Source organism: Lemur catta, chromosome 1, assembly GCF_020740605.2.
Source record: "Lemur catta isolate mLemCat1 chromosome 1, mLemCat1.pri, whole genome shotgun sequence".
Taxonomy (NCBI): Eukaryota; Metazoa; Chordata; class Mammalia; order Primates; family Lemuridae; genus Lemur; species Lemur catta.
Genome location: NC_059128.1, coordinates 22,681,582 through 22,753,670, shown reverse-complemented (window position 1 = coordinate 22,753,670; position 72,089 = coordinate 22,681,582).

The window sequence follows — 72,089 nt, the reverse complement described above, 5'->3', positions numbered from 1 at the left end:
AGTGGTATTTCTGCAAGGACCTACCCCAAACTATGCTGGGAGAGTTGGGAGTCCAAGACTAAAAGAAGCAGTAAACACTAGGTGATCAGTCCAGAGCGTTTACTCGGGGGACTTACAGAGTGCTGCAGAGGCCCTTGCAATGGACAGCGAGAAACAGGGATGTTCTACCTAGGTGTGTCTACCTGGGTTTATATAAGTGTTAAAGGAATTTGGCTCAGGGCTGGAGCTAGTTTTTTCAGTGTTTTAGGCAAAAACCTAAACACCTTTATCATTGTCTGGGATTGTTCAAGGTCCTGGCTGGAGTTCAAGCCTGCAGGGGATACGTGTAGCCGGCCAGGTAACAGAGAGGTCAAGGCACGCTGTATTTCTCAATCAGGGGAGGGAGAAAAGTGGGGGAAACAGGAGGACCCTGTATCTGGGTTTCTCAGAAAGCAGAACCTGAGACAACTGGCTTCCTGGGGAGTGGTCCCCGGGGCAGGAGTGAGGGGCAGGGTGGAGGGAGTACCGAAATGAAGATGTACTAGCGAGTTGGCCGCAGTATGGGTAACTGGGTGATAGACCATGGGATATCTGAGAAGCCGTATGACACATGTCCCAGGACCACCTTTCCAAGGAGGCGAGGGAGAAGCGTACATCCCTCCACTTCTATACATCATGTGGATTCGTTTCCTAGGGCTGCTGTAACAGATTACCACGAACTGGGTGGCTGTAAACAACAGACATTTGTTCTCTCACAGTTCTGGAGGCTAAAGTCTGAAATCAAGGTGTCGGCAGGGCCACACTCCCTCTGAAGGCTCCAGGGAAGGATGCTTCCTTGCCTCCTCCCAGCTTCTGGCGGTTGCTGGCAGTCCTGGGCGTTCCTTGGCTTACAGCTGCATCACTCTAATTTCTGCCTCTGTCTGCCCATGGCTGTCTTTCCTCTGTGTGTTTCCAAATCCCTCTCTTCTTATAAGGACACTAGTCACTGGATTTAGGAACCATCCTAATCAAGTGTGACCTCATCCTGACTTGATGACATCTGCAAAGACCCTATTTCCAAATAAGGTCACGTTTGCAAATATGAGGGTTTAGATGTCAGCCTACCTTTTTCAGGGAGGCAGTCCAACCGCAACACAGGGGTTAAAGGTTCTCCCTGCCGTGCTAACTCCACCATAGTTTCAGGTGGCATACACACACGCACCAAGACAAGAGGCTTCCTGTCTGGCAGGAACAGACAGGCCTTGGGGTGGGAGATGAGAAGTCCTAGGCATGGACTTAAGTTGACTGGGTTGTCAGGTGGCGCCTATGTGAACCTGTGAGCGGGGACACTGAATTGCTTGCTACCTCACTGGCTGGAATAAGAGATGAGGCCAGAAGGATTTGAGGTGGCTCCTAAGAGGTGTCCAGTATACATAATGACAGCGATCATGACAGTAACTGACATTGGGCGCTTGCTGTGTGCCGGCACCTGTGCTGCATACATTAGATAAATTTCCTCATTTAGTTGTCGCAACAACCCCATGAAGCAGGTCTCCATCCTACTGAGGAAGGATCTGAGGTTCAAGATGTGTGGCTGACTTGGGGTCAAACCTCCCTTGCTGTGGAATGGAAGCTTCAGACGGCCAGAGACTTCGCTCCATTCCTCAGCACCAGGAGCAAGTTCTGGTACAGAGTGGGTGCTCCATAAATGTGTGCTTCCTGTTTAAATGATGGAGCTGGAGTTTGAATCCAGAGAGTCCAATGCCAAGGCCCATGTGTTGAACCTAACTGAGCATTGAGTGATGATCAGAACAGAGAGATGCTCTTGCTTTCATGAGCCACAACTCCATTTGGGAGAATGGCCTAAATAAATAATTATAAGTCTTCAGTCCTGGGTCAGTGCTGGCCCAGGTGGCAAGCATACAGTAGGTGCCGCATACACATTTGGTGGGCTGGTGCTGGGCTCGCATGCCACAGGATTTGCACTTTCCACCCAGTCTGGCCTACCCTCAGCAATTACACTCTGGTGTCTTCTGTGAAGGCCAGACTTTCCTGCCAGATGCATTTCATGACACTAATAAACATTCACACCTACTTGGAGCACTTAGACAGAAAAATGGAGCCTAAAAGCTCCACGAAACAACGTGCTTCCCCTTCTGCAAGCCGAGAGAGCATTAAATGAAACACACACGCGATGGAAACTGGCAGCATCATTATTGGAACTGATGCACCCTCACTCTGACCAATCTATTTTTATTTGAAGCACTTACATTGCATGAAACTGAGCATAATAACTACAGTCAATAGAGATGTATTTCTTTTTATTTAAACTCATATAAATGTGCTAACGCCAATAAAGGTTTTCCCACCTCTGAATAGTAAGACATTTATGGAGGGGATGGAAATTTACACATCCGTCAAACCAAGAAGACCCATTTTTTTCGGAAACCAATTTTTTTTAATTGAAAGTGATTTATGATGCAAACCGAAGACTGAGTTGGTGAGGTGGGGAGGAGAGGGAGAAAATGCTCCCATGTGGTTAATCTCATGCCCTTTAAAGAGCAGAGGAGTGAAAAGTAGAGAGTAGAGGGCAGAGATGGGGTGTCTAAGTGAGGGTTGCATTTGGGGAGTAAGAGGACAGCTGGATCCTTATTCACATTCACTGTCCAAATGTGCTTTGGGAATTAAGCCATAGGGTGCAATGTCAGGGAAAGCCCTGGCTTTAGGAGATCTGGGTCTGCTACTATCTAACTATGTCACCTTGACCAGGTCTTGGGCTTCCTTATCTGCCACTGGGACACCAGTGGCCTTGCTTGGTGGTTAAGAGTATAGGTTCTCTAGGGCCAGACTCTGGATTGAAATCCTTGCTCTACCACTTACAACTGTGTGACTTTGGGCAAGTGACTTTACCTCTCTGGGCTTTGGTTTCCTTCTTGGTATGTGAGGAGACGCTGATGGTACCTTGTTAACACCCTTATTTTGAGGTTTAGAGAAGTGAAGCATATAAAAAGGTCTTAGAACAGGATCTGGCACGTAATGAACACTTGATTATTAGTTCTCATCGGGAGAGCTCAAAAGGAAGTTAAAATACATTTAGTTCATGAAAATTGTGTCATAACAACAATAACAAAAAAGTATTTAGTCCAAAGCCTTTCATCTTACAGATGAGGAAACAGGCCTGGAGAGGCCTTGTTTTAGTAATAAATTGCCACACCTTACATGACTTAAAACAACACACATGAATTCTCCAAGTCTGGATGTCCAAAGTCTGAAATGAGTCTTACCGAGCTAAAATCAAGGTGTCAGCAGGGCTGGTTTCTTCTGAAAGCTCCAGGGGAGAATCTGTTCCTTGCCTCCTTCCCCTTCCAGAGGTTGTCCACATTCCTTGGCTTGTGGCTACACCTCTTCAATGTCGCCTTTGTTGTACCTTGCCTTCCTCTGTCTCTGGTTTGTTCCTCTAGACTCTTGCAAGGACCCTTGTAATTACACCAGGCCCACCTGGATAATCCAGGAAAATCTCCCATCTCAAGATCCTTGACTAATTCTTGTGTGCATGTAAGGTACATATGCATAGGTTCTGGGGATTAGGGTATGAACTTCTTTGTGGGGGGGCCAATATTCAGCCTCCCATAAGTCCTAAGGTAGATAGCTGGCTTAGTGGCATGGAGTGGCTTTGAGCAAGAGATTTCTGGACACAAATGCTTTTTGTGTCCTGGTGCTGCCTTGGCTCTCGTGATGACCTGGTGTCTACCTTGGAGGCATCTGGCCAGGAAGAGGAGGTGTCCTTGAATGCACGAGGCCTCCTGTCTCCAAGGTGTGGCTCTCCTGCTCAGGGAGTTCCTAGCCCAGTGAGGTCTCTGGACTTGCTGAAGCTGCAGTTTGGAGCTTCCTGAGGGCACGTAGCCCCAGTGGCCTGCTAACTGGGCTGAGCGAGGCAGGCTGGGTGCAAAGCCTGGCTGGCATGGAGCTGGGGACCTGCCGCAGTACACCAAGGGGGCGAAGGATGGGTGGTAGGGAGGAGGGGCTCACTCAGCCTGGGTCTGCTGGATCAAAGAGTGGGGGTGGAGAGCAAATAGGAACACAGGGAGGCTTGGGAAGATAACAGAGACTACTGAGTGCTTTAGGGAAGTGGCTTCCAAACCTTAGCAGTGGAGACTTTGTTTTCTAAAGCATACCCATTAGGATGGCTATGATCAAAACCCCAGAAAATAACCAGTGTTGGGGACAATGTAGAGAAATTGAACCCTGTGCACTGTTGGTGGGAGTATAAAATGGGACAGCTACTATAGAGAGTATGAAGTTCCCTCAAAAAATTAAAATAGCATTACCATGTGATCCAGCAGTTCCACTTCTGAGTATATACCCCCAAAAACTAAAAGCAGGGACGTGAATAATATTTGTACACCCATGTTCATAGCAGCATTTTTCACAATAACCAAAAGGTGGAAGTAACCCAACTGTTCATTGATGGATGAATGTATAAACAAAATACACACACACACACACACACACACACAAAATGGAATATGATTCAGCCTTAAAAAGGAAAGAAATTATGACACATGCTACAGTATGGATGAACCTGGAAGACATCTATGCTAAGTGAAGTAGGCCAGTCACAAAAAGGCAAATACTCTATAATTCTCTTCATATGAGGTACTTAGAGTAGTCAAATTCACAGAGACCAGAAGGAATGGTGGTTTCCAGGAAATAGGAAGTTACTGTTAATGGGTACAGAGTTTCAGTTTTGTAAGATGAAAAAAGTGCTGTGAATGGATGGTGGTGATGGTAGCCCAACAATATGAACGTGCCTGAAAATAGTTAAAATGGTAAAATCAAAACACCTCCCATGACCCCAAAACTAAGATAGCTATACCTGGAGCTGCTGAGGTTGAGGAGGGCTGTGGGTACAGTGAGCTCGACCTTCCAGCCCTCTCCACCCCCTGCAGAGGCGCTGAGACAGCTCCCTGCAGCCCTGGAGTTCTTCACAGCCCCAGGAAACTGTTTGAAACCCCTGCCGAGCTAACTGAGTAAGGGAGCCTGGCTGCCTATAACCCACATGGGATGCATCTTGTTTGCACCGCAAATTCTCTCTTTTGTTCTAGAATGGGCTCTGGGTGGCGTTGGTGGTGGGGGAACACTGCCCTGGGAGACAAATGCAGGCAATGCTGTGCCTCCCAGGAGTCCACCTTCAGGCTCCTGAAGTGTCCTGTGGTGGTCGTGTCAAGTCACCTCCGCCTCTAGACAGCGACACCGGGCATTTTCTGGGGAGGACAAGCGGAGACTTTGCTGATGGAAGTGCCACCCTCTGAGGGCTTCCTTGCAGGTTTGTCTCAGAAGCAACTCGGGATTAGGCGGAGGAAAGAGCGCAGAGAGCAGAGGGAGAGGGTGTCCTCGCGTGTCCTGGCTCCCAGCTGGCCCGCCGCTCCTGTCCACACGTTCCCGGGCCCCCTCCTCTCCCGGGCTCTGCCCATCAGACAGACGCCGCCTTCGTGAGACTGTGGCTTTCTCTTCCTCTGACGTTCATGTCTCCTTCCCTGCTCCTCCTACTCTGAAATCTTGTTCACCTCCTTCCCCAGCTGGTCCCTGTGGGCAGATAACTTGACCAGACCGGCTGCTGGCAGCCGCCCAAGGCTCGGCTGCAGTGGGCTCGGAAGGGGGAGCTTGGGTCATTAGCTCAGGACGACTGAGCAGTCTCTGCTTCCCCTGGTTCCTCCTTTTGGCTACTGTAAGAAACGCTGCTATGGTTCACTTTCCTGCCTGCAGTTCTTTGGGTGCCCACCTGGAAGTGGAACGCTGGGTCGCTTGTTCCAGCCTGCTCCTCTGACTGCTGAATCACACGCTGTGTTTAGCACGTTGGGAAGGGATTGGTGATAATGAGAGCCCCTCACCTGCGTCAAAGGGTCAATAAATAGCTGTCACTAGGCAGTGAGTGGCAAGGCTCAGGTGAGTGATACAGACCACAGTATTGTAGGAAATTAGAGATGACAGCCTTTGCCACGTCCTGGAGGGCTTCAAGGGACTGTCAGGGCCTAGAAATGGGCCATGAGGGCTAAATGGATGTATTAATAATCTTTCAGTTGTGAAGAAGAAAAAAGGCCCAAACAAACAAGCAAATAAACAGATATAATAGTCAAGAAGTCCAGACATCATAGACTTAGCTTGAGGCTTGATACAGTTCTCACGTGATGTCATCGGGACTCTCTTTCTCTCCATCTCTCAGTTCTGCTTTGTCTGCAACAGCTTCTCCCCGCCCCCCATGTTGGCAATGAGGTTTCTAGAAGCTCCAGGTTTGCACCCACCTGCTCAGCAGTGAGGTGGCCAGCCGGCTGCTTCTGTGACACCAGAGGTTTCCTGCCAGAGCTACATTTGCAAGAATAAAGATAAAATTTAAAAAATAGATAAGACATGCCTTCATCTCTCATGTGAGGTTGATTGGTGGGGAGGAATATTGGGCATTCATAGATTTAAAACAAAGTAATTGAATATCTATCACATGTTAAATCTTGTGGTAGTTACTGGGACCAAAAGGTGAATAAAACAAAATCATATCATTTGTGATTCTTTTGATTGCAATTAACAGAAAGAAACCCTGGCAAATATAAGCCAAACGGGCACTTGATGGGAAGGATACTGGGGAGGCTGCAGGATCAGCAGGAGTGGAGACTAGCCAGGTCTCCGGAAGAGCAGGATCCCGGCCTGCCTGGGGTCCCCAGCTGCCCCCTTATCAGGAGTCTTTGAAGGATCCCAAAGATCTTCAGTCTCTTAAAGTGCCTTAAGACTTAAAGTCTTGAGAGAGAGAATCTAATTGGCTCAGGCTTGGATCAGGTGTCCTTCCTGGGACTGATAAGCTCTGGCCAGGAGGTTAAGGATTAGAGCAAAGATATGGCCGTTCTTGGGAAATGGACCATTCCCAGGGAAAAGGAAATAAACCACTATTGTGGGCCAGGCAGCTACCCAAGTTGGTATTTACTACAAAAGCCTCTGTTCCAGAAGCCTCTAGACTAATGCCACCATTCTTGCTCTGGGGCAGATAGAGAAGGCTGACCCAATATTCCTCTCGATACCTCATTTTTCACACCTGTGTCACAGGTTGTCACATCTCTTGGCAGGAATTCATTTGCTCCAGACAGCCGGAGATGCTCATCCTATCTCTGAGCAGAACAAGGCAAATGGCCCTATTTCATTGATTTCTAGGCCGTTTACAAAGCTGGCAAACACCACGCAGTGCTTAGATGCCAAAGGGGTCTACGTGGGTGTTGCCCACATTTCCTTAACAGCTCCCCTGCAGGACATCTTGCAGCGGCATCCGCAGCAGGTGCACCAGCCACGGCTGCTTCTCCGTCATTCCTTTTTATTTACAATCAGTTAAATTTGTGGTCATCTCTTTTTTTTCCCTTCTGGACAGTGTTTGTGATTGGTGTTTCTGTTGTAAGTGGGTCAGAGCCTAAATAGGTCATGTTGGTTTCCTAAATGTGGTAATCGTGAAATGAACTGGGCAAGGCAGGGGGGAGGGAGAAGAGCCGGGCTGGTGTCGGGAGGGAGAGGGAAGCGGAGCTTGGAGCGCAGAATCCCACTTGCAGGATGTGGAAACCTCTGGTGGTAGGGGAGGGGGTCCCTCAGTGAACTGAGGGAGAAATGGCTGTGGGCTTTGCACCAAGTGGAGGATGGTGCGTGAGAGCAGCCCTGCGTCTGTCTGACCCGATCTGTGATGGTCATGAGAACTGACAGGGAGCCTGGACATACATGGGAGGGGATAGAGGCAGGAGGAGTGATGTGAGGGTGGTTATGAGCCAAATTATGTCCCCTCCAAATTCATGTTGAAGTCCTAACCCCCAGTACCTCAGAATGTGACTGTTTGTGGACATAGGCTCTTTAAAGAGGTGATTAAGTTAAAGTGAGATCAGTGGGGTGTACCTAATCCAATATGACTGGGGCCCTTATAAGGAGAGGAAATTTGGGCACAGACACACACAACGAGGGAAGACCACGTGAAGACACAGGGAGAAGATAGCTGTCTACAAGGCAAGGAGAGAGGCCTGGAAGAAACCAACCCTGCCAACTCCTTGATCTTGGATGTCTAGCGCCCAGAATTATGTGCCAGAGTTATGAGAAAATAAATTTCTACTGTTTGAGCCACCCGGTCTGTGGTTTTCCGTCATGGCAGCCTTAGCAAACTCATACAAGGGGATAAGACTGTGTTTCCTTGCCCATGGACTTGGCCTTTTGGGGTCTCTAAGTTTTTCAGGTTGCCCATGTTCTTGGGACTCATTGGCCCAGAACTTCTGCAGGGGCAGCTTCTGTCTTTATCCTCAGGCTCCTTTCTCTTTGGCTTAAGGAGCTTCCCAACTTGACAACTGAGGCAGCTGGGAAAGACTGTGGAGGGCTGACCTCAAGTCCAACCCCAGGAAACTTCTTTATCTTCCTTCCCTGCATTCCTAGCAGTCTTCCACACTCAGGAGGGACAGCTGTAGATGGAGAAACTGAAACTGTGATGGAATCTCACTAGTCAGTGAGCTGAAGGCTTCTTTGAGCCCCTTAACTCCATGTGTTGATCTTGGATGATTACTCTGGGATCAGAACTTGCATCTGAGACACTCTGTCCCGCCGGGCAGCATGACTTGAGCACACTGGGGAATGTGCCTCAGAATTATTTCCCTTGTGACACCTGCCTGAAATTCCACCTTTATTCAGTCATTGGGATTAAAGCCTTTTGAGAACTCTGTGCAATTATCTGGGAGGGATATGAAGTGTTCCCCCTCTGTCCTGAACAAGTTTAAAAAAATTTTCATTATCTTATTATTCATTGTTATCATATGGAAATACAATTGATTTTTATATATTTAACATGTGTTGTATAATCTTGCTTTTTAGTTCTTGTAGATTTTTGTAGATTTCATTGGATTTTTTTAAATATAAACAACCATGTTGTCTATGCATAAAGACAGTTTTACTTCTTCCTTTCTAATTTGGTTGTCTTTTATTTCTTTTTCTTGCCTGATTGCACTGGTGAGGACCACCAGTGAAGTGTTGAAAACAAGTAATGAGAGAGGTCATTTCTGCCTTGTTCCTGATCTTTGGGGAAAACTTTCAGTCTTTCACCATTAAGTATGATATTAGCTGTGGGTTCTTCATACGTGCCCTTTATCAGGTTGAGGAAATTCCCTTGTATTTGTGATTTGCTGAGAGTTTTATTATTTTAAAATGGGGAATAGATGTTAGATATTACCACATGACTCTGTGTCTATTGAGATGATCATATGGTTTTCTCTTTTAGTTTGTTTTTGCATCTGTGTTCATGGGGGGCTATTAATTTGTGGTTTTATTTTCTTGCAATGTATTTGTCTGATTTGGTATATGGATAATGCTGGCTTTGTAGATTAAGATGGGAAGTATTCCCTCCTCTTCAGTCTTTTGGAAGAGTTTGTACATAAATAGTAGTTATTTCTTTCCTAAATGTTTGATATAACTCACCACTGAAGCTGTCTGGGCCTGAAGTTTTCTTTGTGGGAAGCTTTTTAACTACAGATTCAATTCCGTTAATACATAAAAGGCCATTCAGATTATCTATTTCTTCTTGAAGGAGCTTTAATAGTTTGTGTCTTCAAAAGAATTTGTCTATTTTATCTAAGTTGCTGAATTTATTAGCATAAAGTCATTCATAATATTCTCTTATTTTAATATTTATAGAATCTTTAATGATATCTTCTGTCTCTCTCATTCCTGATAGTGGTATTCCGTATCTTGTCTCTTTTTTCCTGATCATTGTAGTTATAGAGGTTTGTGAATTTTATAAATTCTTTCAAAGAACCAGTTGCTCGTTTCATTGATTTTCTTTTTTTCTATATCATTCATTTCTGCTCTAATCTTTATTACTTTATATTAATTTACTCTTCTTTTTCTAGTTTGTTAATGCCAAAGCCAAGGTCATTGATTTTAGTTCTGTTTTTCTTTCCTAATATAGGTATTTAGTGCTATGAAATTTTTCCTAACTTCTACATTATTGGCATCCCACAAATTTTGATCTATTTACATTTTCATTTGTTTCCAGATACTTTCTATTTTTCCTTTTGATTCATTGTTGACCCATGGATTATTTAGAAGTGTGCTATTTAGTTTCCAAATATTTGAGTATTTTTAAGAGATCTTGTTAACAAGATCTTAATTCCATGTGGACAGAGAACATACTTTGCATGGATTGAATCCTTATAAATTTATTGAGGAACTTGTTTTATATAATAGAATACGATTTATGTTGGTAAACGTTCTGTGTGTACTTGAAAAGAATGTGTATTCTGCTGTTGTGCAGAGTGTTCTCTAAATGTCAATTAGGTCAAGTTAGTTAATAATGTTGTTTAAGTCTTTTACATTCCTATTGATTTTCTGTCTACTTGTCTTATCAATTATTGAGAGAGGGGTATTGAAATCTCTGACTATAAGTGTGTATTTGTTTATTTTCCTTGTAGTTCTATTAGTTCTTGCTTCATGGATTTTGAATCTTTGGTAATATTATTTAAATAATAATAGTAGTATAATAATATTAATAATTATTAATAATAATGATATTATTTGATCTCTGGTAATATATTTACTTTGAAATTTACTTTAATTTTAATACAGCCACTCAAACCTTCTTTTTACTAGTGTTAGCATGGTATATGATTTTCTATCCTTTATCATTTAACCTATTTTTCTCTTTATATTTAAAGTGCATTTCTTGTAGAAAGGAAATATAGCATATAGTTGCTTTTTTATCCAATCTGACAACCTGTGACTTTTTAATAAATAGTATTTAGACCATTTATATTTAATGTAATTATTGTTCATGGATGCAGCTAAGTTACTTGGAAATAGTATGATCCTTTCAGGTCTTTTAAGATTCACAGTTGACCCTTGAACAACATGGGAGTTAGGGGTACTGACCTCTCCCATGCAGTTGGCAATGTATAACTTTTGACTCCCCAAAACCCTAACTAATACTAGCCTACTGTTGACTGGAAACCTTACTTATAACATAAATGCTTGATTAATACATATTTTATATGTTATATGTGTTATATACTGTATTCTTACAATAAAGTAAACTAGAGAAAAGAAAACATTATTAAGAAAATCATAAGGAAGAGAAAGTATATTTACAATTCATGAAGTGGAAGTGGATCATCATAAAGATCTTCATCTTAATTGTCTTCAGTAGACTGAGGAAGAGGAGGGGTTGGTCTTGCTGTCTTAGGGGAGGCAGAGTCAGAAGAAAATCCATATATAAGTGGACCAGTGCAGTTCAAACACATGTTGTTCAAGGGTCAACTGTATTACACAGGACCAGAGCAGTGTTTAGTCGACAGAAAATTATTCTCCTCTACTGAGAAAAGACTATTCTGAGTATTCTACTCAATGCCCCATGCATTTTGGCTTTTCCAGTCTGGCTAGTGAGAACAGGTGCTATTCCCAGTGCTGAGTAAGTGTTGGGTCCTGTTTCCTCTAGTCCTTTTGGGTGGTTCTTTCCCTAGCCTCTGTTAGTTTTCTCACTTGCATGAAGACATCACAGGTACTCTTTTCAGATCTCTGGTGTTGCCTCTGTTTGAGGCTCTCTCCTCTCTGACTTGCAAGGGATGGCTGCTTTCATCTCCCCAGATTCTTAGCTGTCTCATCGACTCAGGGAATCTACTAGGGATCTACTGGAAACTTTCTCAAGACAGAAAGCTGAGGTTATCTTTGGATTCATCTCATTTGTTTCCTCTCTCTCTCAGGAATCGCTGGATTTTATGGCCACTGTCTTGAAAACCACTTTATCTCTATATTTTTTGTTTTCTTGGTTATTTCAGGTGGGAGGTAAATCGACTCCCTAATATTTTATCCTGGATGGAAGTGGAAGTCTTGAGTAGTACTTTTTTTGTTTGTTTCTTTTTTTAAACATAGTGTTTTAAAAATAGTATTTGAACATTTTTAAGGAGGTTTGTGCTCTCAGTTTTTCACAGCCCCTGACATTTCCTATTTCATTATTTTGGCTCATTTATTTCACTTATGTTACTTGCTGGCCCTCTTTAGTCATTTTAATTTGCAACCCTTTAAAGATATGGGACATAGAATAAGTGAGTTTTGGTGATGGTGGGTGTGGTAGAGTGTAGACAGGAAGTTCCTTGAGAGGTAATAGCACCATGGCATATTAATCTTTGTATCTCTAGTGCCTGGTACATATATATTTTTTATATCAGTATATTATGGGGGTATAAATGTTTAGGTTACATATATTGCCTTTGCCTAGCCCGAGTCAGAGCTACAAGTGTGTCCATGCCCCAGGCAGTGCGCACCACATCCATTAGGTGCAAATTTACCTATCCCCTCTTTCCTCCTCCTACCTGCCAGACAGCCGATGAATGTTATTACCATATGTACACATAAGTGTTGATCAGTTAGTACTAATTTGATGGTGAGTACACGTGGTGCCTGTTTTTCCACTCTTGTGATAGAAAGGAAGAATCAGGAAAGACTGAATCATTGCTTGAGTGTGCCAGTCTACTTATGGACTTTTAAGTAGATATTTCTAAATGCCCTTCACAATGTTTGTAGTAATTTATACTTCTACCAACTATGTGTGAGACCTTACATATTAGAAAATATTGTTGGTTTCTTCTGTAAGTCGCTTCTCCTTCAAGTTAAACCTCTTGACTCTGAGTAGGGTGGTGCTATGGACTGAATATTTGTGTTTCCTAAAATTCATATGTTGAAGCCCTAATCCCCAATTTGATGGTCTTAGGAGGTAGGGACTATCGGAGGTAATTAGGTCATGAGGGTGGAGCCCTCGAGAATGGAATTAGTGCCCTTATAATAAGAGATGTGAGAGAGATGATCTCTTCCTCTGCCAGGGGAGGGTATAGCAAGAAGGCAGCTGTTAACCCAGAAAGAGAGTCCTCACTGGACACTAAATCCACCGGCACTTTGATCTCAAGCTTCTAACCTTCACAACTGTGAGGAATATCTTTTTGTTGTTTAAGCTGCACAGTGTGTGGTATTTTTGTTATCACAGCCCAAGCTGAATGAGACAGGTGGTATAGTAGATGCTGAAGGTCTACTACAATGTTCCTTTGGCCCACCCTGAGGTCACTTTGATGTAGTTCCTGGACATGTCTTCCCATGTCTTTCTGCCTTGCAGGCACTCTCAGGCCTGAGAAGCACACTGCGTACTTGTGCAAGATGGAAATGCTGGCAAAACAACACCTCAGAATGTCCTTCCACCAGTGAGGGATGGGAGTCGGTGGATCAGTGTCCCAGCTCTCTCCCCCACTGGGGGATCAATCCTGCTGTGTGTTCTACATACTCCCTCAGAGCATCCACAGGTGGGGTTGAGCCCCATTTTTCCCCTAGTGGTGACTTGTTCCTTAACACATCTTTAATTGATATTCTTACCTCCCCCGTTTTACTTCTCCAAGCCCTCATGTGCTTCTTGGGATTATCTCCCAACTAAACTACCTGTACCCAAGTTCCTGTCTCCAAGTCTGCTTTGGTGGGGGGGGGGAATCCAAACTGAGAGAGGTGGTATTTGGTAAGGAACCGTCCTGGGACTCAGAGGTCCCTGCCTCTCACACCCAATGCAGACACTTACATATGGTAGGGGAGGTGGCAGGAGAAGGGGCTTGGCTGGGGGGCTTGGCTGCCAGTGGGTCCATATCCATGGTGGCTGTGTTGACAACTTTTCTGTGTTGCTAAAGATGGGCAGATCAGTGCATCTTGGAGGAGGCCTGGCTGGGCTCTCCCTCCTCAGGTGGCCTTGGTGTGTTCAGATACACAGGAGCTGACACTGGGGACTGCAGGCAAGGAGAGCCGTGGTGGGACTGAGACCTGCCACTGGGTTTCATTTTTTGCTTGAAGCAAGGTTTCTCATTTCCAGGTCATCGTTAAGTAGAACTACAGTAGGTCTTTTTGTGTGTGGATCTGTTTGAGAATCAGCAGGTACCCTGTAAGCTCTTTGATAGGGTCTGTCTGTGTCTTATTTTCTCAGTACCTTTTGTAAGTTAACTTTCCTTGAATAGGTAATATATTCATATGGTTCAAAATCTTCCTCTCACTCCTACCCTCATCCACCCAGTTTCAACTCCAGCCCCAGGAACCTCTGTTATTAGTGTCTAACATATGTTTCCTTATGTTTCTGCAAGCAAGTATGAATAAAGATTTTTATACTCTGGCACCCCAGTCTGCTTCATAATAAAAATTATTATACAGCACCTATTTTCTGCTTATTTTTCCTCACAACATATCTTGGCGATATTTTCATATCTGTGAATAGAAAGCATCTTTATTCTTTAATAGCTTCATAGAATTTCATAGTGTGGGTATACCATTACTTATTTAACCAATCCTTATCAATGGTGATTTGGATTATTTCCTATCTTTTGCTATTACTTAAATATTGCTTCTGTGAATAACCTTGTTCATATGTTATTTTGCATATATAGCCATGTTTATAGAATAAATTCCCAGAAATGAAATTGCAGAATCATAGGGCTTATTCATTTATAATGTTAATAGATTTTGCTCAGTTCTCCTTCACCGGGGTTGTATGAGTTTACATCATCACCAGGAATGTATTAGAGCACCTTTTTCTCTGTTGCATCACCAGCAAAGTATATAACCAAATTGTTGGAGTTTTGCCAATCTGATGAGTGAAAAATGGCATCACAGTGTACCTATTTTAAATTGCATTTCTTTTATTACAGTGGTGATTTAGCATCTTTTCCTACATTTAAGAACTATTGTATTTACTTGTTTGTGAACTCCTTAACATTCTTTTTCCATTTTTCAATGGACTTTATTCTTACCCATTCCGGCAGTTCTTTTTCTTATAGATTTTGATAGATTTTCTTACTAATTTTTCTGATGAGTGAAAAATATTTTTTTGATATCTATCATTTACCTTTTGACTCTGCTTATGTTTTTTTTTTGGCAAGAAGTTATTTTTACTTTTAAAGATTTTTTAATAGAGTCATATTTATAATTTTTTTTCAAGCATTGTTAGAAAATCCATCTTCCACTCTAACTTGGTGTCCTTAACATAGTGCCAGGAGTGGTTTAGCTTTCTGGAAGAATGCTATAATTAGTAGGTCACTGCGGCCTCCAAGTGCCTTTGTTCTAAAACCTTGGCTCCCCTTCCCCCAACTTCAAATTAGGCAGTTCGATCAGGTGAGTAAGAGTAATTCATACGCATGTGTGGACTAACTGGTAGCATTAACTTTTCCAGAAGACATTTTTATCTTAAAAAAGGAGTCAAGTCCATTGAAATGACTTTCAAGTTGCTGGAAAGTTGGAAAACATAGGAAAGCCATCAAGGGCACTGTGGTAAGTGGCAAGGATGCTGTTCTACACTCCGGGCTTCTGCTTCCTCATCCCACCGGTCTAGAATCCCAAGGAAAACTTGACTTTAGATGAGAAAAGATTCTTCCATTTTGGGCTCCATTTCTGGTGATAGTAGATGTGATGCTTTATGGGCTGGTATCTGGAATACACCTTCTATCTGGAATATATGGGCTGGTATCTGGAATATACCTTCTATCTGGAATATATAGGCTGGTTGGAAACTAGGGAGACTGGGCAGCATTAGGCAAAATGTTGATAAACTGAGTTTATTTTTTATATTGCTACCTGCCTGTCTCCTTCCTCCTTCCCCTCATCCTAGTCCTGTCACGTAGTCCAGGGGCCCAGTGAAGGTTATTGGACGAGAGGGGGATGACAGTGAGACGTTCTGTGGAGTTCTACTAGAGAAGGAAATTCGATATTCACCTGGGCCTAAAGTCTGTTGCTAATTGGCTGTGTGATTGTATATAAGTCACTTTATCTCCCTGCCCTCAGTTGCTGCACTTATAAAATGAGAGGGATGGACTCATTAAAGACCCTATAATTTTTAGGCTTCCAAGCTAGTCAGTTCAGGTATTTGAGTTCTCTTGGTTGAGGGTGGGTGGGGAGGAAGTTGAAAGTTCTCCAAGATGCTTCATGTTCTTGTTCGTCAACCCCTCCCCCTCCATGACCCCAGAAAGCTAATCAGTCTGCACATCTGCTGCCACTCCCCGTCCCCCACCCCTACCCCTTCTGCCCGGCCCTGGTGGAGCCAAGGAGAGGCATACCTTGTTCATATTGCTTGTTCATTTCCAGACCAACACTATAAAACAAGTATCTCAATAAAGCAAATTTACATGAATTTTTTGGTTTCCCCATGCATATAAAAGTTATGTTTACACTATACTGTAGTTCATTAAGTGTGCAATTGCATTATATCTTAAAAACAATGTACATATCTTAATTAAAAGATACTTCATTGCTAAAAAATGCTGACGATCATCTGAGCCTTCAGCAAGTCATAATCTTTTTGCTGGTGAATGGTCTTCCTTTGATGTTGATGGCTGCTGACAGATCAGGGTGGTGGTTGCTAAAGGTTTGGGTGGCTGTAGTGATTTCTGAAAATAAGACAGTAATGCAGTTTGCCACATTGATTGACTCTTTCACAAAAGATTTCTCTGTAGCATGAGATGCTATTTGATAGCATTTTATCTACAGTAGAACTTTCAAAATTGGAGTCAGTTTTCTCGAAGCCTGTTGTTGCTTTACCAACTGAGTTTATAAAATATTCTAAATCCTTTGTTGTCATTTCAACAATGTTCACAGCATCTTCACCGGGAGTAGATTCCATCTCAAGAAACCACTTCCTTTGCTCATCCATAAGAAGAAACTTCTAATCTGTTCAAGTTTTATCATGAGATTTCAGCAATTCATTCACATCTTTAGACTTCACTTGTAATTCTATTAATAGTTTCCTTGCCATTTCCACCAAATCTGCAGTGACTTCCTTCCTGAACTCTTAAAGCCCTCAAAGGCATCTGTAAGTGTTGGGATCAACTTCTTCCAAACTCCTGTTAATGTTAATATTTTAATCTCCTCCCATGAATCACAGATGTTCTTAAGGGTATTTGATTGGTGAATCCTTTCCAGAAGGTTTTCAATTTACTTTGCCCAGATCCATCAGAGCAATCACTATCTATGACATCTATAGCCTTACAAAATATGTTTCTTAAATAATAATACTGGAAAATCTAAATTACTCCTTGATCCATGGGCTACAGAATGGATGTTGTTAGCAGGCATTAAAAAAACGTTAATATCCTTGTACGTCTCCATCAGAGCTTTTGGGTGACCAGATGCATTGCAATGAACAGTTATATTTTGAAATAAATCTTTTTTTATAAGTAGTAGGTCTCAACAGTGGGCTTACAATATTCAGTAAACCATGGCATAAACAGATATGCTGTATTCCAGGCTGTGTTCTTCCATTTATGGAACACAGGCAGAGTAGCTGTAGCATAATTCTTAAGGGCCCTAGGATTTCCTGAATGAAAATGAGCATTGGCTTCAACTTAAAGTCACCAGTTGCATTAGTCCCTAATAAGAGAGTCAGCCTGTCCTTTGATGCTTTGAAACCAGGCATTGACTTCTCCTCTCTAGCTATGAATCTTTCCAATATAAGGCTGTTTTGTCTACATGGAAAATTTGTTGTTTAGCGTAGCCACCTTCATCAATGACCTTAGCTAGATCTTCTGGATAACTTGCTGCAGCTTCTACATCAACACTTGCTGCTTCACCTTGCACTTTTATGTTATGGAGATGCCTTTTTTTCCCTTAAACCTCGTACGTGAACCAGCCTCTGCGAACCAGCCTGAGCTAGCTTCCAGCTTTTCTTCTGCAGCTTCCTCTCCTATCAGCCTTCACACAACTGGCGAGGGTTAGGGCCTTGCTCTGGATTAGACTTTAGCTTTAAGGAAATGTGGCTGGTTTGATCTTCTATCCAGACCACTAATACTTTCTTCATATCAGCAATAAGGCTGTTTCACTTTCTTGTCATTTGTGTGCTCACTGGAGTAGCACTTTTAATTTTCTTCAAGAACTTTTCCTTTGCAGTCACAATTTGGCTGTTTGGTACAAGAGGCCTAGCTTTTGACATGACTGCCTCACTAATCTTAATCATTTTTAGTTTTTGATTTAAAGTGAGAGACATGCGATTCTTCCTTTCACTTGAACATTTAGAGGCCATTGTAGGGTTATTAACTGGCTAATTTCAATATTCTTCTGTCTCAGAAAATAGGGAGGCCCAAGAGGGGGGACATGACTGATGGATAAAGCAGTTAAAACACATGCAACACTTGTCAATTAAGTCTGTTGTCCTATAGAGGTGTAGTTTTTGGTGCCCCAAAACAATTACAATAGTGACATCAAAGATCTCTGATCACAGATCACCATAATAGATATAACAACAATGAAAAGGTTTGAAATGTGTGAATTACCAAACTGTGAGACCCGAAGTGAGTACCTGCTGTTGGAAAAATGATGCTGATAGATTTGCTTGACACAGCGTTGCCACAAACCTTTAATTTGCTAAAAAACACAGTATCTGCGAAGTGCAGTGAGTGAAGCGCAGTGAGAGGAGGTTTGCCTGTATTCATTCATTGATGTCATCATAAACGAGTGGTTTATGCAGTCCATTGCATTTATTAATTTGTAATTTCACTGGGTTACAATTAGTGACTAAAAGTTTTAATAGGACAATCAATTCCATTAATGTATTTTGTGGTTGAACATTTAAAAAATTTGATTTTTTAGAAAAGAAATAATTCTATGAGATCTTGTCTGCTGGTTTCTGTCACCCTCTGTGTCCCAGAGATAGTGTTGCTTCAAGTGACAAAGCGTTTTTAACAGTAGGTTGTATCATTAAAGTACGTTATAAGTCCATCATTTTGTTGGTACTTCCGCTCTTGTGTGCCTGGGAAACCGTGAAGACAGAGTTTCTGCAGTTCTCTGGGACTGTCTCCCCTCGAGGCTGTGAGGGCCAGTTCTCAGTGCTGGCCGTAAGGCCTTTGATGGTAAGAATTGCATAGAGGTAGAGTACCAAAGTTGGGTTTGGCCTGCTCTCTCTCTAGCCTTGTTGGTGTGGAAAGTTCCTGAGGTCCGGATGAGGACAGAAATGACCTCTGAAAGAGAAAGGATTTCCCCAGCTTCCCTGGCTCAATCAGGTTTCCTGGTTTTGCCGCCTAAATCCACAGGCTGTAAGTCAATCTTCATTGAACTCCCACGTGCAAAGCAAGGCTTAGGTCCCGTGGGAGACCCGCGAGTTTCTGTGGTGCTAGGATTCTTTTCCTAGAAGTCTGGCCCCTGCTGCCCACTCTGGAGCACGGAGACCTTGCTGTGGGGTCTGCCTCCAGACGCTGGGCCTGAGGAAGGAACACCCTGGTGGCCCCTCTCTTGCTTCCCCGGAAAGGAGGGAAAAGGAGATACACCTAATAGAGCAGATTTATGCTTAAGTGTCAACAGATCCCAAAGAATAGTTCCCTTTCTCGAACAGAATTATTGCCACAAGGATGGCATATGGCTGGCGTTTCGTTGTCTGAAACTTACAACTCACATTGGGAACAGGAGAGAACATTATCTCCCGACAAGCCTGGGGAATAGTCTCTGGGACATGCGTGTGCGTCAGGAACCTGGGCAAACAGCGCCTCTGGTTGCCAGGTCTGTAACTGCTCCCTGGATCCTCTTTAAATGTTTGTTGGAGGCAGGTATTGAGGGGGCTACAGGCCTGTGAATTGTTGGGGTGCAGAGGAATGGAGGTTACAGGAGGGCTGAGGTGTGGGGCTTTTTTCTCTGGAGGGCAAGGGGCTAAATTACCCGAAGCTCTGTGTGCTGAGTAGCCTTAACGGAGGGTTCAGAAGTTGATGGATTCCCTGATTCCAGTTGACAGGTAAATCAGAAACCTCAGAGCAACCCCTTACATGAGTCAGGGCTTAGGGAAGGGTGCCCAAATTGTCTCCAAGGTTAGTCTCCTGACCCTGAGAGTACATTCTGCTGGCGTCAGCAGAGTTAAACAATGTTTCACAATATTGCAACAGGACTTTGCCGAGCATTTGCTGGCACGTGTGGTGTACACAAAAAGTATGTACTATTTCCTAAACCTACTTGACCTTGACCATAACATTTTTTTTTTTTTTAGGAGCATCACAAGGAGTTTATATTCTGCAAATTTCTGGAAACATTAGTGTTGTCCACTTGCAGTGAATTAATGATAGAGTCAAGATTTCCTAACCCAGGGGCTTTCAACTTCATTCTTGCTATTCAAAGTATAGTCTGTGGACCAGCAGCCTGGGCATTGCTTGCTTGGGAGCTGGTTAGAGATGCAGAATCTTGGGCCCCACCTTGGATCTGCCAATCAGAATTGCATGTTAGTAAGGTCCCAGGTGGTAGATACGCACACTGAACACTGGCATGCCCTGCATGCTCTGTGCTGCTACCTTTCTGCTTCCGAACCTTCCAGCTCCCTGGACTCAGAGGTCCTGAGGTGAGAGTCTCAGGGCAGTGACAGCAACTGTGCTAAGTCTGAGTTTGGATAGGGAAGGTTTCTGGGCCTTCTGATCCTACTGGGGTGTCCTCTTCTTGGCTCTCAAATGGCAGTAATAATCTACATTAGGGAGAGAGGCCAGTTCTATTAATATAAAAGGATTCAGAGATAGAGAGAAAAAATGGTGAGACCATGGGGAAGATATAAAGCAATATAATAAACCCAGAAGGAAGAGGTCCCGGGGTGGGTAAGCACAGACAAAATTAGAAGGGATTTTAGGCAGATTTATGCCGAGGGCTGTGCTGTGTTGGGGCGTGGTGGTGGAGTGATGCTCCAAGCCCTCCACCCCCATCCCCTATGATGAGAGGCTGGGAGAGGAGCCCAAAAGACATCTTTTTTCAGCTGAGTGTGAGAAGTCCCTGCCAGATCAGATGTTCAACTTTAAAACAAATGGAGGAAAAGCGATCAAATGCAGTCAACTAGAAAAATCCGCTTTTCCTATTTCATAAAAAGCAAGAGCCCGTATGATAATCCCTCCCTTGGCACATGTTAGAGATTTCTTTATCGCTTCTTTGCTTGCAGCCAGTTCTGCCACACCCAGCCGGGGGCCTGGGTTGCAGTGACTTCATTTGCACCAGGTCAGCACGCTGGTTCCAATCCAGTGGGTCTGAACCTGAATTCTAGCAGTTTTGCAGGGAGGAGGGCCTGCCTGCCTGTGTGCAAGGGCAGGGGGGAAGGAGGGTGAGTGGAGGACAGAGGACACATTGCCCCTTCCCTCCCCGGAGCACAGAAGTGTGTACTTCCCCACGCAGACAGCCGGGGGTGGGTGGCTGGGTCTGTCCCCCTCCCAAGCCGTGACTGAGACTCCTTAAGGACCAGGATTGTGACTTTCCTGCTATGCCCCAGAAATAAGCACAGTGCCTGGTATTTGCTCTAGGGATGCTCAATAATTATTTGTTGAATGAACTTTGACAAAACCAAAATCATTGAGGCAGCCATAGGGGTAATGGCGACAGAAAGCCCATGAGACCTGCTGTCAGGAGATCCAGGCTTCAGGACTAAATGTCGCCCCTTTCCGGCTATGTGGCGCTGGACGTGCTCTGTGTCTCTCTGAGCCTTGGTCTATAAAGTGGTGATTGCGGTGTTCACCTCCTGGAGTTATGGGGAGGATTAAAGGAAGGTCCCATGTGCATAGCACATAATTAATAGGAAGGATTTAAATGTGAATGGGGAATCCTTTCCCCCTGTATATTGTTATTCCCATAACACCCCTAATTCACACACTTACCATCAATAAGGGAAACAAAAGTGAAGAATAAACTGTCACTCAGACTTCAAGGGGGCTTAGACTTGGGGGTTCCATAGGAATTGAGCTGCGAGCTCAGAGCTGGGTGTGGATGACCTTGGAGTTGACCTTGACTCCTCTTCCCCTTACATTCCACATCCAATCCTTTGGCCAGTCCTGATTCAACCACTCTCGTGACCTCCTCTGCCACCGCCCTGATCCAAGCTGCCACGACTTTTCATCTGGATTCCTGCAGTAACCCCCTGACTGGCCCCCTGCTTCTTCTCTTGTACCAGGTGAGTCTATTCTCAGCCTAACACCCAGAATGATGCTGCCCAAACATACATCTCTCCACGTCACTCCTCTACCTGGAAACCTTCGCTGGTCTCTCATCTTACTTTGATTATCAGCCAAATTTCCTACAATGGCATCAGACCTCCCCACCCATTGACCTTAACCTCCCTGGCCTGTTGACTTCTCCTTCTTCACTCTGCCCCAGCCACCCTGGCCTTGGTGGGCTTTGCCTGTGCAGGCGTGTTTATGCCACAGGGCCTTTGCACTTGCTGTTCTCTCTGCTTGAGAACCTTCCTCCTCTTTGTTCCCTTACCATCTTCATATCTTTGCTCACTGTCACCTTCATGTGACAAAGTCAAACACTGTTCCCATCCCCCACCTGGCACTTCCTAGCCCCCTTTCCTACTTTATTTCTCTCTATAGTACTTATAACCATATAATATAATTTATATTTTACCTATTTGTCTGTTTCCTCTGCCAGGAGTCACACCCTGTGAGCGTTTTGTTCATTTTTTTGTGTTTGCAGCTCCCAGCACACTGCCCAGCATGATAGTTGAAATATTTGTTGAATAAATAGCATTAATTAATAAGTGACTCAGGCTTTGCCCTTATAGAATCTTGTTATAAGGCTTGGGCCAGAGGTGTGGAAAGCTCCCAGGCTTATCTTGGGGCTGTTGCAGATCCTATCCTGAGGGAGGCAGCTCCTGTAAGCTGTTATATAGTAGGTATTGGCGTTCTGTTTGATCAGTTCGTCTCAAGGGCTCCTGGGTGAGGACTAAGCCATTGGGCGGGATTTATTACATTGCCCTAGCAACTGCTTCCTTTCCATTTTCTGAAAACTTGCTAATTTGCCTTATTTCCTTCTTCTTCTCAATTATGGCAGCTCTCTTCCTCTCAGCCTCTCCATTGTCTTCCTCTACCTCTCCATTCATTATTTACTGAGCATCTCTGTGCCGCAACCACCCCCCTCCCCTGCCCCCAGCCTCCTGGTTGGGGAACGGAAGCAGATGCCTACCTATTTGGTTTTCAGAGTACTGACCCTGCGAGCCCCTGGTTTCCACTCTTCCCAGCCCAAGTGGCACCGGGGTGATGAGCTCTGCCCAGCACTCTAGGGAGTGTCATCTTGATTCTCCAGAAGCTGCCACTTGGGAGCACTTGGTCCTTGTGGCCGCAAGCAAAGAACAGCTCTCACTGATGGCAGGCTCTTGAGATAGCTCCTAGTGACGAATGTGGATCTGCTATCCCATGACTTCAGGCTGGAATCTTGACTTTGCTTACCAGCTAGCTCTGCAACCTAAGCAGATAACTCACCCTCTGAGTTGCTCTGAGCCTCAGTCGGCCACCTCGTCTGAGATGAGAGCACTATAATGGCATTGCTCTGAGGACCAAGGGAGATCACTTAGGTGTAGCACTTAGGATAGAGCCTGGCATGTGGGAAACCTTCACAGAATTGTACCTTCTATCAGCATTGCCATTATTAATATTATGTTGTTGTCAACGATACAACCAATTCTCTGGCTTACCTTTCTAATTAGACAGCCCCCTAAATGTGTGTGTGAGTGTGGGTGGGTGTAGGTAGATGTGGGGGAACTTATAAATTATCATTGTAAATTCATCAAGAAATAAAAAGGAGATTTAGAGCTTCAGGGTGATTAATTCTGTAGCTTTGCCCAGAATCATTTCAGTTCCAGAACAAACACACCTTTATAATAGATTGTAATCTTTAGGTATTTGGAATATAAAACAGCCCCTTGGATTCCTTGTTGTGTTATGAGAAAACAATAACAGTTTAAAATGCAGCCCACAGACAGGCCCCTGGATGGGGTCAGCTCTCTTGTTATTGGCCCGCGATGTCCTTCAACGAAAAGTTAGCGACACAGATATTCTTAACCTGCCCACAGTGTAGCAGGAAGAGAAGGCAGAATCTAAATGCTGGGGCCAACCTTGATGATGGTGGCAGTAAAAGGCTTTCAAGTTAGATGGAAATATTTTCGTCCTTCCCTCACCTGGCAAACTCCCTTCTAGCCTGCGAGGTCCAGATCTGATGGCTGACCCTCCCAGGCAAAGGTCCCCTCTCCTCTGTCCTCCATGCCTCTCTCACAGAGTGATGAACCTTATGTTATAGTCCTGTTTCCATGTCTCTATCCAGCTCTGCGAGGTAGGGAGATCTCTGAGGGCAGGGAGGAGGTTTTGGGCAACTTTGCATTCCCGGGCCCCACACAGGGCCTGGCCCTGTGGCGTGGGATTGGGGGACAACACTGACCTCCTACCGCATTCTCGGGCGCATGGCCTATGTTACACTGCCTAATTCTCACCACGGTCCTGTGAGGGGTTTTCCTTCTACAGAGGAGCAAACTGAAGCTGAGAAATTTCATACAACCTGCATGGCATTACTGCCAAGTGGCAGAGCTAGGATTTGAACTCAGGCCTCACTCACTCTGCTTTCTTACTTCTTCTCTTTTTTCTCCCAGTGGAGTGAGTGGTTAAGGGCATGGCCTCTGGAGCCAGACTGCTGGGGTTCCCAGCTCAGTCTCATCATTCACGTGCTGTGTGACTTTGGGCATGTTGCTTAGCTTCTCTCTGTCTCAGTTTCTCCATCTGTCAGGTTGGGTAACAAGAGTGCCTCCCAATATGGTTGTGCTGTGGGTTAAATGAGATAATATAAAATAAAGATCTTAGAACAGTGTCTGGTAGTATGTAAATACTTGTTACTGCTATTATAATTTTCCTTCCCAAGTTGTATCACACACATTCTGTACTGTGCTGCTCCTGGTGCTGAGTGAATGACAAGGGTGGTGGCCGAGTGTGACCTGCAGGCAGCCGGGCTCTCCTCCCAGGTGGGCCCACCACGTGGCTTTGCACACACACTCGTGTCGTATTTCACCCTGCGCCTTTTGTCTCTCCTGGCCTCAGAGTGCCGCTGAGAATCATTATCTCAACGGTCCAGGAGGCCATGGCTGAGCATGGGAACTTGGCTTCGTATATAGCCCCAGCGTGGCTCTCTGAAACGCCCCATGGATGGAAGTTACCCCAAACCGACCCCTCCGTCTTGCAGCATAACAAGAGGCAGTGAGCACAGGGCTTCTGGGCAGGGACACTAGAACCAGACTGCCTGGGTTTGAATCCCAATCCTGGCACCTGGTAGCTGTGTCACCTTGGACAGGTTATTTAATCTCTCTGAACCTCTGGTTTTTCATCTGTAGAAGGGAGATAATAATGTACCACATAGGGTATTACTGTGAGAATTAAATGAACTAACACCTGTAAAATACTTAAAACAGTGCCTGGCATGTTGTAAGAGCTCCATAGGTATTGATTTTATTATTATTGTTGTTATTGGGGCAGAACCTGGAAAATTTACTACGTGGGCAAGCAGAGGAAAAAGTGTGCCTAGAAGTCAGGGCTTTCCGTAAATGAGGGCGACAGAGGGTGGGTGGAGTGACGCATATACAGTTCCTTCTCCCACGTTCGCTGATCAGAGAAGTCACTGCTCTGGAAGGAAGGGGCAGGGAATGGAGGGCAGAGAGGAAGAGGCGGGGCATGTTCTTTCACTCTGTGGAAATTTGATGTCTTGGGGCCAGGGTGCTCCAGGCATCCACCGTGGACCTGGTGCTGTGCTGGGTCACAAAAGGAATGTGGCAGGGATGTTCCCTGCACTCAATGAGCTTGCATGAAGTACAAAGTCACTCTTGCTCTAAGTTATTCTCACAAAGAGTATAAAATTGCTCTGAGTTTTGAATGATTTAAGGCTAGCGATTGTCCTGACCCAGGCAGGAGACCTGAGCTATGGAAGGAAAAGCCTGGCTTGTTGTCACCTGCCTGGCTTGGGTGTCCTGTGGTCTTCGTCATTCACCCTGCGGATCCGTCCCAGAGGATGAGGAGGCCCAGGGACCTTGGCGGGGGCTACAACAGAGGCTGAGTTCACACGCTTCAGGTGGGAGCAGAGGCAGCACTGCGGGTAGAACCAGCGGCCTCTTCCCTCATGTGAATCCCCAGGGAGGGGAGGAAGGACTATGACTGATGATCTGCAGGTGAATGGTTATTTCCACTTTGCAGAGGAGGAAACTGAGGCTCAGGGGTTAAGCAGCTGAGACCCAGGGCTCTTACTAGAAGTCACCCAGCTAGTCCGCACTGCAGTTGGGATCAAACCTGGGTGTGTCTGATGCCAAAGCCACCTCCTCATACTGTGTCACCTTCTCCTTTTCCATAAAGGACTCTTCCCCAGTGGTCCCGGTGCCATGTGCAGGAATGAGAGTTATTACAGGTCACTGTGTCGCTCATAGTAATCAATTAAGCAACCAATTCTGTTGTTCTTATTTGCCCAAATGGAAACATATTTGGGCAAAATCAAGCCAGTTTCACCCTGAGAGAAGTAATAATAATGATGGCTCTAAAATATGCTGTGTGTGTTTGTGTGAGGAAGATCTCTGTCCCCCTCTCCATCCAGCATGCGTGCATTGCCGTGGCTGGCCCAGTAAACAGAGGTGGTTTGCAAGAACAACCACCGAGGGACCCACTGAGTTCCAAGTTGCTGTTTGCGTTGGCAGAAAAGATGTGAGGCTGGTGTGAGAATCCAGTTTGCCCCCTGAGTTAATATGCTAGCCGTGCTGGGGTTTGACGTGCAGTTCCCCCACATGGAATGGCATATAGAGGCAAGCAGGCTCGTGTGGCCCCTGGCAGGCTCCTAGGCCGGAGTCGGGCTGTTTACGGTGATTCGGATCACAATTATAAAGTGTCAACCATGTCCAAGCCTCTCCGCTTGGGGGTGTGGGTAGCATGGTCTGGGTTCGCCAGTATCCCAGGAGTTTTTGGCAGGAAGAAAAGAGTGAGCCAAGACCAGCTGCGGAAAGTGGTGCAACCAGCACTTACATTGTCAAGCTTCCAGGGCTCAGAAAATGGGCTTTCAAACTTGGGTGTCCAAAAACATTATCTAGGAAACTTGTTAAAAATGCAGATGTCAGCGCTCCACCTTGAGGGGGTCCAGGGTGGAGCCTGGAGATCTGCAAGTAACAAGTAGCTCTGGTGATTCCGATGTGGATGGTTCATGGACCTCTTTGGGAACAGTGGCTCAAGGTCTGAGGAAGGCTGGCAACACAATCCTGGAAGGCTGAACTTGTGAGCTGGGAGCAGCAGCACACGTGGGCCCAGGGCAGCAGGGTGGTTTGGGGTCTCAGGCCCCCAGGCTGGTGGGTAGGGCTGGGCTTCAGTCCCCTTGGGTAACTCTAGTGGGAAGGAGGGGCCGGGCCGAATGCCAGGCAAGCTGGTGGCTCACATGGTAGATTAGAAAAGGTTTCAGCCTTCAGCTCGTGGGGATCTGCAGGGGCCACTTTCTTCTCTGACACATTGAATGTGCGGTGTGGGATCTGTAGACACTGATGGAGAAGCTGTCACCGTGCAGCTCATGGCAAGCGGCCAAGTGACCAGGGGTTGAGATAGTGATGTGGAAGGTCCCAGGAGGAAGTGGGCACTATGGTTGACAAAATCTGTCAGTGTCTTCCATCCCACTTAGGATGCCAGCCTGCAGGAACCTGGCCCTGGCCAGCCTCCCCAGACACCTTGGGGCTTTGACTCTCTCACTCATCATGCTCCAGCCAAATTTTGAAGAACACAGTTCTTTAAAGAGGCTGAGGTCTTCCTGGCTGAGGACCTTCCCAAGTCTGTACCCTTTGCCTGGCAATCTCTTCTGCCCGCTTTACCCATCGGATATGTTTTATTAATATTAAAGGGCTGGTGATCTGACATGTCCTCTGTCCCTCCTCCTACCCACTCATTCCCAGCCCCTTCAAAAGCAACTAAAGGGGTACAAGTCTCTTTGGTGACATGAATCCTCCAGCCCTGGCCAGGGCCTGTCCTGGTGTCAGGTTTCACTCTGAAATGTTGGTTCTTAGTGTGCTCATGGCTGAAGAATGACCAGACACACCAAAGTAAGGCAAGCATGAGAATGAGGTTTATTGAGGAGAGAAAGACAGGATTATAGAGCAAGAGCAAGATACAGGTTTACAGAACGTGATACATACGCCACAGATGACAACTGGACCCACTGTCACAGCAAAGGGAGAGCAAAAGGAAGGGCGCAGAAAAAGGGCCTGGTTATGGTCTCAGTCTTGTTTTATAGTGCCCGGATTGGGACCTCCCTGTGGCTCAGATGTCACCATGCAACCACTTTGATTGGACAGTTGGGAGTTGCATGACCTGAGTCTTAACTACGCATGTGAGTTGTTCTAGTTCAATTTCTGGACTCTGTGGTTCCTATGCTGCTTGGCCTGTGGGCTAGAAAGTCCTCCGCATTCTTTTGCAGCTGGCACACTGAGTTATGATTGGCAGATTCATAGGGTATTCCTTCCTCCCCCAGGTATGGCAGTCGCTTGGGAGAGGATTAGGGTGGGGCAGGACCAAGATGGGGGCCTGGGGACCACCCTGTCCTTCTTCCCAGGTGGGGCAATTGCACCAAGGCAACAGCACCCACTTTTGTCCCTAGGAGAACTGGAATCCCTCCCTATCTACCTAAAACTGGGGGGTCCTATGGCTTTCACTTCTGTTCCTGGACATAGAATTTGGGGTAGCAGTGGAGAAGGCAGCATAGGGTCCTGTTAAAATTGGCACCGTCTTGGACAGGTTGAGGAAGCAGAGGCCAGCTGGGCTCTTCCTAAGGAACCACAGATGTCTCAAGCGTTGGTCAAATTTAGGTGACATTTGACCCCAGTTTTGCTGTGGCTGTAAGTCCAGGAATGGTCTATGGTTAAGAGTCAGGGGCAGGGAATGAGGAAGGATTAGAGGTTAACAGAGACTAACTCTGACATCCTGTATCCCTAGTGACTGCTAGCACACACCTTTACCGCCTTATATACACATACATGCACATGCTCTTTGATGTGCATGTGTGTATGTATATGTGTGAATATACACAGCATAGGAAGGGGTGGGACAGTCCAGGAAACATGCCAGGAGCTTTGGGAATGTTTCAGGTTGGGCTCCCAGGAGGTTTAAGTGGCTTCAGGTATTTACCTGCTAACTGCACCATCCATTGGCTCCACTAGATCAGGCAGTCCCTTTGCACAAGTCCTCTTGTGCTTGCAGAAGGGACAGGTAAACAAGGTTTCCAAGTGTGTGTCCTCCCTTAGGGGGTGGCTTCTGCATTGTCTTTCTATACTCTAGTCTTGCAGGAGGGCTGACCTGCTTCTGCTTTCCTCCCACCCCCGGGGCCTTCATGACACCCTGCCCCAAGTGGTAAAGGCCAACTCACTCTTCAGCTCTCTGTTCCGATGTGCAGAGATGGCTCCCTGACCTCCCACTCCAAAGGGGGTGGCTTAATAATCCTCCCCCTATTCTTATCTTGACTAACCATTCGGGCCTTTATCCCATTTACGGATAGTACTTTAGTTATGTTATTCATGTACTTATTTCTGTCTCTTAGTCATTAGACTGCAAATACCACAGAGGGGTGATCACATCTGCCTTGCTCACCCGCTGCCTCCCCAGTGCTTTGGGAGAGGCTCTGTGCCTCTCAGTAGTTCCTTGCTGAATGAGGAAATGGATGAATGAACGGAGAATTGTTTTCCAGTAAATCAATAGGGCTTCGATGGAAGATAGTCAGGAAGTCATTAAAGATAAGGGAAGTAACATGAGTAAAATTTCAGCAAAGAGGAGTGACGCCTGCCGTCTTTGGGATATGTTGGGTAACTCTATCGATCACAGCACAGGGCTTGTTGGGGCAGACTGGGCCCAGCACTCAGGGTTTGGATTCTGAGCTGAGGAGGTGGGACTTCATTTGTCAGGCAATGAGGAGCCACTGGGGGGTTGTGAGCAGGAGAGAAACAGGCAACAGGGATGAACGGGGGCAGTGGCACAGTGGATAATATGTCTGACCACGGATTAGAAGACTCTAGGAGTAATAAAGACAGAGGGGAGCCCACTGGAATGGTGACATCCTGCGTGGATGCAGAGGGAGAACCCAGTGGTGGGAAAAGCAGGAGGAGGCCGTTGCAGCAGCGGCCCAGGCAGGAGGCGATCGGGTCCTGAACTAGAGTAGCGGCAGCGGGAGGAGACAGCAGAAACAGATGCAGGAGACGCTGGGAAGGAAGAAATGGCAGACTCTGGTGGCTGATTGGATGTGGGGGCGAGGGAGTTTCTCAGGCATTCAAGGGAAAAATGCCACCTCCCTCCTCCTGCTGTCTTCAGCTCAATGGCAGGAGAGTATCAGTGACAAAGAGCTGGCGTGATCTGAGCTGGAAGCATCTGTAGAAAGTAATGAAGTACAGGCAGCTGAATGTGAATGGGGAAAAATTTGTGTCACTAAATGGTCCTATTGCAAAATGAGGAAGGAAATGAGCATTTATTTAAAAAAAAAAATCTGCTGGGAACATGATGCCCCATCCCTTCCAGTGGCTGAATTGCTCTGGAGGAATCGTTCCCACCCACCTGGCCATCCTGCATGTGGGCTGCATGTCCTTGAAAAAAGGATTAAAATAATGGCCAGGGGCAGCCCCAGGGAGGTGTTGTTTGAGCTCTTTTGGTCATTATCAGGCTGAACTTCAGCTATGTCTGAGATGGGACATGCTGTCCTGCTAAAATATATATATATATAGAGAGAGAAAAAATTGGATCCATTAAAGCTACAGTTGGCCAATTCCATAACAGTGTCCCCACTAACTGTATGAACTTCTACAGTCACTTGATTATTCTGGGCCTCTGTCTCCTCCCTTGTAAACAGAAGGGTCTTGATGAGGTAGAAACTCCATCGCTTCTCCCTGGGCTGACATTGTGTGAATCTATGGAAGTGGCTTCAATCAGAACGGGGTTGAAGGGAGGGAAGTCTTACAGATGCCTTATTTAGGTGCCAAGTGTCTGGAGTCAAAGCTTTCAGGGGAACATCTTCTTTCTTCCCACTGAACTCCAGTATTAAATAATGTCCCCACCCAGACTATTTAATAAGCAGAGCCACTCACTGACAGATTGCCTTCTTTTTAGGCTGAGGATATTGTCATCTTCCACTGGGTGATATATAGGGTTAATATAATTCTGATATAAATTATAATATATTCAGCAGAGCCATTTGCTGTTCATCTGGCAAACAATAGAGCATCATGGTTAAGAAGCCAAGGAAGGGGGATGAGGAGATATTGGTCAAAGGATACAAAGTTTCAGTTATGCAAGAGAAATGAGTTCTAGAGATCTGATGTACAACATGGCAAGAACAGTTAACGATACCGTATTGTATACTTGAAATGTGCCAAGGGGCTAGATCTTAAGTGTTCTCACCATGCACACACACAAAAGTAATGGGAGGTGATAGATACGTAATTAGCTTGATTGTGGTGATCATTTCTCAACTTGGTGTTTTGATATAGATGTATACATCTTAAATAGATACAATTTTTATTTGTCAATTACATCTCAATGAGGCTGGAAAAAAAAGAAACAGTAAACAAAACAAAACAGAAGCCAAGGAAGCAGATAAGTTAATAAGTGTGAAGCCAAGATTTGAACCCAGGAAGTCTAGCTCTCAGGACTCCGTCCTAGGCACTACTTAATGCTGGTGCCTTTGTATTAGTGTGCTAGGGCTACCATAACAAAATTTCACACACTAGGTGGCTTAACCAACAGAAATTTATTTTCTTACAGTTCTGGAGGCTGGAAGTCCAAGATCAAGGTGTTGTCAAATTTGGTTTCTCCCAAGGCCTTTCTCCTTGGCTTGCAGGTCATCTTCTCTCCGTGTGCCCACGTGGCCTTTCCTGTGTGTGCCACGGAGAGAGAGAGCTCTCTGATGCCTCTTCCTCCTCTTATAAGGACGCTAGTCCTGTTGGATTAGGGCCCTCTCCTTTTGACCTCATTTAACCTTAATCACCCTCCTTAATGGTCCTATCTCCAAATACAGTCACATTGGGATCAGGGCTTCAACATCTGGATTTTGGGGAATCACAATTCAGTCCGTAACAACCTTCCCCATGGACTTGTTGAGAAGACGAAAAGAGAATGCATGTGGAAAGGATCTGCTTAGTACAGCGCCTGGCACACAGTTAGGGCTCAGAGCCGCTGCTGTTGCTGTTATTATTGCCTCTGATGTGAACATAGGGAAGGGACTAAAACTGACTATTGCAAGGTGCTAAGAGCTCCCAAGGAGAATTTTTTCTCTTCTTTTCATTCTTACTACCTAAGCCACGAATCTCTCTTTGCCTGGAGCCCTGCAACAGCCTCCTGACTGTTCTCCCTGGTCCCACTTGTCCCCTGTAGGCCACATTAGCCACACAGGTGTGACCTTTTAAAAGTTAAGTCAGATGATGTCACTCATTTACTTAAAATCCTCTGGCTCTCCACTAAGCTGTGATGAACATCCTGTCTCCCAGCCATGGCTTCCATCCCTACTCGATCTAGCACCACTGTCCTCTGCCACCTCATTTTCTGGCAGGGTTCCCCTTGCTCACTGTGCTCCAGCAACATGGGACTCCTTTTAATTGCTTGAAAACACCAAGAAAATTCTACTGTTAGGGCCTTTGCCCTCGCTGCTCTTTAATTCCTGAACACTCTTTCTTCGATATCTGCTGCCTTATCTCCTTTAGGTCTGAGCTCAAAATGTACATTCCTGCCACTCCATCTAAAGCTTCTCCCTCTTCCAGAGTTACTCTCTACCATAATTATTGCCCTACTTTATTTTCTTTATAGCACTTAGTACTAAGTGACCTCATCTTATGTGTTTATTTATTTGCTTATTTATTATCTTTCCTTCTTGGTGAAGTGTACACTCTCAACATGAAAGGATCTTTTATCTTTGGCTCATACTGGAACTCCAGTGCCTGGTACAGAGTGCAGACTCAGAGCGTATTATCTGAATGAATGAATGAATAAATGAATGAGCTTGAATCTGGAGATTCCAAGTAGGAGAGGACTGTTCTAGATAAACATTCCTAAGTTAAGGATGAAGATACACTGGCAAAGTAGAGGAAGGGGTATTTCTTTTCCTCATATGAATGTTATTCAGAATGCCTATTTTGGAACCAGGTGTGAGCATTCAGATTTTTAATTTATTTTAATTTTCTAAGATTTTGGGAACTACTCTTGGTCTTTATTTAATTTATCCCAGGCCTCTACATCTTTATGGCTGCTGAAAATAGTATCCTGGCATGAGTCACAGAACCCGAGTCTTGCCTTATCAGCCTTTGCTGTGGCCATCTGGAATCATCTCTTGACTCTGATGGTTTTAGCTACAAGCTTAGCCCTGACCACACCCAGGGTCATACTGTCTGGACCAGAGAGTACTTTGCAAAATATACTACTCACTTTCCCTAGAGTGATGTTCTATTAATAAATATTCAACCACCAGTGTAACAATGTACATAACTAGTACAGCTGAGCTAATGTGTATTGGCTGAAAATCACCTCTGACTACCCCATCGATACCCTCCCTGGTAAATGTTTATAGGGAATTTTCTTTATTGCCAAAGATGAGGTGGCCGTACTAACATGCCCATCAACCTTCCCCCTTCCTGTTTGCACCTATGGGACAGCCCAGGCTTTTCCCGTGAAATGCTTCATGTTCCCCATTATAGCCCCAGAGCCATTTTTGTTTCTGGGACCTCATAGCCTGCCAGGTATGCTCATTCATTCAATGAGTATTTACTGACCACCTGTGCTGGATGCTGGGGCTAGAGAAGTGAACAGATAGACACAAGCCGCTTCCCTTGTGGAGCTTACATTCAAGGATATTGCAGAACTGTGACTAGTTCTTTGTAAAGTACCATTGGCCCTCCATGTCTATGGGTTCCACATGCATGGATTCTGCCAACTGTAGATCAAAAATATTCAGGAAAAAAGTTTCCCCAAAGTTCCACAAAGCAAAACTTGATCTTGCTGTGTGCCTAGTGCTATGTTGAATTCACACGAATGAAGTGCTATGTAGGCATTGTATTAAGTATTATAAATGCTCTAGGTATGATCCAAAGTATGTGGGAGGATGTATGTAGGTTATATGCAAATGCTATTCCATTTTATATAGGGGACTTGAGCATCTGAAGATTTTGGCATCCATGGGGGGTCCTGGAACCAATGCCCCCGATACTGAGGGACAAATGTGTAATACTGAGTTATAAAGTTATTGAAGTGTTGGGGATGGGAGTGAAGAAGGAGAAACCACACTTGAGATGCAAGGGGAGAGGTCTGCTGATTAGTTCTCGCCAACTTCAACTTTCTGCCCCAAGAAATGGGGCTTTTTCCCTTGTACTTCTCAATTTGCCTAGGTCCTGTCTCCAAATAGATTACTCACCTGGAACCACACCAAACATTTGTCTGACTGCACGTGTTGCTACTGCCTAGAGGCTCTTAGCCCATCATGCTGGACACCATGGATACTGATGCTGGCTTGTCGTATTGGACTTTTCCAGGCCTTTTTGGACAATGATCTATGATTTTCATCTCCCAAACCCTATCTCCATTTTCACCTTCTCTCATCTTCTCTTGACAGAATACGGAGTGTCAACATGACTCTTAGTGGAGTTGTTCCACATTTTGGCAGATTTAGAGTCCCACAGCCTCCTGCCTGTACTCCTCCCACATAAGACATCCTGTTATACCAGCAGAAAGTGTGTGCCTGCTCTTTAAATGTAGATGTGAGCCAGCTACTTCCGGTGGAATCCTGTCCTGCCTTTCCACCCAGGCTTGCTCTGTGAGTTCTTCTTTCCTGGTCCCTCATTTGCTTTTGGTAACTTTGTCTCCCGAATCATGAGTGGATCTGGTACGGGTTGTCATTTGGCTCGTGGTATTCTCTATCCCAACAGTCAGTGAAGTGTTTCAGTTAAGAAGTTTTTGGTTGCAAATAATGGAAACCTCAATCCAAATTGGCTAAGGCAGAAAGAAGGAGTCTATTTGCTTTGGAACTAAGTGGTTTGGGCAAGGCTTTAATTAGGACTCAAACGAAGTGCCCAGAACCTGGCTTCTCTCCCCATTTCTTGGCTCTCGTGCCTTGACATGAGCTCGATTATCAAGTGGGCTTTCCTCTGGTGTGAGAAGATGACTGTGAACATCTTCCCTGGCAGTTCCCTCCTTCATATCTGTGAGAAAGAGAAACTTTGCTTTTCTAATGGTTTAACCAAAACTTGAGTCTTATTGGCCCTGATTGGCTTGAGTTTGGTCACGTGCCTTTCCTCCTAGATGGGCCACACAGAATGGCTTAGGCCACTCAGACTCAACTCCTGTTGCTGGGGGTGGAACCAATCTCAGCCAAATTGCTTGGCTCAAAAATTTGGGGTGATGTTGGGAAAGGCAAAGTAGGAACGAGTGCTGGGGCAGAACAGATGCCCTCTACAGCAAGCAACTTGACCTTTGTAATTTTGCGCTTGCTTCCGGAATTGATATGGCATTCTGTATGGTTTCTCTGATGGGAGTTTTGTGTGTGCTTTCAGTTTCTATCTTACAAGTCCTAATCACCACACTCCATCTCTTTTTCCCTTCTTGAGAGTGTGATTTCAGGAAGGTTGTGCTGTCTTTCCTGACCCCATACCAGCTCATTGCAATAGCTTAGATATTTTAAATGCAAAAGATACTATTTCCTGCAGTGAGAAGGTAATAATCATGGTAGAAACTGAGTACAAGTAAATAGTGGTAAGCACTTCAAAAGCAGGTAAACAGTTCAAGTTTTTTCAGTCTTGGGTATAAACTTATTGATTTTTTTTGGCTTGATATCTGTGACATCTGTCATAATTTATATCTCTTAACTTTTAGTTTTATCCCAATAGAAAATTTCTTAGACTCACTGGACTTAAAGAAACCTTGATAATTAATTCAAGAACCTCATTTTTCTTATTAGAAGATAGACCCAAATAGGTTACATGACTTGCCCAAGGTCACATAACAATTCCCAGTGCCCGGTATCCTGACCTTAGTCTACTCTTTCATTCTCTGTTTTCTCCCTTTCTGGCTGGGTATCTGATTAACTTCTTTTATTATTAAAATAATGAATTATTATTATGTAATTATTAATAAAGTTAACTATTAATTTATACAAAAAGCCACGAACAATTAGGCTAAGGAGTTCTAGATTTCACTCGTCATGGGTGAGGGATGGGCATGATTTGCCACAGTGGGTAGAAATGGAAAAAGAACACAGGCTAACTCAAGAGGCCTGATAGAGCAGGGTTTGGATTCTAATTTCAGTTTAGTGTGTCTCTTGGGAGATGCAACTTCACTCATTGATCACAGTTTACCCTAGTTTCTAAAAAAGTAAATGAGATGATAGACTAAAACTATTTGCATTCCTTGGAAAAGAGCTATTTGAAAAAGTAAATATGAGCTAAAACATGTATTCATTAATATAGATCCTACTTGGGAACCAGTAATTTGGAATTTGTCACAATTCAGGCAGGAGTTGGATTTCAGAGGGGCTCTTTCATTTGCTTAAGAGAGTAAACTGCTTGCAGCACTGTAAAAGCACTTTTATTTTGCAAAAGTAAAAAGAATGATAAGTAGAATTTTTCTTAGCTATTCAGGATTTTTACTTGGCAATATATCATTACCTTAGTCTAGTTTTTTTTTTCCCTAAAGGTGAAAAAATTGTTTCTTTAAAAATATTTTATAATTCAGACTTTTTCAATGGATTCAGACAGACATCTCTATTTGTATATTTCAATGCACTCTTGCTGCATTATTTTTCCCCATAGGACAACCCATCCTGATGCTTTCTTGGGCTTCACCTTGGGTCTTCAGGCAGAATGACGACCTTTTGGCAGGCAGTGACCTTAGTTTCCTTCCCACTTAGAAAACATCTTGGCAAGGTCTATGAGGTCAGTCCTCAGTAGGCTAAAGAGTCACTGAATTACTCTCTTTATTGCCTATGTTATGAGATGACATGTATAATCTGCCCATTATTAAGCATGGCATTTAGATAGGTGTTTAGCTGATGGTAGCTATAATCACGAAAGGCAGATAATACGGTGATTAAAGAAACAGGACCTGAAGTCTGAAACCCTGGGATTGGAATTTCAGTGCTAACACTTACCAGCTGGGCAAGACCAAATAGATTCAAATTTGTCTGCACAATCCAAATCAGACCAACACCACACAGGGTGTGCTCCCGAACGCTTCCTAGACAAGAAGTTGGGAGGTTTGGAGTCAAGAAACCTCATGCCGAATCCACCTTCACTGTGGAGGATGTTGGCTAACACCACTCTGAGGGTGACTTGGTAAAGACTTCATTTGCCCTCTGAGGGAGGCAGAGAGAGAGGAGATTTGGCTGTTAACTTTCTAACACCAGGTGGCTCAGTTGTCTTGAGAAACCATGATATGCATTTTGCGAAAGGCTCCAGCAGAGCCTTTTGCTTGTTTCCCAGTCTACATATCGCATCTAGACTTTGTTTGTGCTCCGTGTCCTGAGGGTAACGGGCACCCATCCGCTTATAGGAAGAAGCTGAGTCCCCTTCTGATTCCTCACACAGTTTTGAGCAAAGAGACGCTGAGTGTTCGCACATGCTATCGGGGGTGAAAGCACTCTAATACCACCCTGGGAAAGAGCTATAGACCTGCTATCGATTGCCCACGTTTTCCTTCCGTATTAGGCAGTCAGCTAGGTGAGCACCAGTCCCAGTATGATTGGTGTTTAACACTGGCATCGTACTTTGTGTTTTTAAAAAGCTTCAAAAATCAATTCCTCATTAACCTGATTGAAAGAGAAGTTATGCCTCCTCTGCTATGTTCTGAACAGGACATAGATCACTGCAGGTGCTCGATAAATATTAAGCATTTCATCCTTGCCATTCCTCCCACCCAAATAGGATACAAGAATTTATTTTCCTAGAGATAAGAGTCTTCACATCTAGACCAATGTTGCTTTCTGTAAATTTCAAATGTTCTGAAACATGAGGACTCTCTTATAGGTGATGTAAAACCAGCCTAGCGGTCACTAGGTCAGCAGGTTGCAGGGTTTATTTTGCTGTCAGCATTCTTTCTGGTAATCTCTGGAAGGAGGAAGTCCGGGCAATACAGTTATTTGAAACTATGTAGAGCTCATTCCTATAGGTGAGCAGCATCTCCCCTAGAAGAAAGAAGCTGATATTATGGTAGACAGGATCGTAGAAAGTGGAGGCCATCAGTCATAATGCTGCCATTCTTTTAAGACCGTTCATGCTCACACAAATGGCACAGACATGTCCTATCTGGTCTTCCAGATGGAATAATATTTTGGACTTTGGAATAGCATCCTACATAAAGACCCATGATGTTCATTTTATTCCTTTGAAGTTTCCATAATGGGATCACTCAGTTTGGAATATCTACTTGTTCACCTTCTCAGAAATCGTAACTACAGAATAACGCTGTGCTTGTGCGGGAGTCTGGGAGGGCACTACTCAATCATGCTTTCTGGCCCTCAATCTTCATGTCTCGGAAGTAGGTTAAGAGGGTGACTGAGCTGGTAATAAGACCCAATCTGGACAGGGAAGATACATCTGGATAAGATGCCTGCTTAGGGCTTAACTTCTCCAGGGAAATGCAAAAGCCGTGTTGCCAAGGCATTTTCAGGCTGCCTCTATGGTGCTGCAGAAGCAGCATATAATGCAGAATAATTGCTGTTTGGTTACAGAAAGCACACTGATAAATGTCTGGCCACTAAGGTCAGACTATGGAGACGGGGACAGCACACGGTTCCAAAGCAATTGGCTTAGAATTTCACAATGGGTGGAGACACTTTCTTACATCCTAGTTTAAGGCAGTTTGGGCAAAGCTTGAATTCAGTGAATGATGTATCAGAGTGAAATATTACAATTTATTTTAAGCTTTCCATTTTTTTTTGATCTGCCAACTGGGTATACCCACCTGTTTAAAAAGAGCCAGAAAATAAACTATAAATTCTTTACTACAGGAATGCAAGAATATTCTAGATTTCGGTAATGACATCATTTGACACTACAGTGATGTTTTCCAGGAGAGGTTTTTGGAGGACTTTCAGGATAACTAAACTGCATGATATTCACATGAGCTTAGAATTTTCTTTTCTTTTCTTTTTTAGCAGAGTGAAGAAAGGCATAGCTAAGAATGATTAAGCCAGTCAGTGGTGCTGGGTGTGCAGAGATGACTCAGGACCATGACTCAGGACCCAGATGTCTCTCTCTCTAAAGATCCTAGCATATCCCCTTTTGATAGACACTCATCCTTCTGCAACACTTTTTAATGGTCATTTTTTATGCTGTGTAGTATGGTAGTGTCATGTATATCTAGATAAGGTTGGAGAACTGTTTAACCAAGGAACTCTTATACCTAGCACCCTTCTCCCACCTGTTCTGGGTCTTCATGTGGAATCAGAACAGCCATGTACTTTGCATTCTGTCCAGGGCCAAGGTCTTCCATAGGTCAGTGATTGTTTTCCTTGCCCTCATATGCAGCCTTCATGTGCTCACACTGCTTTCTCTGCCATAGTGCCCTTATTTCTCTTTTCTTTCACTTAAGTATTTTACATTCATAAAGCTTTGGTCTGATGGATTATCCACACTCTACATATGTTCACAATCTCCTGTGCCATGATACTGCTTGTGCCATTGTTTGATATTACCTAATTATAAGTCAGGGTGATCAACACAAACTCCATAGGTATATAGGAAGAGTTGGATTAATTTATGTGATAGTGATTATAAACTGCCTAACTATCAAATATATTTAAGGTGAATCATAATATTTTTGATGTATTCAGTTTTTAATGAGTAAGTTGTCTTCCCAAGAATGATCAAAAAATTACCAAAGGCAGAAACTTTTTACACTTGGTGTCTCCCAGAGTCTAGTACTGTGTCTCCAAAGAACATACATTCAGCAACTGTTGGTTGGTTGATGGTTTTCTATATTTAAAGATCTACCATCTGCTGAACTATTATCAGGCATATCCCATGATGCTTTCCTGATTAGATAGACAGGGAGCCCAGTGAAGTGTGGATGAATTCTTTCTAAAAGGTTAGGTGTTGATTGACTGATTAGCTCCTTGGCAAGGCAAGTATTTCTCTCTTACATCATTACAGATGCACAGTTGTACCATTCAGGAATCTGTTTTTGAGAGGTACAGAACAATTTAAAGATGTTTCACAGTAGGGGGGCTTTTATTAGCAAGGAAGACATTTAGTGGCTTCAAGGCTCTTTCAGAGTATCCCGATACGTGGGCCAGTTGGGAAGGAAGCACTCACAGAAGATTTTGACGCTCATCATCCATGCAAATCCCAAAGAGCCCAGAGTGGGATTCCTCCATGTACTTTCCTCTTCATTACCAGGAGTTAATTACATGGCGAGAGGGGGAAATTCTGTAGAAAAATTTCTACACTCTTTGCATTTGTGTGACCTCTTTTTAAAAGTCAGGTTATTGAGGATTAGTCTACATATAGCCAGTCAAATTGCATATCCTCCTTTTAGGGCTCACCTCATCAGCAAAAGTGTAGAGACACAGTGATGCCAGGTGGTTGCTATATACCTTCTTCTTGGTGAACTCTCCCTGCCCAATAGTTTTCTCTGGAATCTTAGGCTTTTGTTGAGAGTTTTTGTAGATTAAAAGTAATTAAGTTGACATATGCATTTCAGTCATTCCTGCACACTCCATTCCTGTCCACCCCCCAACTCCTCAGCCCGCCTGAGCTGCTTCTAGGTCCCACCATGTGGGAGAGGCACCCCGAAGTTCCGATTTGCCCCAAACACGTAGACCATTCTACAACTCACAGTGATCATTCTTTTCTTTCCTCTATTTTCTTATTCTCAGCAGTGTGCAAAACTTTATTGTTGTCATTGTTGTTATTTAGTATTCTTGGTGATTCTACCTTAGAAATAATGTCATCAATTGTGCAAAAGTGAGGCACCAAGACAGGAAAAATTTGGTTCCTGTAAAAAAATGTGATTTGCTAGAAATGCTAACAACACATCTTGGGAATCCAAGTATTCCATTTTCTTCCTTGCAAGACCCTTACCTCTTTCTTGCCAGAGTGGCCCTACCTCACTGCACTGCCTCTGCCATCCCATATGCTGGTAAGCATCAACAGTGACATCATAAAGCAATCTGGGCCCCAGGCAATTGATGGCTGAAAAAGGAGCAGAAGTTCCTATTTGCTTATGGTACCTGAAGCACCTGGGACTGCCTTGCCATTACAGTCGCTGTTATTGTTATTTCTTAACAATACTCTAGGATATCTTGTGATGGAGAACACAAGAAATTATATTTCAGATGGGGTCATGCCTTTTCCTCTTCTCTTTTCGGAAGGTTTCTCAAGTACGATGTGAGGTTTTTCACAGGAAATTCGCCGGGGCCTCGCTCTGGACCATGACCCCATGTAGCACAATGGCGCTTGGCACAGTGCAGGCTTGTCTGGGGTTCTGTCCACTGGGGTTAGTGACTCGCGTACTGGAAGGTCTTCATTACAATGGTTAGTTGCCACTGGCACAGATGAAATGACATTATACGATGTCGCCTTAAGTTTAATGGAGAGTGATTTTTTTAAAAAAACAAACATAGTAGAAGTTGTACATCTAAATGAGGGTTGTGCCCTTCAAAAGTTGTAGCGTGGAAAGCAATGCATTTAATCCACTGGCGCTTTCCTCAGCCAAGCATTGTTGTAACTTCTGATTTGAAGTTGCCTTCAGGGTCTGTGGCACATTAAGAACATATTTATAAAGTATTTATTGTGGTTTTTTTCCTGATTACAAAAGTAATATAGGTTTGTTGAAGAAAGTTTAGAAAGTACAGGAAAACACAATAAAAAAATTACCCATAATCTTGGTACCCATGAGATGACCTTTATCAAAACGGATGTATACCTTCCTGGTAATTTTTATGCATCTGCAAATGTGGGTGCCCATATATACTGACATACGATGACATGTGACACACTGACATATGCATGTTAATTCATTGAATTAGGGCAATAATCTTCATATTGGCTCCTTGTTTGTTATTTAGGCTGGTTACCATTATGTTGTGGCACATTGCTTTGAACATCTTCAGTGGTCCAAATATTTTTCTTTAGGGGGATGGATTTTATTTTTGGAAATAGCCATTTAGAGCCAAGTCTAGGTATCTCCACTATCAAACTAATTATGTTTTGGGAAAACAAACAAACTCATGTGAGAAGAGTAATAAATTGAGTTTTCTTGAGTGGATCAATCTGACTTAATGTTACATCCAAGAGCAGAGTTCCATGAATGTTCTAAGCCATGGTAAATCATGGGCTTAAGTGTATGGATTTCAAAGGTGAGTAATTTGAAGAAGAAGGCACTCTTTTAGATAGAAAACTTCTAGATTTAAAGGAATGTGTACTACTCCCTGTTAAGCAAGGCAGGATATTTTCTCTAATAGTCTTGGCGCTTCTGTGTTTAAGTGGTATGGTGACCAGGTAGCATCCTCACTGTTTTGAAACTATCTTTTGCAGGATGGCAAGGATGCTAGTCTGATAGGTAAGGTTGCTCCTTACTTCATGAATGTTAGCTGGGGTCAGTTCTCTTCTATTTTGTGTAGAGGTCTGGCATTCCTTTCCCTGAGACAGTCAAAAAGATGGGCTGAGGAGGGCTGCAGTTTTCAAAATAGTATCAGTTAAGTACTTTACCATTTATCCATTCTAAAATAATGAAGTTGCCAATAGATTAATTAGTATGCATTAATGATTAAACACAACTAGATTTGCTTTATAAAAGAAGATAGAATCCATCAATCAGGACCCTAGATGTTACCTTCCTGTGACCATCTACCAGCCAGGGTCTGTCCTACTGGTGCTGGTCTCCTTGCTGGCCTCCTGGACAGGTCCTGAGACCCTAGCAGGCCAGACAGGGCTTTTTTAATGCAAACATATTGGCAGCCTCCTGCATATCATGAATGGTGGTTTAACACCAGAAATTAATATCTTGGTCCCCAACCTTGCCAATCCCTATTTTGTCTCCAACAGGTGTAGATGTAGATATAGATGTTTGGGGAAAACGGGAGTCAAGAGCTGGCTTGGCTCTGGAATCCTTCTAGTTCATGAAGATAAATTACTCTTTCCTAACTTAGCTATTAGATTTTCTATAGACTCTCTCAACTGGTTCTCCAATTCTAATACTCCTTTGGTTTCTCGTCATGGGGCTTATGCTTTGTGGGGATCCAGATACAACTAACATGTATTAGGCCCCTATTATATAGCAGAGAAGGTGAAGGGCTGTTTTACAAGTGTTCTCATTTTATTCCCACATAATTCCAATTTTTCAGTGAATGGAATTGAGGTTCAGAGGGGGTTAGTAACTAACCCAAGCTTATACCATTGATTAATGGAGGAGGTGGGATTTAAATCTAAGTGTTAGGTCTTCAAGTCTAGTGTATATTCCACATTGCTTTGTTTTACATCATGCATCTTCTATCTCTCATTCATCCTTTCAATATATGTATGTATTTGTTTACTTTTTAATTATTATCTCCTCCCATTAAAATGTAAGCTCCCTAAAGGCAGGAACTTTGTCTTGGTCACACTGTATTTCCAGCACCTAGAACTATGCCTTGCATGTAGTAGGTGCACAATAATTGTTTTGTATTATGTAGTAGAGATAGGCCACCTGTGTTAAAATACTGGCTTAGTCACCCTTTAGGTGTGTGACTCTGAGCAAGTGACTCAATCTCTCTGTGCCTGTTTTTTCACTCCATTTGTTGTGAGGATTAAGATGCTTAGAATGGAACTTAGTTCATAAGAAGTGCTTATTAAGTGTTAACTATTTTTGTTATCTGTTGAATGAATAAAATGTTTGTGTGGCTGCTATGTGCTAGACTAGGGATAGACCAACAAAAGCTTCACTGTCCCAGTCCTCATGGAACTTACAGCCTAGCGAAGGGCAGGGCTGAACAGTGGGAGAAGTGCTGTGAGACAGGATGCTGGGGGAGCAGAGGGGAGAGGGTCAGGGATGGCTTCCTGGAGCAGCGGATGTCTATGCTGAAACCTGAAGGATGGGTGCACATCCAGGTGCAGGAGGGCTGGAGAGGAAAGAGCCCAGACAGAAGGAAAAGCATGTGCAAAAGCCCCAGAGGTGAGAGCAGTGTGGCATGTCTATCAATTAGGATGCTTTCAGTTGCAAGTAATGGAAGACCCCTCAAAAGTGGTTTTAATAATAAGGAAGATATTACATCATTTCCAAGAATAAGGAGTATAGATGTAAGCATTCCAGGATTGGCTAGTTCTGTAGCTCAAACATGTCTCCAAATTCTTTCTCTCATTCCACTCTGTCATCACTTGTGTCTTAGTTTATCCTGTTGGGTTGACTTCTCCTCACGATCCCAAGGTGGTCCCAAGATGGCGTCACATGAAGCCATATACCACATGCCTCTTTTGCAGAAGGAAGAAAAGTTTCCCAGAAGCCCAGGTTTTTCCTCAAGTCTCATTGGTCAGAATGGTATCACATGAGCTTTTCTAAACCAACCACTAGCAAGGGGGATAGAATTACTATATTGGCTTAGACTGATCAAGATTCATTCCTTGGGGCTGGGTCCAGCCTTCTATAAAGATGAGGTTACCTAGTAAGGCAAGAAAATTGAGCTTATTTAGCTTGAATTTTAATGGACTTGTATATGTCCATTTGATGCATTTTCTTTCTGTTCTCCAGTGAATTTCACTTTTTAACTTGACGGGGTAGTTGAAGGTAGCACTATGTGTATGTTGTGGGTAGGGTGGGTAGGAGGAAGAGAAATGTCATAGAATCATGGGATCTTAAATTATCATGTAGGAAACTCCCCTCTTGATGTAGAAATCTCTTCTGCTCAGGTGCTACTTGGACACTGCATGGACGGGGAACTCAGTATCTCACACAGCAGCCTTTTTGTTGGAAGTTTAATCTTTTATCCCTTTATTCTCTCTCTAAGCTTCTAGTAAGGACATCTCCTTGATGTCCCATGTCCTTCATCTTTCCTATACCAACTGTCCACTCATTCCTTAATTCCCTGGATCCTCTGTCCAAATCCCAAAACCCAGGCTTGCTCCGTTCAGTCACAAATGCCTGCTGGGTCCACTATGGAAGTTGTGCTACAGCCTTATCATCTGCTTATTTTGTCTTAGTTTACTTGGCCCATCTCCCTGGACTCCGCACCTACCCATATTTTAGGCTCCGAGTCCCATACGCCTCTCTAAATCTGGATTTCTGCTCCTCAGATTGTTTTGACTAGATGCAGTAACTCCAGGACTGGTTCTCAACTCTGCTCTGCTGCCTGTCCCAGGATACTGCAGATTGAAGGGTTCATGGGAGTTCATGTGTCCCCAATTCTCATTTAATCCTCTCTGTATCAGTGAGGAGGACAATGAGGGTAGGTCTGCAATTTGCTGTCACTCCTTCATCAACCAGGGTCCTGAACTCGTGTTTCTTGTCTTCCCCCTCCTCCTAACTCACCAAGATTTCATGCTGAGCCATGCCTATCTCTTGAGAGCAGAGGTTGTCCCACACTCTAGGTTTCTGGTGCTGCAGACAGGCTTCACTGCATCCTTTGTGCTTCTGCCTGGTCCCCTTAATGGGCAGTGATGTGCATTTCAGAGGTGGTGGGCTGGGGTGACAAGAACAGTGTGGCCCACAACACACAGCCAGGCTCCCCAGCCCATGCTGGCCCGTGGCTCTGGGCTGCTGCCTCAACTCTCCAGCCCTCAGAGATGAGGTGCATCCTTTCACTCCCCCCCTTTCCTTGGGTTCTTCTGGCATGCGGCACATCGATGTGGCATGGCAGTGTCACCCACTAAGCCAGAGAGGAAAAAGCTCTCCTGTCATAGATTGGCTTCGTGCCTTGTTTACAGTGTATTTTTATCGCACTTTCAATTTTACTTTTTTCTTTTTTCCTCCATTTCTGAAATTTAAATATTTGATGTCAGTTCAGTTATTTTTATGGCAATCCTCTCCCTTCCAGAAACAGAAAGAGAGAGGCAAAACCCACTGGGGCATCTGTCTCCCACTTTTAATTAGTCCCTTTTCCTCTTGCACGACATGAGCAGTAGTAACGGCAGGGTGTTCTGCTCTAAGCCCTCGGGCCAGCCAGCCCCTCACCATTATTCCCTCCCCCGAACCCCCAGCGGTCTCCAGTGCTCCCGGACACCCCCATATGGTCCTGCTGAGCCACAGTGGGACAAGGTTTCAGGGAGGAGCCTGAGCCCTTCTTCTCTGAATTGGGTGGACAAAAGGCTGATCCTATAGCATAAATTTTATTTTCTGTCTGCTAATTCATTATAGACAGCCTCATCTGATTAAGAGTTTCCCTTACATGAGAACAACCTCAAAATATGCCTCAACACCTAGGTCCTAAGCAAAGGAGGCTGGATTCAAGGCGAGTATCTGTGTGTTCTAGTCCTACCTCCTGACTTAGATAAGCTCTCTGTGCCCCATCTAGTACCCAGGGGGAAGACTGTCTCTAACTCTCTACCCTCCATGGAGATTACAGAATATAAGGAAAGAGCTCAGTGCTCTCTTGTGGAAGGGAAGGTTATGGATTTTAGTGAGATTATTTTGATTAGTTATTGCTACCAGAGACACATGCACCCTTTTCCTCTGAGCCCTTGTGAGCAGAGGGTCACTGGGTTTTCTTTCTCACTGGTCCAGTTCTACTGTCCTGTATCTCCTGGGCCCATACGGAAAAAGCCCAGAATGTCCCAGTCTGCTGACCCCCCTCCAAGCCCTGGCTGCTTTGAGCAATAGGGCCTCTCCTTTTGCACCCTCAGTCCCCAGCTCTGCTGAGCTGGAGCCCCATAGCGGCTGAGAGCTTAGGCCCCTTCCCCCTGGACCGCACCCTCGAGAAAAGGATAGGTATCTTATGTTGGGATGGCACATTTTAGTTTTCACAATATCTCAAATAACCTGCTTTACCTTGTTTCATCCTCACCGTAACCTTGTGCAACAGGAAGAATAGGAAGGATGTTTAACTTTTTTTTGTAGAAACAGAATGGAGATTCTGAGAGGTTAAGTGGTGTGCCCAGGTTAATGCCTCTAGTTAGTGGCGGAGCCTGGGCAAGAACCCAGGACTTCTGACTCCTAGTGCCGGCCTCTTTCTACCACAGCCCACTGGCTAAAGGGCCTGGGATGCCTTTTGTGTCTTCATGTTGTGTCCTGCACCCTGCCCGGCCTTCCCACAGCTGCTTCTCCTGATGGTTGGTCATCCAAATCCTCTGTCCCATACCTCACCAAGCCATAAGCTTTAGGCAAGGCAGGTGCGCCAGCGAGGTGGACCACCAGGTGTTTGTGTTAGGGAAAAAAGGTATGGGCTGTGGGGTGTGTGGGTGGGAGGAGGCTGAGGAACACATGCTCCATATTAATCTTTATTTCAATGAAGTTGTTTGAGTTCATGCTTTATTGCAGTGCTTTAAAATAATGTGTTTCTAACGGTGCCCCCGGGGGTAGCACTTGCACTTTTGAGATCCTATTGCTGGAGTGGCTCACGAGACCAACCACAATAATAGAAAATGAGGCACCCCCTGGTGCACCATCTGAATTTATAATAGCAATTTCTACGATGCCCCGAGGCCAGCTCTGTTTGTATTTGAGAACATGTGAGAGCTTGGCAGTGAGGGGGCGTCTCCTTCCTCCCTGCCCTGTGCTGCTCTGGGCTCGTCTTTAACCCGGCGGAAGGTCCTTCCTGGGCCTCCTGCGTTGGGCTCTCGTTTTTATTTGCCGAGGAAAGGACTCATCCTCCACCGCCCTGGTTTTGGTGTGGGCAGGGAGGCTGGTGGAGGGGGAGTGGTCTCCTCCCGTCCGTCAGCCACTCCCCCCCTCCCTCGCACCCTGTGTGCAAAGCAGAAAGTCCCTCTGGGACCTCCTGTGCCTTCACCGTCAAAGCGGTGAAATATGAAATGACAACATAATGAAATGGACTTGGTCTCATTAAGATTCCAAGTGGATGTCTATCTGTTTTATTCCCCCCCCCCACCCCAGTTCAGCCCAAGACTCAGACCACAGTACAGAAGGCAGAAGCGGGTCAGTGCTGCTGTGGGTGGGGTTGGGGGTGGGGGTCTGGCAGGAGAAGCAAATCCTGCCAGATAAGGGGACAGCATGACGGGCCCAGACAGGAGGCCCAGGGACGTACCAGGGGACAGAGGGAGCGCTGAATCACCCATCAGAACTTCTGGAGACAAGAACACAGGGTTTGGCTGGTGCCTCTGAAAACTCACCCACACAGAAAGCTTTCCTGGACCCAGAAGACGTATAAGGGTGGGGTGGTTGCATGAAGACAAGAAATCCCCATTTCCTTGCAAACTGCTTAGTGATCTCTGGGCAAACTGCCCTGAAAATATCTAATGTGAAAAATGAACAACAGCACCCTCTTCCCTTCGTCCAATAAAAATAAAGCCTGCCTGATAGAATGTGTGAGCAGCTCTCGCACACTGGTTATGCCTTCTTTAAGGGCTTGTAAGTATCATTTTGTCTCATGACAGAAGCCCATGAGGAGAGTCAGAGCTATTCATTCATTCAATCATACATTCATCAGACTTATTGACCCCTTACTATGTGTCAGGCACTGGGAGAGGCATTGGAGACTTGAAGAGGGAGATGACGTTGTCCCTGCTCTCAAAGACCACATGGTCCTTGGTGTATGTGCGCCTTGTGGTCAAAATCTCATTGTCTTGCTTTCTTTGTCAGCATAGACAGAGAGCACCTTAGGCCAGTTTGTATATGAACTGCTCTCATTCATGGGGGAGACTTCCATCACTGGGTATTTACCCTGAGGCATGGTCCATGCTAATGGCTCTCCATTCTGTTTGCATGTTGGTACCTGGGCTGCTTGACTAAGCCTGTGGCTAGTATTGACACTCCGCTTGTACACGCAGGTGTGAAGTACTGGCATACAGTCCACTGCACTGGTTGGGGCTCCCACCTTACTGGTGAGTAGCTATTTTAACCATTATCCCCAGTCCTACTCCGGACTGACAAAATGAAGAACATGAAAACAAGAAAAAAAAAAAAAAAGATTTCTGGTGATAGGGACCCAGGCATAGATAGGTATTTAAAAACAAACAAACAAACAACAAAAAAAAACTTCCCAAGGATTCTAATGTGCAGCCAGGAGTGGTTTTAGGGGCAAGACCCATGTATGGTATACACACCTTCAAGGCCCCGAGAGCTACCAAAGCCCCAGGAGCCAAAGTTGGGGACAGATGAGCTACTTTGATGCCCCAGCTGGGGGTCCCTGGCAGTGACATGCCATCATTGCCAAAGGAGGTCGCTGTGCTTAGCACATGTGAATGAAGGAAAAGCTGAAACTTTCAGCTTTGGAATCTTAGAGGTTGAGAGGCAGAAGAGTTCTGATCCGGTACCCCTTCCTTCCTGTGCTGAAACTCAGGTCCAGCTGCCTCCATGGTGTCTGAGCGCGGATATTCGACACCTACTCCAGGATCCTCAGGTGGCATGCTTGAGATTTATTTTTGTAGCTGGAAAACATGAGGCAAGGAAGCTGCAAGGATGGGCTTTTTAGCAAAGCCCTCAAGAAAGGCTTTTTCAGCCCAGGAGAAAGGCTTAAACTTTTATAGTTGGGCTAAGGGTGTGAATTATTATACATAGAAAAACAATTTCCATCAACAAAATAATTTTGTTGATGTGAGCTGCCTCTGTTGGAGCTGACAAAAACCCGTTTCCCTTTTTGTACCCTTGTAATATTCTGAAAACAACACAACAATAAAAATCCCTCCCTGTTTCCCATGGTGTGGTGGCTCTGGGAGGCTGCGGGGGAAAGCTCTGTAACTGTAGGTTCTTGGCCCCTCTGCCAGGCCCCGTAGGCTCCCAGCTGGCTCTGTGCTGCCAGTTCTCGCGTGGATTCCAGACATCTGACCTCATGACCCTCACAGCCCACCTGCCCCAGGCTGCCTACCTGGGCCTCTACCCTGCCTGCTCCCTCCTCTGTTTTTCCTTCTCAGAGGATCTGACTCACCTTGAGAGGCCTGCTCCTGGAACCTGATTCCTGGAACCACAGATCCTGAAGAGCTGGGCCTCCTACCCTTACTTCCACTCCCCCAGTGGCCCTCTGCTGCCCCCACCTGCCATGAGGCCACACTAACCATAGAAGTCCTCTAGGTCGGCCTCCACAGGGCTCAGAACAAACACATACTGTTTCTGTTATGTGCCTGGTATCGTCCTAGGCACTGGAACTTAGGTCATCTGATTCAGTCATTGCAGTCCTCGGTTAAGTATGATCTCCATTTTCTAGTGAGGAAACTGAGGCTTGAGATAGGTAGGTCCCAGAGCTTGAAGAGGCAGAGATGAGTTCAAACTCCATAGAGCACTCCATACATGTTGGCTGCTTCTCTTACCTCTTTTTGTTCTGGTAGAAACAGAAATCGTTGGGGAAAAAATAAGAAATGATCTGGGAGTAGTGGAAATTAGCAAGTACGTCCTCAGAAAGTGATTACGGTGAGACTCGATGATCACTCAGGATGCGGGACTGTTGCATCTATTAGAGCACAGTGTTACTTCTCCCTTCCCTTCCCTCTCAGCTCAAGTGCCCTGCATGCTCCTCATCTTGCCAAGAGCGTGGGTGGCAGGAAAAGCAGGATTCCTGGGCTGTCCTAGAAGGCAGAGCCTGCTTACAGTTCAAGAGCCAGGAAGTAGATAAATGGAAAGCAAAGGACACAGACTCCAGTGGGCTGAGCAAGGTGGGAAGGTCAGAATTCATCCATCAAGATTCAGCCAAGCAATTGGGAAGAACTGAACGAGATGCAGTGGGGAGAAGGATGCGTGAAGAAACCAGCAATAGGAGATATGTGGAGTGGGGAGGCTGGGAAGCTGGAAAACAGAGCCCAGCACCGGCCTCTCCCAGAGGACCCCAGAGATGAGGCAGGCTCTGCCTGAGACCACAGCCTTCACTTTGTCCTCCCGCTGGTCAGACTCGATCCTGAGAGTGCTGGATGTGTAAAACACAGGTGTTCCTAGACAGAAAGTTTATGAGGGGACCTGCGGAGGCATTTTTTCTGGAATCAAGTTCATCGGCATTCTTCCTGTGAGGAGAGGAGGAGTGTGCTGTTTCTAACGAGAGTGTGCCCTGACCTTTGTGTAGTGGCACACAGAGCGATGCTCTGCGTGTGGAAAATTGAATACACACACTCGGCAGGGTTTGGTCATGTTCATACCCACACTCATGCGATGATACATAGGCACCGGCATAGGGGTGCTTTGAAGAATCCAGAACCTGAGTCTCAGTGAGGTGGTAGAGAGCTGGTGGGTGAGAATATGAATTTTGGAGGAAAGCTAGGATTTGTAAAATCAGAGGGACACTGTAACTCTCAAAAGCTAGAAGTCAAGTTTAGATAAGTTTGCTGGGGTAGCAGATATCAAATGAGAAACGTAGGGCCAAAAGCTGAGTCCAGAATCTGACCATCAGCTGGACAGTTGTCACTGGTGGCACAAGAGAAAGTCACTGTGGTGTCCTGTTCACTACTGAGGATTGTGGACTCAGACTTAGTGACACTAGAGAGTTCAGGTCAACTCTTCTTCCTCCCTTCCCCAGTTGTTAAACTGTTGGGAGAAAATCAGCACCTGGAAAGGCTTGGCCATTTTCAAGTTATTTATAAAACAAGATTTCAGGTAACAGGTGACAGAGAAAAATATTCTGGCTTGTGCTTTATATTGCTAAATTTTGTTCAATCATCCATGTACTCAACAGTGCATTACGATGTGTCTGTGATGAACAAGAACCATGCAATGTGATACCATACACACAAAGATTAGAAAGACCCTCACTCACAAGGAGTTTACAATCTCGAGAGGGGGAGAGACATGCAAACAAATAACTCTAATGTGAGTTAAAAATAGCTTCCTGTGAGAACAAAGAGAAAGAAGTGAATAATTGTTATGGAGGGAAGGTTAGGGACAACATCATGGAGGAGGTGAACTTTGATCTAGGCCTTGAAGCATGAATATAATTTTAATTGGGTGGGGAGATGGAGAGGAGGAAGTAGTCAGGAGGGATTTGGGGAATGAGGGAACAGCATGAGTAAAAATATGGATGCGTGAAAGTGTGTAGCAATACCAAGAAAAGGCAATTAATCCAGTGTGGCTAGCATCTAGGAGGTAGCTGAGGAAATGAGACTGGACATACTTAGTATCTCCAATGAGAAAAATTCAGGTAATTAATTATCTAACTCTCCCACTGAAGTTGGCCAGTAGGTAAGGACCTAGATTGGGGATCAGGTCTAGAAATAATAATTATCTTAAGCATGCATAGTTGCTTCAACACATTTTCTCTTTCCTCTTCCCCTTGCAGCCACTATTCTTTGTGAGAGTGTGTACACACCTTCTGTGCTTATAAACTCACACCCTTTTTTTGTTTGTACCTACATACTCTCAGACCTTCCTGAACACCTGTATCCCACCGCCTGTCCTCCAGCGTGTGTATCTCCTCACCCCACACCAGCTCAGTGGCGTATGCAGTGGGTCGAGTGATCATTAAACAAATCTCATTGAGCTTGGTAGAAGGAAGTAGGAATGCATTGCAAGTCAGGTGTAAAGTGATGCATTCTGCAAGTCAGCTAGATTAATTTCAGACCCCAGCCCTCCTGCTGGAGTGAAAAATGACGTTTGTAGGGGGAAAGCTCAGAATTAATCCCCCAACATGAGAGTAAAGTGAATTCTTTCCTGGATCTGCTGTGATTGCTCTTCTTCCCATTTCTGTCACTCCCTATTATTGTAATGAATTCTGCTCTCCAAAGTGAATAAAGTCACCATTCAGATAAGATCAGTTTTGTCTGGGGCAGCCAAGTTGATCTGATCACAGTTTGGACTGCGGCTTTTGAATTCACCTTGGGCATTTAACTTCTGGGGGTGGGGGGGGGGCGGGAAGGAAAGAAAAATGCCGACATGGCACAAAAGTAGTTGCGATCATTAGTCAGCTGTCTTCAGGCTGACTCTCTCCAGCCCTACCGCGGGATAGTAGATTCTTTGGCTATTTCTTGGACTTTGGGGCACTTTTTTTTTTGGGGGGGGTTCCAGTGTTTGAATTGCAGCGGAGATGGTTTCACTAGGTCTCATGGGTCGGCTTGGACTTTGGGGCACTTTTTTTTGGGGGGGGGGGTTCCAGTGTTTGAATTGCAGCGGAGATGGTTTCACTAGGTCTCATGGGTCGGCAGTACGGTGGAAGCTCACTGCTGGGGAAAGGTGTCAGGTCCCGCACAACTGCTGAGCCGCATGGGCGCTCTCCGTGGTGCTGAGAAAACAGAGGCGACTCCGCGGAGAGGGCAGCTGTTGGGAGCTCTCCGTGGTGCTGGAAACAATACACTTCAACAGGAAATTTGAGGGGAAATTGCCCACAAGAGCTGTAAGGGTCATTATTGCCCCACAGGAGGGTTGAGATGGAACCAGAGCTGCAAGCTGTTGAGGGCTTGCTGGATGGATGTCCACTCTAAAAACTAATGACCACTTTCACATTTGCTCTTATTCCATTATGCCAACTGATTGTTTTAGAATGCTTCATTTATTTAGTTTTCTTACTGGTGGTCAGGGGCAAAAGTTGATGCCTTATATTATGGTCCACTTGAAGTACAAACATAATGAGAGATACATAATTCATTTACTTCACAAACATTTGTTGGGTACCTTTAATATGCTAGATTATGTGCAGCAGGAGCTGAGCCTTCGGCAAACTTATACCTCACACATGAATAAGATGAGTTGTGACTCCAGGACAGCTGCTTTTTTGCCCTGACAAATACTATTATCTGGTGACTGACAAGTCTGGACTTTAGGTAGTGGTTGTAGTCAAGAAAAGACCTGGGAAAAAGTCCTGGGAATGCTGGGGTTTCCTTTGTGACTTCTATAAACCAAATATAAGTGTTATAGTACAGAGGACTATTGTGTGTCTTGAGGGGGTTGTAAAGGCAGCAGAAATTTCTACTGTTACACATGTACTGAATCTCCATCTATCTCTGTGTTTTTTAAAACATCTTCAAGCTTAGATCTGAAATCAACTTCCTGCTAGGATCTGGCTCCTCAATTTGCACAGGGGTGTCTGCACTGATTGCCTTGAGGAGTGGTCTGGAAGAATGCTGATGCTGATGTGTGCATGGGTGTTCATAGAGGGATGTACCTACCTGGCAATGAAGATGGTAATATTTGTATAGCACTTATTACTCAGACTTGCTCTGAGTGCTTTACATATCTTAAATTATTTAATTCTCACAACAACTTTTTGAGGTAGATATTATCATTATTAATATAAGTATTTTACAGATCATAAAAATGAGGCACAGAGAAGTTATGTAACTTGCCAAAAGTCACATAGTTATTAAATGGTGGAGCCAGAACTTGATACTAGGTAGTTTGCCTTCAGAGTCCATTCTCTCAAATACTATGCAATAAGAAGCTGAAGATTACAACTTTCTTTTGATTGTTTCTGTTGAATCAAGAACTTTGATTCTCCCCTGCTCTCGTGTCCTTCTAATAGCAAATGTCTCCCACCTCATTTTACAGACTGAGTTCTAAGAATGCCACACCTAAATGCCATTTCTGAAATTTTATTTACCACTTAGCTGGAATTTTGAGATGGAACCAGAGTAGCAAGCTGCTGAGGGCTTGCTGGGTGGATATTCACCCTAAAAACTAATGACCACTTTCACATTTGCTCTTATCCCATTGTGCCAACCAAGTATTATAATATTTGTCCCAAGTGATATTCATGAATAGTGTGCTCTTTCAGGTCAAGATTTAGGTCAGTTTTTTTTTTTCCAGAGAGGCCTTCCCTGACTATCCAGTGTAAAATGGCTTTTTCTTCCTCTGGCCATTTTTCCTCACATCCTATGTTTTTTTTCCTAGTAGTTATCACTATTTGAAAGTATCTCATTTGTTTATGTGTTCTATTGTTTTCTGCCCATCATCTCTACTAGAATATAAAGTGTATGAGGACAGGAGCTTTGTCTGTTTACTGCTGTGTCTGTCTTGCTTACTCTTGTAGCCCCTCTAATTAGAATGTGATGTAAATCAGTAAATAAAACCATGCCAAAGAGTAGTTTGGCAGACTCTTGGAGGAGAATTCAGAGACAGGGGATAATTAATAAAATCCTTTGGATCAAGATAGATTTTCAAGAGCAAGTATAAAAGAGAAAAAAAATTCAGCATGTGACTTATAAAAAGAGATCTGGATGGGAAACCACTTCCAATCAGCACGGACCACCAGCTTTTGGGATCCAAAGAAAAGAGGTCTTGGTAGCTGTATTTGTGAGTCTAGTATGTCTCACCATTCCCCCAGAGTTGTTGTGCATGTTACCTCACATTGGATATGGACTTGAAGGAAGCTAGGGTGCAATTTAGAAGAGTGAGGTGGTTAGCCTGATCCATGAGATTGTCATCTATTTTCCTTGACTTTTCCAGGAAGTATTAAGTTATTAAGTGTGAAATGTCCGATGTCCTTAAGAACTGAGTTTGACAGTTAATATCTGTGACATTTCACTTTGACATTTCTTGGTTTATTTTTTATTGTAAAGGTACATCCTGATTCTTTCAAGTGCACATTTTGACTTGTGATTGTCTTTCAAAATTTTTTAGAAACAATTTTGTGCAACCATATATAAGTAAAAAATTTGTATTATTTTCAAATATGAGTTCCATCATAAAACCAATACAACACAGACAGCTCAAAATATCAATAAAAGTGTTTGGAAAGGATGTGCCTAATGAACACACAGTACATCGATGGTTTAAAAGGTTCTATTTTGGTAATTTTCATCTTAAAAATGAGTCACGTGGATAACCTGAGAGCAAGGTGGGTAATGATAAACTAAAAACTGTAGTGGAAGTGAATTCATCTCAACCTCTGCATAAATTAACAACAATATTTGACGTTACTATTAATATTCCAACAGTATTAGACCATTTAAAACAAATCGACAAGGTAAAGAAGCTGGATAGATGGGTACTACATAAATTAAACAAATGTCAAAACAAATGTCATCTCAAAGCTTGCCTTTCTTTGCTGTTACGACAAAGGCAAACCATTTCTACACCATATTATTGTGTGTGATAAAAAATAGATTCTTTTAAACAATCACAAACATTTGGCACAATGACTGGATAAAGATAAAGTGCTGAAACACAGTCCAAAACCAAATATTCATCAAAAAAGCTAATGATGTCTGTTTGATGATACAGCACTGGTATTATCCACTAAGCTTTATAAAACCTAGTCAATCAATTACAGTGGTTGTCTGCTACAACCAACTGGACAAAATGATGAGGATGCTTGCTATTAAACAGTCAGGACTGGTCAATAGAGACAGGCCAATCCTCTTGCAAGACAATGCTTGACCACATGTTGCACAAAAAATGCTGCTCAAATTACGGAGACTGGACTTGGAAACTCTCTGTCATCCACTGTATTCACCAGACCTTCCATCAACTGACTGCCACTTCTTCCAGACTTTGGACCACTTCTTACAAAAGAAATATTCAAGTCTCAACAAGTTGTAGAAAACGTCTTTCAGAATTTCATCACCACTCACTCTTCAGGCTTCTTCGCTGCTGGTATAAACAAGCTGCCATTAAGGTGACAAAACTGTGTCGATAGTTTAGACACATACTTTGATTAATTGTACTGCTTCTTGTTTGTGATATAATAAACTAAACTTTTGATTTGAAATTGAACATTTCATATTTAATGACCTAATAAAAGGAGCATCTTGTCTTTTCCCCCCCAATCCCTATTGTACTACCTCAGCCATCCCCAGCAGCATGGTTCTCAAGTGCTTCAAGTCTGAGCAGTGAGACTCAGAGAAGGTGGGATCCTCAGTGTTTAAAGTAACCCACACTTGTTATGTGAATTAGGAGATAAATTGTGCAAGAAGTGATGAAACAGGGAAGAATAAGATAGAAAGTTAATATTTTAAAATGAAGAATGTGAAGCTATTGATATATTTGGATTCCTTAGGAGTGATTTATCCATATTTGGTTGATTTTCTAGACCTCTAGGTAATTTTATTTCCAGCTACTGGCATTGGTAGTGGCCACTTACTCATTTAAAAGAGGCTGCAAGGTAGAGAAGATATGAACCAGTTAATCCAGAGTTTGGAAGCAAATGCATTAGAGCATTTGGTGGGGGAAGAGGTTGATTTCCTGGTCCCCATAGTTACATGCCAGATTTTGTATTTTGTGTTGAGGTTTTCTTAGCCAACAATTGCTTAAAATCTGTTTTCACCACCAGTGTGCATAGGGCATTAATCACTGAAATCTGTTTCTCACAGTTACCCTTCACACAGGACTCTGGTTTGCTTCCAGAGCAGCCTTTGGTGCAAATCTTCTGCCTGCTGATGTCTGAGTATTTACCACACATCCACTGGGGAGTGGAGAGTGGGGAGGGTGGGAGCGAGGGCTTCTCAAAGGACTGGACACGTGGCAAGGTATGGTCAGAGAAGAGAAGAACTACTGATGAGGAAAGGGGAGAAAGAAATTAGGAAACTGAAACTAATCTCTATTGAAAGAAATCAGGGATGAAGGATCCAGGGCTGGACCTCTTTGATGGGTACCTTTGGATGTTCAGGAAGGAGAGGGAAATGCACAGGTTTGGAAGCCAAAAAGCTCTAGGTTTGAAAGCCTTCTCTGAGCTTCCTTTCCCGGCTGTATATAATTCTTTTAAGTATTAAATGAGATAATATATGTACAATGCCTGGCGCAGAATTGATGGCAAACAAGTGGAAATTGTTATGAGCTTCATAAGTGCCCAAGCCTTCTTTTTTAGTCATTTCTTATGTATTTATTGAGAACTTTTAGGTATCAATATGATTATAAAAAAGTGATTGCTGTTTTCTTGCAGTGCAGATCTTTCTAGTGAGGAAAGGAGCAGCAGTTTTCTTTAGCTTACAGGAATGTTTCTTCGTGACCTGGCGCTATCACTCTGCATTTACCTAACCCCTCCTGCGTATCCAGCACTTGCTTGCTTTGTCTAAAGAGAGTGTTCTTGTAGGAAGGCAGGGAGGGTGGCAAGTGGGCTTAAGTGGTGTTTCAGAACATGAGTGGCCAGGCTGGAACAGAAAAAGGGAAGAAAGAAAGAGCCTCATTTATTTATTCAGCAGACATATATAGCCTAGTGGCAAAATATCAGCCCAGGCAACGGGCTCTGGTGGAACTTCCAGGTTAGTGGGGGTTTGACATGAGAGAGAGTGAGAAAGCAGGAGACTACAAGCGTGTAGACTCTTGAAGTTGTGGACTGAGGCAGTGAATATAGAGTGGATAAAAACGGTGCAAAGGGGCCAGGCATGGTGGCTCATGCCTGTGATCCTAGCACTCTGGGAGGCCGAGGCGGGAGGATCCCTTGAGCTCAGGAGTTTGAGACCAGCCTGAGCAACAGGGAGACCCTGGGGCAGGAGGCTGAGGCAGGAGGATCACTTGAATCCAGGAGTTTGAGGTTGCAGTGAGCTATGATGATGTCACTGCATTCTACCTGGGGTGACAGAGCGAGACTCTGTCTCAGAAAAACAAAAAAGATGGCGGAAAGGGAAGAGAAAAGGAAAGTGGCAAGTTGCAGGGGAAATGGCTCAAGCGGTGGGCTAGGAAACTGAGCAAAGTGCTGGGGCGGCTGAGCGGTATCGGGAAAGCAGATGGTGATCCTTGAGAAGGAGGGTGCAGATGGCAGCGGTGGTTAGGAGGCAGCGTGGGGTGAAAAACAGTCCCGGCGTGGCCACTGCAGGAGGGGAGAGGCTGGAACACAAAACTCCCCAGGCTGGGTGAGCTCTCTGACTCATCTGGCCCCCAGTGTGGCATCTGGGAAGGGTATGAGGGGAAGGATATGGGAGGCTCTGGGGTTCTCTGTGATGGACCTTGGAGGTTAGATATGAACCTCAGGCATCCAGGAATTCCTGGTCAGGGAAGAAAGGTCTCCTGCCAGGCAAAGAACAAAAGAACCCTTGCTATATTCAAATCTAATCTCCTAGGTTAAGTTTCCACCGCTTGTTTCACCTTGGACAAATCATGTGATTGCTCTTGGACATGGTTTCCTCATCTATGAAATGAAAGAATTGGATTAGGAGATCTTTAAAATACTTTAAAGCTCTAAGCTTCTGTGATTCTGAGAAATATTTGAAGGTCTGGACTGTAGGGGAGAAGGTGGACTTTTACTTCACATATCAGAGTCACATGTGAAGGATAACTGTCAGAAACAGTTATTAGTTCCCTGTGCACACTGGGGGTGAAGGTAGATTTTAGGCAATTGTTGCCTAAGATGTTAGAGGAGGACGATTTTGACTTAATGTGCTATAATAATATTTCTAGATATTAGAACCATTCAACAATGAGTTGCGTTGCTTTGTAAGGTAGTGAGCTCCCTGTAGCAGAAGCGATCAATCACAGATTGAATCTTGACATTTTAGGGGTGGTTATAAAAGAAATTTCTCCTCTGACCATCCACCTCCTTCCTTTAAGAACCATTATGTTTTCCTGCAGACTGGCTGAGCACAAGATTGAGTGGTAAACAGTGGTGAATCTCAACAGGTATTTCTTAGAACATGTTTTTCTTAATGTCTTAATGTCTCTGGTTGGGGGGAAAAAGTCATGTTAAAATAACTTTGGAAAACACTTGATGAAACAATATTAAGCAAGTTTCTTTCCTGCAGAACTTCTCAGAGACTTAAATATATTAATTTTAATATTACAATTCATAATATTTTGAATTTTCTAAATACATTTGACAATAGACTATTTTTCACAGAAATCTGTTAGGAATAGTGATCTAACGAACATACTTTGAGAAATGTTGCTTTAAGCAATAGTCTTATGTTCTAAGTCCTTTGCCCCTAGGAAAAAGACATCACAAGTTCTCTGTTATCCTCAGCTAGAGCTGCTGCTGAAGGCTAATTTGGGCCCTAAAGCCTTAGGAGAGGAAGTGGGGCTCTGGATGATACCATTAGACCTGACTCAGCTCGTGCCCTCAGAAGGGTCTCTCCACGTGTCTCTTAAATTATTTGTCCCCATATGTCAAATAGGCAGAAATAGTTTAAGTCCAGCCCTTTTAAGGTGTCATGAGAGAGTCTGGGGGGGATACGGATGAAACTGGAATTTGAGTCTGAATCACCTGGGCATCTTGCTAGGGTGACGACTGATTGAGCAGGTCTGTGGGGTGGATGCTGTGTTGCTAACACATTCTTGGGCAATGCTGCTGTGGCCACACTTACGTTTTGAGGGTCCAGGAAGCCACAAGTATGGATTCATCAGGAGCATCTCCTCCTACGGAAGAGCAATAAGCTTTCTGGTGTCGCTCCTTTCCCTGGAGCTCTGGTCTGTGCTTTGGAAAGGTATTATTCACGTGGGAAAATAAACCAGGCGTCCCTCAGGTGTCCCTGCGGCGAGACTTGCGGCGGGCCCCTCCACAGGGAATCCCTCTTCCTCTCCCACTCCGCCCCCCCCCCACTGCCTATGGCTCCCCAGTTAGTTAAGCTATTTTTTGAATTTGAGTTAAAACCATTTCAGACATATTTTTAACTACGCCCTGTTCAAAAAGCTGTTAGCATTTGGCAATCATTCCATCTTCAGCTTGAATCCTGGGGAGGGTGTTTTTTTTTTTTTTTTTTCCCCCACAACCAGGCAAAAGTGTATTATTTAAAAATAGTTCTAGTGCGTGGGTCAGAGTGAATGGGGGCTGGGGCTGGGGCTGGGCTGTGCTTTGGATCCCACCAAGCCACAGCTGCTGGGGCTGCCTTTCTCCCTTGCACCTGAGGCTGAGCAGGCCTTACTGTGCAGACAGGTCGGGACCCCAGGAGTGCTGGCCAGCAGGCTGGGAGAGAGAGAAGCAATGGTGGGAAGGGAGCTGGGAGAGAGGCCGACAAATGGGATAGGTCAAGGTATCCCAAGTGGGCCTGGTTGAACCTCCACCAGCGAGGTTACCAGGAATGATAGCAGAGTTGACATCTTTCCTGCCCATGATCTTGAGACATTTCAGAAGCAGCACATTCCCATTGCCATTATTAGGGGGCATTTATTAAGAGACTCCTGGGAGTAGTGCCCATGGGAATTGTTCTATGGTTTTACGTCACACGTACACAGCCTTTACCCTGTGGCATCAACTACTGGCATGCTTTACAAATATTAGCTCATTTAATCCTGACAACAACGCTAGGAGGTGAGTAACGCTAGTTTAGCGTTAGCGTAGCAGGGGAAACTGAGGTGGAGTGCTCAAGGCACCTGCCCAGGGCCCTAAAGCTGGTAGAGCCAATTCCAGCCTTCAGAGTCCAGAGCTGGAGTTTGTGCCCTTTGCCACTGCACTATGCTGTTTCTTCCAGAGACGTAGGTGCTGCCCTCTTGGTACGTGATCTAAGAGTGTCTGTACTACCCCGCCTGCTCTTACCTATTTGGTAGGAGGAATAAAGTTTAAAACAGACAAGAATTTCCATCATAGACTGGAGAAAATGATGATTTTTTGAAGGCAATCGTGAAGTATTAATAGGTAGCTCCCTGCCGCTCAAACATTTAAGCCCATTAAATACCTCAGATATACCTGGACCAAGTGAACATTTGATCTCCAAGCAGAGAATTCTAGAACTGCTCTGAAAATTATTAGAGTAAGAAGAAATAGTTTCTTCCTCGTTTTTTTTCTTATAAAGTTTTTTTGGGGGGTGAGATATTCTGTTACCATCAGTCTAGACAAGCTCCTGGGTGCTTGGGGAGAAGGCCACAGTCTGGCCTGGATCTTCCCAAGGCTGCAGTTGGTAATTCTACGCCGAGGGCGGGTTCCTCTTAGCTGGCAAGAGGCAGCTGAATTCAGGGAGTTGGCTGGGAGGCTTCTACTGGGGCTGCAAGCCCCTGGGACTATTTTATTTCTGTGGAGTAAGCAGGATAGGAAAATGAAGGCAGGGAGCTCCCCATTGGAGTTGGAAGTTGGAGACCCTTGGCCTTCCCAGGAGCTAGCGTTTCCTGCAGCCTCTTGAGGGTTGGCGGATACCCCTGTGGCAGGGACGCTGGGAGTGAGGAACATTCCCTGGGAGCTGCCTCCTCAAGGCCCGCATGCTGGGGCTCCTCCCTGGGCCTGTGCTATCCCATGCCTGCAAATCTCACATTCACTGGTTCTCCTTTCTTCCTATGCCAGACACAGTTGTCCAGATTAGGTGCCTGGCTTTTAGAATTTGGGAAGCACTGCTGTGGGCTCCCTGTGACTCACTGCTGGCCCTGGGTCCTCCTACTGGGCCCGAGGGACGTGTCTTTTTGTGCAGGTCTTCTTGAAGAAATCCAGGCCTGTTTGTGCTACTATCTGCACTGCATGGTGCATGTCTAATAATACTAATTAATAAGCAGTCACCTATTAATAACACTGGAATTATCATCACATGGGTGACAGAAAACCAAATAAACTCCAGTAGGCCAGCAATGCAGCACAGCTCTTGGGGGAGGAGAGTAAAGCACAAAACATTTGCAAGGGGCCTCAGGCAAAGCGCTTTGGCCCAATAGCACTGGAGTCTGAATTTGAAATCTGCTCAGGAGTGAGGCATGTGCGGATCTTTGTGACTAAGAACCAATATTGTGGGGCAGGTTGGGAGCCTGGAGAGCTGACTCCGCGGAAGCACTGGCTGGGGGATGAGAAGAACCGTCTAATGCCCAATTTCTAGTGACTTGGTCTTGGCTCAATAGTCTTTGATATTCCCAGGTTTGGTTGGGGTAGAGTAGTGGGAACTTAGAAAGAAACACCCATTTAGTGGATGTAGAAATTGAGACCATTGACCATTATCAGTGTTTTCCAAAGTTTATGGAAAGAATCAGTAAGTAAAAGAATGAACCCATGTAATGAAGCTAAAAAACCTCTCAGCAAAAGCAACCTCTGAAATTCACATACCAAGAGTCTTAGGGTGGAAAAATGGATATGTCAAGCCTGTTTATCTAGGACACTGATTTTATAGGTATACCCTTACTTATAAATGTGCAATCACAAGTATTTCAATAAATAACATAAGAGAACCCACTTGCGGTGAAGATTAAATGAGATGATGTATTGGTGCACACCTGGTGGGTGGTGATAGTGCTGATGATCGGGGCTGGTAGCTGGTATGCCCTGGAGGCTTATGGCCAGCTTCCAGTATGATTGGTCGCTGCATATTAGATATTAAATATTTTAAATTCCACTTGGATAATAATGATTGATGCTCTTTATTGTGGACTTCTCATGTTCTATTTACTATCATAGGTGCTTTTGATATAATTCTAACAGGAAACCTTTGCAGATGGTACCATTATCATTCCCATTTTACAGATGAGAAAACTGAGACTTGAGATGTTAGTACCTTGGCCAAGGTCTCATGGTGAGCAAATAGTGGAGTTGGGATTTGAACCCATATGTCTTGTTTGCAGAGCTTTGGGATCTTAACCATGATACTGCTAAGTAGAGGGCTCGCAGCAGTGACTTGTGGTAGTGGTTGTTATTGTTAATATTATTATAACAACTTTTTTTTCCCCCCCCAGACTGTCATGGACAACTTACCCTTTTGATTGGTAATGAAATTTTTCCTTGCTGCATGCTAAAGTCACTGGTCTGGCACATTTGAGAAAAGCTGAAACGGTCCCTGGCCTGTTTTGTTTTTCCCCTGGACCATGAAGATGGAGCCACGCCATGGAGGGAAGGAAGGTAGGCTCACAAGGGAACCTGCTAACCTAATGATCTCTGATCGTGGTCCTCCCTCCTCAGCCAAGGGCAGAAATGAGAGCTGAAAAGGCCTGGGGTCCCTGAGGGCTTCAGTTGTCCTCATTGAGTCCTCTCTTAAAAATAAAAATCAGTACCATTGCTGACGTGGCACCATCATTTGGGCAAACACCTCATATTGCTTTTTGCTTATGGTTGCATTACATATCTGCAAGGAGACCCGTCTTATTTTCTTTGATGTTGTCTTTCTCTGTTATTTTGTATATATCCATCCTCATAAATCCAGAGCTAGCCGGGGGAATGCTGGATCACTAGAATGAGCAGAGTGGTAGTTAGCTAAAATGATACGGAGGAACGAGATAAAATGAGCCTGGAGATTTCATGATAAAAGGCAGACTAAAAGGATACACTGGAGTAATTGAAAGATAAATAACACTTAAGAAGCCTAAGAAACTACTAAATGGAATAAAGTGATAATAACAAGTATATTCAAAACACACAAGTTAAAGTAGGTTAAACATCCAAGGGACTAAAAACAAGTAAATGATATTCACTACAGTGATACCCTAATAAGCTAAAATATTAAAAGGGACATGATTAACCTGAAACAAAGGAATGTTAACTATAGGGGGCAGTCCTCAGTTAATAATCCCATGCAGGGGCAAATGCAGACCTTTGGACTGAGGTAATGAACATTTGTTAAATACTACTATGGGCAGGTGTTCTACGTATGGTTTGTTTTATTTAATTCTAGCAACAACCCTATGAAGTAAGTACAGGTGTTATCTGCATTTTATAGGTGAGCATGCTAAGACTTGGAGAGGGAAAATAAAACTATCCAAATCACATGGAATTTAGGTGGCCAAGTTGGGATTGGAATCTAGGTATGTCTCTTAATCTCCAGCCTGTCCTGCAGACATGCTGTGGCCTTCTCCCTGGGATGTCCTTCCCGGGCTGGTGTTTGCCAGAGGAGTCACATGGGAGCTGACATCTGCAGGGCAGTGAGTCCTCAGGCTCTCCCTGTGGGCTTATGTCCTTACATCCCCTAGGTCCCTTAGGTCTCTCCCTCCTTCCCCCAAAGGTGAGCCTACAGTTGCCCCGGCTGTTTGCAACATCCTACTGCATCCTGGTGGTTCCTTTATGTGGTTCTTCCCCCAAGAGCTCCACACATCTTGTGCAACCCCACGCACTGTGCCTTCTGAGCTTCCTTCCACATCCTGAGAAGAAGTAAGGTGCACAGCCTTCAAGGAAGGCCAGAGAAGAAGGGTATAGATCTGGTGGTCAGGGAAGCTCAGGTCTAGAGTAAACAGGTGGGAAGTCTGATGTCATGTATGAGATCAATCCATTAACGCACATTTGTTTGTGTTCCTCGTGTATGCTGGATATCGTGGAGGTATTGAAGATTAAAGACCCAGAGACACATCTGAAAGGTAAAACAGACTGAAAAGTAATGCCAGAAGTGCATATGTCTGCCCTGACCCAGCCCAAATGCCTCCTTAGTCCACCAGGCTTGACCCCTTCGCCAAATCGAAATTAATCGTTTGCTTACTGACAATCCCACAGAGCTTCCTTTACATTGCTCTCAGACTGTTATTTTCCCTTGCTTTATAGAAACACACCCGTGTCTTCCCCTGGTGGGCGGTGGACTCCTTGGGGTGGGGGCCTTGATAGACTCATTTTGTTTCCCATAAGCACGATGCCTGGTACATGCACTACTAAAGTTCACTGGGTTGGGACAGTGCTAGGATGCTGGGAGAATGCCCAGTAAAGGGCGGAAGTATAGACCTACTATCGCTGGCAGGGAGGCAATATGGCACTGCGGCTAAGCAGGCAGGCGCTGGAGTTGGGTAGACCTGAGTTCAAATTCATTCTCAGCACTTCCAGCTGTGTGACCTTGGGGAACCTCTCTAAGGGTTCAATTTCTTCAACTGTAAAATGGACCTCAACCGTCAAGCAACACCCACCTCACTTGGCCGCATGAGATGACCCACGTGGTGGCATAGGATAAGTGCTCGGCAGCTCTCAGTGGCTGTTCCTGCCATTGGCGCTGGCCTGGGAAAGACAGTCCAGGGCAGCCCTTAGAAAGGGGAGGCAGGAGAGGAAGGAGGTTCGGGGCTGTTCTCCAGTTGCGAGGCTCCAGGGCCTGATGCTGCGCAAAACCTTTGTGTTTGGTGCCACCGACTGTCATCTCTTGTTTAGGCTTGACTGGGGAAACGTTTCCACGGTCATGAACTAGTTCATCAAGTCTGATGATGGATTTTCAAGGTTTTAGGGGCGCAGTGGAAATGCCTAGGTCCCGAGCTCAGGGTGCAAGCCACAAAAGGGAGCCACTATCCTGATGCTTGAGTCCTGCCTCTGTCTCTCTTAGCTCGCAGCCCCCTGGGATAGGGTTGGTTGTGCCTTTGCTGCTAGAGGCCCTTGGGGGAAACCCCATTTGTCACCTTCGCATCTATGTCCTCGGCCCCTTGCTCGATGCCTCGTCCTAAGCAGGCAAAGTGCTTGTTGAAGGAATGGATTTGTGTCCTAGTTACAGCCCTGACCTCCACTAGATGCTCAAGGATTGCCCTGATTTTGCAAGGAGGAGCAACTACTCGGGGAAACTGAGGCACACTTGTAGGCTAGCATCCTCCACACTCCCTCAGTCTGCAATGGGACACACACATCCTGAGCAGTGGGGAAGTGGTTCAGTTTGCAGAAGCTGTAAATGAAGATTTTGTCTTTATTTGAATTCTTGCTCTGGTTCGAGGGGGAGAACTCTCTTCTCAGGCTGCGATGAGGGGAGAACTGAGCTTGGACACTGCCTCTTAGACATAGGGGGCTGTGGAGCGCCCCTCCCTGATTCTATCTTTTCAGCTGTTTGCAAAACAGTCAGGGAGGAGGCGAAGCCCTGAGCCAGGCGGCCTGGCTGTCTCTTTAAATGCCGGGGTCTGTGTGGGAGAGGGAGGGGCCGGCTCTGGAGTGCGTGAAATTCCTGGGCTCCTCCGGCAGTCTCAGGCTCAGCGCTCAGCCCTACACATCTCCTCTTGCATGCAACTCACTGAGAGGGAGAGGCATCGTGTCCTCCCTTCTCGCAGCCGCTGGCATCTCCAGCCACCAAGGACCTGCTTTTCGCACCTCCGGCACCCCCCTCCCTCCTTCCCTGCCACTCCCTCCAAGAGAGAGCAAAAAAGAAAAGGAGAGAGAAAGATTCTGGAATTTGAACCTTCCCAAAGAGGAAATACACCCAGCAAACTCAGTTGATTAAACATCAAACAAACAGACCCCAAATCTTCTGTTCAACTGGAAAGGTAAGGTTTGTGGGGAAAGGAAGGCAGGCAGGATGCGAAACAACTCAAGGTTCTTGTCCATTCTGGGAAGAGGCTGCTCCTGAGAGGGTAGAAGTTTTCTGCTGGGAGCGACCAACCTAGATTTTTTTTTTTTTTTGGATGCTGTATCGGAGAGCCTCGGCTGACTGTGGGAATGGCTTTTCAACTGCCTTGTTCTTCCTTCAGTTTCTCCTGGAAGTTGGGTTCTTCTCCAGATGTTGGAAAAGTCAGAGAATGTTTTAGATTTCACTCTTTTTTTTTTTTTTTGAGTCTTTCTCCTATATGCTTGGATTGTTACTCTGAAATGATATGTGCCCATCACTTCATTTTGGGCAGATACTTTTTTGACATTTTGTAGCCACTTTCCCCTTCATTTTTTCTTTCTGGGGAAGAAGGGGTTGGTTACAATAAGAAAGAAAAGGGCGCTCTGAGGATCACAAGAAAATAAAATTGAATTGAAACAGGGATTTCCCCAGCTGTTGAGGAATTGAGGTGTGTATGTAAGTGTGTGTATATGATTTTTTTTTTTTTTGAGGGAGTGTGAGGAGGTGGTTCTTGAGTCTGAAAATTGAGGTTGGACTCCTGCTAGCTTGTTGTAAAGGTGGGCATACTTAGAGAAGGTGAAAAAGGAGTGTGTGTGTGTGTGTGTATGTGTGTGTGCGTGTGTGCTCCTGTTTGGATCGGTTACAAGGGAATCTTCCTCCTCTGCCTTCCATTTGTTTATATTAATGATTTAGTAGCAGGCTTGCCTGAAAACTTCCACTCTGTGTAAGCACTGTGGGTTTTGCAAGCTCTCAGCGACCTTAAAGGCTGGTTCGATGTATTGTTTTTTCAAGGCATTGTGTTGTACCCAGAGTTTCAGCTCTTTCCCTCTCTCTTTTTTAACCACAAAACTTAACTGCTTTAGAAACATCATCCTGATGACAAGGAAAAAAAAATCTGTCCCTCCACCCCCCCATCCCTTCCCAGGCCAGTGATGTAATACCAACCTAAGGGCTCGGCTGCTTTGCAGGTGACTTGCCCTGTGATTACTTGTTAAAAAAAAATAAATTTTTCCCTTCCTTTCTCAGATGCCTGTCTCTTATAATTTGGTTGTAGAAATATCGTCATGCAATGAGAAAATTATATTTTTGCTATTATTGGGGTTTAGGAAAAGTAGGGTTCCTCTTTTCTGATCTCTATTTTTAATATTTTTTTAAAAAAATGCAAAGGTCAGAGATCATGGAGAGCTAGCCTAGGATAGAGCAAGGCACAGTCAGACCAAAGAAGAGAGCTGTCCTCTCCCGCTTCCTTCGGTTATCCCCGCTTTGGGGAGATAGTTTTTCTTTCCCTACTATAAGGCACTCAACATTCTCAATTCTTTCCCTGCCCTGGCTCCTGTGGAAGGCCCTGGGAGGGAGAGGGCACTGCTTGTCAACACCTGGAGGACGGTGTAGTTTCGGGGGGTCAGATGACCGTTTGCCTTTGTGATGAAGGTTCCAATGGAAATTTGAACTCCCAGCGCGCTGGGTGACTTGGTACCCAGGATAGTCTATCTGGGGGCACCTGGAGGTTAGTCTGGGGAGCCTGAAGAACTAGCCCTTTATTAATTTGCCATTCTGAGTAGAGCCTCCCTTCATCGTTCAAGGGCTTCTGCGTCGCCTTTCAAGTTAAAATGGTCCCGCTGGTTCCGATGGGCAAGTTTACCTAAGGGCTACTGGGTACGTGGTGGAAGGATGGAAGGGAGAGAGACGAAGCAAGGCTGGTATTTTTTTTTAATCTTTGGGCTTAATCTGCCTAAGTCTTATCGGGGCAAACGATATTTCAGACGGGTGCTGGTTGTGCAGAGATATTCCTATTGTTTGATTTTTTTCTTATTGGGGAGTGGAGTAAGGGCTCTTGGCCCATTTTCTGCAGCCTGGGGTTCATCTGCGAGTCAGTCTTCCTTCTGGAAGAGGGGAAAAAGGCTGGACGCTGGAAGTTCGCTATTAAAGTGAGCAACAGGGCTGGGTTAATTTTTTTTAAAACAACCGGACTGTGCGAATGTCCTTTTCTGGAGCTTTCCGGCCCTTTCTAGTGAAAGAATAATTTTAAAAAATTGCTTCTTAAGAAGGGAGGCCAGAAATTAAAGGGATTCTATATTTTGAGAGACAACTACGTCTTTGCTTCTCTGGTAGCTCCCTGTTATTAATTATTGGGGATTTGATGGGGGTCTGGTCTCCGTTTTTGTTGATTTCTTTTTATTGCTGCGTTTCTACTGACTATGTTGATGATTTGCTGCTTATATAAGGGAAAGGATGTATCGAGGTGGATTGATGCTTGGGGTTTTGAGATCGGCTACTGAGATTGGGTGGCGGTTGGTGTGTCTGTCGATGTGCATGGTAGGAAGGTCTTTTCTTTTGGGTGGTGGGGGACAAGGGAATGGTCGGTCGGAGGGATGGTAGCTGAGATGCTACAGCAAATGGGGACGTGAGGGGAGACGGAGGTGAGGTCGGAAGTCACCGGTTTGCAGAATTTCTGTCCTGCATCCCCCTTTCTCTCGCTCCTTGAAAAAAAAAATCCATTATCTCTAAAAACACATTATTCTTCAATTGGCCTTTTAGAGGAAAAAAAGAGAGGGAGGGGAGGGGTTAATTTGGTGAGGGGGGCTTGGTTGTAATTAGCCCACTGCTGCAAAACTGAGATACAGAAATCCATCGGCACCAGCTTTGGGGGCACAGCGAGGCAGCGGAGAGATGGGGGACGGGTTGTCAGTCTTGGATGAACACTGGTGCGGTGGGGTTGGTGTTTGGGTATTGTGTGTGTTTGTGTCTCTGTGTGCGTGCAATTTTTTCCACCCCACGACCAATTTTCCCCCCCTGGCCTCCCCTAATTCTGCCATGATCTTGTCTTCTATTTCCACGCACTGCTCCCCCTACCCTGTACCACCCCCCTTCCTCCAGCCCTTGCTGTCTCCATGAGAAAATTCTGATTCTGATGGCTCTGCGGCTCTTTTTTTCCCCCTTTTTTCTTTCCTTCTTTCTCTCTTTTTTTCTTTTTTCTTTTTTTTTTTTTTGCAACACAACAGTGGTGCGATGGCCTCTCCTACATGCCACACGGATGCAGCCTTCTGATAGGAGGGCTAAGTCGGCACATCCACACACACGGGCACACGCTCTTGCACACACAGTCCCTCTCGCATGCACAGGCACCCAAGGGCTTGATTTCATTTCGTCTCACTCCCCTTTATCTCTTTCCCCACTCTACCTCCACCATGCTCCTCTCCCCATCTTGGTGTGGAGACTGCAGTCACGCTAGAGCTTCTTTTCTCTCCGCAACCGCTCTCTTCTGTCTTCTCGCCATTAGTCTCTCCTGAAAGCTGTAGTGTGTCGCAGTTCATGGGATTAGCATGTTGGAGAGTCTTCGGGGGAGAGAACCTCACAAAGAGGGGATTGGAATGAGGGTAAAGACATTAATAATTTTTTTTTTTTTTTGCCAAATAAGCACCTGGTGATAATGATCCAATTTAACCATCCATGAAATGTATGTTTGCGGTGCATCGGAGGAAGGTTACACCGGGAAGGCAGGGTCTGGCTGGGTTACCTCTGGGGAGATTTGATGCCTGGACGGTAGGGCCAGAGCTCCCTCCCCCATACACATGTGTACGCTCTCTCACACACGCCAGCGCACACCGCTCTGATCAGTGGGCTGTGTCAAACCAGAGGGCACTGCAGAATATCCCAGAGAGTGGTCATGGTTCATGGGAGGACGGAACGATGTCTTTGTCTGACCCAGCTCTCCGCTCTACAGATGATGCCGGGTCTTGAAATTCTTGGTGGCCTTTGTGTTGCCTTTTGGGTGGGGACTGGAAGGGTGTTTGTGTTTTGTCAAATGCCGGCGTGCCTCCAATTGGACAACACGGGGTTGTCAACACTGTGCGTGTGGTTCAAGCAGGAGGCTGCCTGCCTCTTTGTGCTGTGTGGCTGTGATTGTTGGATATGTACATACCCCACAATATGCAGTGGCTCTGGAGAAGTGTGGGGGTGAGGGGGGAGGAAGGCAAAAAGCAGGGGTGCTTAGTGGGGGAGAGAAGGGAATAGCGTCTTCAAGGTAGTTGAGAAGAGGGTAGAGGGGGAGAAGCTGCTCCTGCTTTCAGCAGGAAGCCTCAGATGAGATTCCCCACGACTACTGAGGGAGCCCGTGGGCGGGTGGCTCAGGGATGACTGGTGGGCGGGTGCAGATGGAAGGGGGAGAAGGGACAAGGTGGGCGAGATTCAGGGTTTCCCCCGCCGCCTTGCCAGAGCCTTGGGCTGAGCTGGGGAGGATGGCCCTGCTCTCCCGGCAGCAGCCACCTCTTGGGCGGCGCGGCCTTGTTGGAGGCTGCAGCCTGACGGAGCTGAACTCGCCCTCGGCTGTGATAGCAGCCCAAGCCCCCGTGTTCTCCTGGGCTCTGGCTGCCTTAGCTACCAGACGCCATTTTCCCTTCTTCAGCTAAAGGTGTGTCTCTCTTTATTAGCAATTATAAGTGAAATTGGAAAATATTTTGCCTAAAAGGAAAAAAAAAAAATCCTCAGAGCAAAATGCTGACTTATCTTACCTTTCCAGCGTCCCTCTTCCTTCCTGGGGCTGACCTTGAGGAGTTAGGGAGAAGGGGTTACGTCATTGCCAGAGAAAGGGGACAAATGGGGAGTAGGATGCCTCTGGGTGAACTATTGTGCCAAACACAGAAAAGAGATTGCTCTTGGGATCCCCTGGCCGTGTTCTCCTTACATGACCCCTTGAGTGTGGATAAGAGACTTGCAAAAGGAGAAGCATCCCTTCCAGTGCGTGCCACCTTGAAATGCGCCAGTCGGTGCGTCTGCTCCGGCTGTGGTCATGTCCCGTGTGCCCAGGCGCACACCTGCTGGGGGAGGAATGGTCGCGCTGCAGCTCCGACCCCTGAGGGCCAGCTCTGGCTGCTCTGCAGATGAAGCAGGTGCGGTGGCGTGGCTGGGCAGCCACAGGTGGCTGTGCTGGGCTCGGGCGGGGCCCCTCCATGCCGCCGCTCCAGCCCCATCCTGCAGGTTGCTCCTCCAGTGATGCTCCTCAGAGAGGCCTTTCCCGACCAGCTTTCCAAGACAGGCCCGTTACTCTAATCCCCTGGCTGCATTCCAGCCCATTGCTCTGTCTTTAATTTTAATTGGTTAATCACTGCTTAATATTATATTATATATGGAAGCACTTAAGATGGATCTTGTTTGTTTCTCCTCTAGAATGCAAGTTCTGTGAGGTCAGGGACTTCGCCTGTTTTCATTCACTGCAGTGTTCTCTGTGCCTGGGACACTTCCGGACACAGAGTAGGTGCTCAAAAAAATTTGTTGATTGGAGGAAAGAACCACATGGATTTGGTGTTAGGTGTTAGAGTTTTCTTCTCTCCTTTAG